Raw genomic sequence first — 51,504 nt, 5'->3', positions numbered from 1 at the left:
AGACATAATGAGAATGAACTTTTTTATATCATCACTTACCTTTTATAAAAAACATTAACTGACAATTATATGTCCTGCTTTCTCAACTGTGGCTGCAAATTAAAGGGGAAAACCTCACAACATTAAGTAACTGTGTTTCATTATGTCTACCAAAGGGTCAACAGCCCTTCTTCAACACATATCTGAAATACATTAAATTAGAAATCAAATTCAAATAATATATTTCATAAAATATTTCCATTTAATCACACAAGCAGGACTTGTAAATAACAGAGTTCAAAGCTTTGGAGCAGATGGTCTTTCTGTTTTAATTCTTTATCTGATCTGCTGTATGCCAGTAAATCTCTGAGTTTCATTTGCTTTATTCAAATCCCTTGGCTATTCAGGACACGTTGTGTTAAAGCATTCTGCTGTGGAATTTCAGTTGTTTTATATATGCTCCTAAACTAAAATGGAACATGCATATATATATTGTGTACACAGGCAAAGAACAACATGATAAAAAAAAAAACAACACTGGGGGAAAAAAAATTTGTCCTTGATAACTTATTTAATTACTCTGCATATACATTATATGTATTATATAGGTAAAGAGAGAGGATGTAGGCACTTAAGGAATAGGCCAGATTTCAAAAAGTGCTTACTAGAAATTCAAAAGCAAAATTAGCTCTAGCTATTTTACAAAGAATTCTCCACATCCATTTTAATCCAGCATTTAATAAACATATTTTACCAAAATAGGATTCAATTGGTTTAACTTCATTGCTTCTAATCACTTGCACCAACATCGACGTTCAAAGCGTTGCACGTAGTAGCTGTGCCAAGTTTGTTTGGCCTGACTGTTTAGATTTAATAATACTGTTTTTAAAGGATTTAGCTCTACACTGCCTTGTAGACATAGCCTCTTTCTGACAACTTTGTGGAGTCATAAAGCTAGCCTGAAAAAAGCATAGACATCTTCCACTTCTAAATGTGACTTTAGAACCATGCAGTGAAAGACACATCACGTAATATTGAGTTACTCATTTCAAATGCATCCTCTCTTTCTCATTTCATTCAAAAATGAAATCATATGACCCTAAGAATCACTGGCAATATACATATTCCTATATATTTAGCTTAAGTTTGGTGCCTGGAGTGAACAGATAGACTTGTTTGATAAATTCATTGCCCTCAGTGATGTTTGGATTAGGTCAGTGAAATTCAGACGGGAAAGGGCAAAGTAAGAATTGCAAGACATGTATCTTCCCACTTAGTGTTTGTGCTTTGAATGCATGTTTCTGTTGAAAACAACTAATTATGCCTTCCCCCCTAAAACCCAGTTATTTTGTTATGAAAATCCATCATAAACCAGCTTATTTGTTTGATTACATGCAAATATTTTTAGCATTTACTACAGAATGTCATGATAACTGTGATAACAGCCTTTGAAAAGAAAAGGAAAAATCTGGGTTATGTGTGAGCACTGATGGACAGAAATCTCAGCCATGGAGGAAAAATAGTTTTGTCCTACTTTCTGAGCAGATGAGAATTAGAGAGAGAATGAGCAACTTTCCATTTTAGGTCACTATTTTCACCCAGGGAGATCTCAGAAAAACATACTATCCTTTGTCACATGGCAATCGTGTCCACAGAGGCAAAGACCATCCTGTGTAGTCCTTGACACTTTAAGAAGTAAAACCAATTCTTATTGTTCATATATTAATTAAAATAAGAAAACTAGAGGATGCAGGACTAAAATTTTCCATGGGCTTTGCTGCCCACTTGCTCAGGTTTTAGTTCACAGGGGTACATGAACCTCCAGCCATTCATTCATTCTCCTTTCAGCCCATCTGTTTTGTCTAGCTACCTATTAAAGAGACAGACATACAGCAAACGTACTTACAACTTCTTTGTTCATGAGAAACAAGAAGGAAAATGAAATACTGGATTTTGCTAAACGTTTATATATTTTTGCAAACATATATTATTTATCTAGAAAAAATAGTGTAAGACCACTGCAGACAGTAGAATTAGTGCTTAAGTTACAGTGCTTTTACTGCTACACAATGTCCATGTACTTAAATAAAAATCCCATGTGCTCTTTCTGTAAACTCAGCTGAGGGCCTCAGTTTACTTGTTGCTTAAGAAAAACTTTATCATGCTTTAGCACAAGAATAAAAACATAATAAATCATATAAGCTATGAGCAAATGAAGGTGAAAATACTGCATAGTTTGAAAGTATCTCTAGCCACCATGAGTATGTCTACGTGGTAGTCATTGGAAAAGTCACTACTTACAATTTCCTTGGGAAGTCAGTAGGTTTTCCTTTTCTCTATTTGCGTGTGCACTGCTGGCAACCCTGAATGACAAAGAGAACAACTACATTGGAAACCTCAAGAAAGCAAGCAAAAAGTCCACTACAAGTCTTTAAAAAAACCTGTGGCTATTTAATGCTGATCATAATGACTAGGTGAACTTGGTACACTAGGGGACCTTCATGAACAAAATTTCTGTTTTCCTTGTGCTTAGGGAAATCATTGCAGCATTTAGACTGTTATAAGTCAGGCACTTACCCCAAATGATTGCCACCTTGGAAGTGATTGCCAGCCTCAGCTATGAATGTCATTGGTTTGTTGGGCCACATAAATCTTTCTCATGCTGTTAAAAAGTGATCATGTATTTTGTGGGGATCTGTAGAATGTGCAATATTTGATTTAAAAATCATGAAAAGCTTGCCCTAGATAGTTTAAATGTAGCATAGGACACCAGTGCAGGTCATCTCTGAGACAAACTATATGGATTTTGACCTCCCTTGTAGCAGCATCACAGGAGGGAACTGAAATTGGCTTGGTGACAGCATTGAAACAGAAAGAGGGAAAGCAGGCAGTATTTAAAATCCAATAGGTGCATAGAGTATAAGGATCTTTTTCCACCCCACAGGTGCTGGTGGTGCTTGGTAAGTAACAGATACTGTTGAATGAGGAGTTCATTGTACCTTTACACCAAACAGAGCTAAGACAGCTGGCCACGCGGTGTTTAACATAGTTATCAACGTCTGGCATTTCTGCAAAAGGCTTGGTGCTGATGAAAGGTACCTTCAGCTAAAGCCACAATAACCTGTGGTAGGCAGGTGAGCAGCTGCGTGATGCTCTCCCGGCTTACCCGACACCTAGTGCAGTCAACTTTCTCCTTGTTTCTCCGCAGGAGTATCAGCACCCGCCGAGCTCGCCCAGTTTGCTCACACCTGAGGAGGTGACGGTGGCTGGTTGAGGGTTAGACTGCCGTCAAGTTCAAGCAGAACTGTGTCCCTCGGTGACCACAGGTGGGCCAGAGCTGGGCCACCACGCATGTACCGGGGGGGCAGCCGGGAGCACCTCAGCCGCTGCGGGCTCCGTCGGGGCGTCGGTCTGTCCCGGCTGCGGTCTGCTGCGGAGCACGGCAGGGGCCGGGAGCTGTCCCGGCTGCGGTCCGCTGTGGGGCGCGGCGGGGGTCGGGGGAGCCGTGTGGCCGCAGGTCCGCGGCGACCCCGTGGGAAACCGGTGCGGAGCGCGCGGTGCGGGGGACGGGGGGGCAATAGGGCTGCAGCCCCCGGGCAGAGCCTTGCGGCCGCTCCGGCCAAACGTGACACCGACTGAGAAAACGCGTGTCAAAGTGTGGGAGAGTCACCAGTTCCTGGAGCTGCTTTCCTACGGGTCTCTCCCCAAACGCATGTTACCTGGGTTTAATTAGGATTGCACAGCATCTCTGTCCCCATCTGCCTACACCCATAGGCTACCGCCTGCTCTCTATAGGTATCTACAGTTTACGGGCGTAGTGCTGCATCCTCTCCATCTCTAGCTGGTCGTCATTCATAGTTATGCCACGATTAAATATTGGATCAAAGGTTGAACGCCAGCGCAGATGGGTTATATTTTTAATGTACATCCCTTAAAATAGACTGGTTTGTAAACTGCAAGTGTCTAAATTTCTCGGTGCAGCCTCCCCTCCACCCCTCCATTCCCCCCCCCCCCCCCCCCCCCCCCCCCCCCCCGATCATAATAATGCTGCAGATTGTAGAAGGATTTGAGTCTGCAGCCAGAGAGAAAGGGATTAGGGCGAGAGCACTGGAAGTTAAATTGTGCTGCATATAAAAAATGGGCGGATTGGTCTCTAGATGAGAGCTTGGTACCACCTTCCTTTCTAAAATAAAATCTCTCTGGCATGAAGTCACAGCCTATTTCACATCCGGTTTACCCTGGGACGTATTACTACTGTCTTGGTAAAGAGAAAGCTTTTGTTGTATAGCGGCGGTCGGAATATTGGGAAGAGAAATTTGGGTGCTAAACGCGGAGGAGCGGAGCAGCAGAGGCGCCAGCGATGGCCGAGACGGAGTGAGCAGAGGAGCCGGAGCCGCGCAGCCTCGGAGGCGGGCGGGACCCCCGGCAGAGCCGGCCAGCAGCGCCGCGGACCCGCGCCCCGGGGGCTCCGGTAAGGGCGGCACCGCGCTCGCACCCGCGCAGCCCCGCGCACACGCACCCCCACACCGCACCCCTCCGGGCGCTCCCGGCTGCGGGCACCGCGTCCAGGCGCGCAGGCGACTCTCGCCCCAATCTCCGCAGGTACCGCCGGTCCGTGTGATTTCTTCCCTATCCCTCCAGCCTGAAAATCCGCAGCGATCGATGGACATTGTAATTTAGCTTATTTATTTATTTCTTAGCGAGGACAGATTTCCACCGGTGGCTTGGAAAAGGGTTTTTTTTTTTTTGGTTTGGGGGCTTTTTTTTTTTCTGTTGTTCCGAGGGAGGCGGTGGGAGGGGTGGCTGTCTCCGGGTGAGGGGGAAATACAAAGTTGAAATGCCGGGAGGAAAACAAGTCTCTGTCTCCACCTGAGAGATGGGCAAATCTCTCACCGGGAGTCAAAGATGCATCCCAGTGCTCTCTTTCCCCCACCCCTCTTTTTTTCCTGTCTGTCTTTATTTTTGTTTCTTTGCTGCCCCTCTCTTTCTTGCTTTCTTTTTTTTTTTTTTTTTTAATTTTTTTTCCTTCTTTTTTTTTTTTTTTTTTTATTCCAGTGGGTGCTGCTGAAATTCTCCCAGCAGCGTGGCTTTCTCCCATTTTGAATGGGAAAACCAGAGCTGGTGTCACAGGCGGCATGGGCTAGGGGAGGCCAGGGGCTGGGGGCTGCTGGTGTTTAATGCGCTTCGAAAGTCTTTGTTAACATTTGATTTTTCCAGCTGCAAGAAACTTTCCCTCTCCAGGATTTATAGTGCCTATATAGGTTTCTTGAAGCCGGGGGTGCTGTTTGGAGGGAGGGTAAGCGTGGAGCTAAACAGATCAAGATAGTTCGGAATATTTCACTTTCTGTTCTTCATCCCGAGGAACCTTTGGCAAAGGTGGAAGTTGACAGGACTGGTAGAAGGTGATTTTTTAAGCCACAGATGTTGCTTTTCCCTTTGCTGGGGCTGATCACAGGGCAAGTCAAGATGCAATCTGGTCCCTGAAGATCTTTATCCACACTTTCCTGCCACATCCAGCTCCTTCCTATCCAGTTAGATCAGCTCAGCCCCACTCAATGCCTATCTGCTGATCATTCGACTATAAAAGCATTAATTATATCTTGTTGCTTACATATCACTTTGTAATGATATCTTACTGATTTAAATTCTCCCTGAGAGTATGCAGTGAATTGGGGTAGCTTTATTTAAAGGTACAACAACATTTCTATGTACAGTGCTTTATTTTCTTGGGCACTTTAAAAATGCCCAATTCACTGTTGGGGGAAAAGACAGGCTTCATATTTTGTTGCCCTTATTTAGTGTAATGAGTACTAAAAATGGAATGGATTCCAGCATTCAGTATATAGAAATGTAAAGGGACCTGCAGCATCTCTTGGGCAATCAGTTGAATTTGGAACACCGATTCCACAAATATCAGCTAACTTTGTGGTTTGTGGTTTATTAGAAAGCGAAAGAAACCTGAAGTTGTGTTATGTTTTACTCAAAGGTAAACTGAGAGTAACTCGGTGAAGTCTGGAAAGAGGACAGGAGACATTTGGAGAGGAGGAGAAGGCTGCGAATGCAAAACCATTTCATAGCAGCAGTCAGAGACTGGTAGAGATGTAGGAGATGGTGTGTAGGTTGTCAGCACATGGTTTGATTATGAATTGTACCTTTTAGTCCAACAAAAATACTAGTGTGCATTTGTAGCAGCAGATCAAAGAGTCACAATCTGATCATTTTACTCCTCTGATGCTAATATTTCAGGGAAGAGAAGAATAGTAATATCTGTGGAAGAAAGTTGTTTCCATCACATCAAAGCAAAGCAGTGGCTGTGAGGGAAGCATTGCTCTGTTACATTACCACACACTGACAACTTCCAAGAGGTTTGGAAGGACTCAGCCTGGTTCAGGTCAAACAAAAACTAGTTACTCTTGGTTATCTGGAAATCACATGGAAATGCCTCTTCACATTTTCAGCACAGGAGGAAACTGAGTAAGAATTGCCACAGAGTTTGGGGACAGCAGGTTTATCTCATAATTGGTTTTGTTAAAGTTCAAGAATAATGCAAACAAGAATACACCCTTACCGCAAAATAAATCCCACCCTAAGCCTCCTTGTCTATGAGTAGAAGGTAAATAAAACAGCCAAGGCCGTGCTCCATTACTCTGAATGACATGAGCCATAGTATTGTGAGGTCATTGCCTGACATTAAGTTATTCTGCAGAAGTTTCCAAAATCAGGTATTTTTTATCACAGTACCTGTTTTAATGCAGGGGACATTGATGATTATTTTCCTTCTAGTTTCAGAGCCCACCATGAAGAGACTCCTGGTGCTTTGCGACTGCCTCTGGGCCTGGAGCCTCCTTCTGAATGCACTGACTGAAAGAAGGTGGGAAGATGTTTTTTAATTCACCAAGACATTTTAAGAACCTTTAATTTAATATAGCAGCATGAAACAAAGACTGCATGGGCTGTACTACTACTAAGTGTATCGGGGGAAGTTAATCTCTGTTCAAATCCCAGTTAAATCTAAGGGAAGACTGAGAGAAAACTACAATTTGTTTGCATAATATCTGTTTTTCAGTATTGTGAAGAGAAAAAGGCAAAACCTTTCTGAAACAAATTGAAACTAAACTACCTCTTAAACACCTGTGCAATGATTTCTGCTCCTATATAATGACACAAGTTTCTTTAGAGGGGGAAAAAAAGGAGGGGGGAGGCAATTAAGTGTTTGGCTTTTTAAAATCTCATTCAGATGCTATTTACTAACTTTAGCATCCCTGGAAGCAGAGGCAAAACTTTTACTTTCTTTCATGGGCAGGACTGTCCTAACTTAGCTGGTTTTGAAAATCCAGAGTGGACTTGAATAGTAAAGGGAGACTGCTTGGATGAAGAAGAATTTTGTAGCTCAAATCTTGTAGCAGGTTATGTTTGAATGATCATTATGCCCTGACTGTTTATAGAATATATGTTAAACCGATAATCTGAAAATAGCATTAGTAACAATTCACAATTGTGCAACACTTCATCTAACAACTTGTAGGTTAACTAAAGACTATAAAAGCAGTTTGGAGTATACTTGAAGTAGCCTGCAATTCAAAAATCAGTAGAGATGTTTAAGAAGACTCACTGATATATTCTGGATTTTATAAGTAAATGCCCTGACAATAATGCTACTTAATGATCAAAAAGCAGTAGAAAGTTTGTACTGTCAATAGTGATCCATGAAAGATGTATTTCTACCTTGATCTCCGTAGTATTTCCTTATGCATTCACAGCTATAGATAAACTTACCTTCTGACTACTTTGAAGGTTTGAAGTAGAGTGGAGTGGGCAAAGGGTAAAGGTTCATTTGCATGAGCATTTCCTCTTAAAAAATATTTAAAATGTAACAACAAAAATGGGTGATTCACGTAACAATTGCTGTACTGAATAAACACAACATTTTAGAGGCAATTGTTTTGATAATGTATTAAGAAAGGAGACTTTTTAAGTATTTATGAAGTACTTCATCAGGCCTAGCTAAAGAATTTTCTAGAAATGTGTTTATGATATAGATATGTGTACAAATATATTTGTACATGTATTATATCGATAATGTATGCATGTGCATTCTCAAAGTGAGAATTAAAATGCGTTGGACTGGTGTTTAAAAATTATATGGTGTGTCACTATTATCATGACCTGTAGATGGAGTTAGTGCACAGTTTTTATTATACTGGGGTTTCATGTGCAAACACAATTGCATTCAGTCACTTTTCCCTCAAAATGTACACACCTTACATGAAATATATCTGTTTCTAGAGCCATTTTGTCATAGTAACTTCCCTTGCCTTTTCTTCTGGAGTGCTGTTAATCCTTTATGATAAAAACAATTGATGAAACAGATGAAGTGTTCATGATATAGAAAGACAGCCTTTCCATATCATTCTTCTTGTCATAAAAAAGCAGCATTAGGATTATGTGCATATGTGTGTTTGGAAAGAAAAATCACAATCCCTTTGGAGTTACATTATCCTTCATATGTACATAAATGTTCAGATTCTTCCTGTTGTGATTCTGTGCCAGTGAAAAGCAGCCCTAACGGTGCTTTTTACCTCTGATAAAATGGTGGGAAGAACAGGTAAAGGGTACTGACAAATGTGACTTCCAGAATGGAAGCAATGTATTTTGTAACACATCCTTTCTGACTGCACTGCCACTAGTCCATCTTCCTGATGCCTTTTCTGCAAACGTACTCATTTACGTCCCGCTAACATTTCTGAAGTGTTTTTATATGCTTTTGCCACCTTAATCCTGATGACCTTCCACTATCCTTGAGATATGTATGTACAGCAGCTTGCTTCCTGACAATGAGTGTTCGTATAAAATTTGATCCAGTGAAAAGTCCTGGGCTGCAGTTCTACATAAGGTGTATGAGGAATGATCTTTTGAAAGATAATGCTTACTGGAGAAAGCAGAACAACTTGTTATTTAGTGGCATACAGAATGCATAAATGAAAGAAATAGGAATTTCTCTATGGTATGAAAAATAATGATAAATCAGCCCCCTTTTTTATTATTATGAAACTTTATGATATGGCAAGAGGAAATTAATAGTATTTTTTTATATCTGCTAGACATTTTGTCTTCTTCATTAGAAAGAGTCATTTATTAAAAGAAGCCTGACCATTGTTTGCTTCAAAGTCACATCCTCTTGAAATAAATCAGAAGTTATTGAAAGTTCTATGAGTGTCACTTCTAAAACTCATGCAAATTTGTAGTGTTATGTATTCAAACCTGTATTGCAAAACAACTTGGAAGCATTTCTAGAGTGCCTGGATCCAGATTATCTTTCCTCCTTTTCTCTGTATTTGAGTGGAATGTATGTGTGGGATACACAAAGTTTGTTTGACTTATGCAGCTTGTAGAAAATAATTTTGTGGTTACTTTGCTAGAACCAGATTGTTTCATTCAACAGTATATTCCTCACAGAGACAGCCTTTGCTGGTTAGAGCAGGAGCAATTGGCAGGCCACAGGGACCCGCTTATTGCTGATGGCTGTGTGGATAACAAGCCGCCCAACGGAAGGATCATTTTTGTGACTGATTCTAACAAAAGTTTTTGGAACTACACTGCTTGTCTAGTTCAGTATCAATGTGTGTGACAAAATGATGTCTTCGAAAGCAGTGTTTTTGGTTTTAGTCATGATGACTATGCATGTTTAGAATGGAAGTCTCCCAACAATGAATGAAAAAATGTTACTGTGTTTGGCTTTAAGACAACTGTAATCTATGATTAAGGGAATCATCTATGACAAGGTATTTGATAAAGGTTCTGGATGTAAGAAAGGAAATTCTAATGTCATCTACAGCAGACAGAAGCCACAAAGCCCAAGGATTTAATTTTGATTTGTATTGATGGATGTAAGATTTTGATAGCTAAGTTCAAAGAGCATTATTTTACCCTTGTTCAAGCAGAAGTTCAGGATCTTTTGGCTGAGTTAGAGATCCACATTAGGGATCAGTAAGCAAAGTTTTATAGACATGAGAGATTTCCATATCAACAGATAGTGTAAGGAAAAGTTGGAGGTATTCTTCCAAATCTTAAGTGCCAAAGGAAAATGGGAAATAAAATAAAGCACAATTATATGTTGATCTATGAAAATGCACAGTCACATAAAGAAGTCATCTTTGAGTTAGCTTGTACTTTCAGTGCTTAAGTGTCAGTGTTCTAAATTCTTGAATCTGTGTGCAAAACGTTTATAACTATTACAAATTAAACTCATTGCCTTTTTCTGACAAACCAGTCTTTTCCTGAGGAACTCAGGTATTAGAACGTTATAACCATTAATGAATAAGGAGATAGATGATCAGTTCCTTAGTGTTTATCTGCTTCATGTTTATAAGAGGCACAGATCTTCTATGATTATACAATTTAAGAAGAAAACATTTAAGAGAAAGAACCCTATAAAGCACTATAATCATGTTGTATAGAAGAGATTTTGTGACCATAAACCGGTATAAGCAAGATTAAACAGCTTTTGGAATTACTGTCTTCTAAGGCTATTGGTAGATTACTCTTCTTCAGTGTTAACTATTCTTTGTTTCAGCTATGGACAAACCTCATCACAAGATGAACTTAAAGACAACACTACGGTATTTACCAGAATATTGGATCGCCTGCTGGATGGTTATGATAACCGCTTGAGACCAGGACTAGGAGGTGTGTTTGTGTTACAGTGTTCAAGGTTACATATTAGATAAAATGCAGTTAAAACAATGTTATTTTCCCTTAATATACTTGGTTTAGTTCTGCTTATATATAAGCGTGTAAAATAATGCTGATACATAATATCCATTGTTTCAAGAATGTCATGTCTTCTCTATCTTTCACATACTTGGTTTTCTCACATTTAGACCCAGATAAAGACAAGAATGGTTCACAATTCAAGATGACCCCTGAATGTGTGTTAAAACTTTGAATGTATGAAGAGTAAATGCTAACAAAATACGACCTGTGGCCTGACAACTGACAAGTTTATGAATCAGGCCTAAACAGCACACCTATCACTATCCCCATAAGATAATTCGGGTTCAAATGTGGAAACGTCACTCAACCTTAGTCATAAAAGTCTCAGAGAAGTTCCTAAGATGTTTTTCCTTCTTAGATATATCCAGATTTGTTTCTGCAACATTTTGTCTTCAAAGCTTGGTAAAAATGTCTTTTTTCTGCTCTTCGTGCTGAATCCATAAAAAGGTAGAAAGCCACATAGCAGTTACATCTTTATAAAAACACTGTTATAAACCGCACATAGCCTTTTATCAGCATCCTTATGCTCACTCTTAGGCTTGTTCTGTGGTGACACAGTCCTAAGATTTGGTCTTAAAAGCTTGTTGTTCACAAGCACAAATCTATTCCTTCCAATTGCATGGAAAGGTTGGTGAGTTCCCCTCCTGCTTTTGGTCTCTTCAGGTAAAACAAACTTCAAACTGTTTTCATAGAATAGCTCTCAGAAGAACTGTATTATATGAACAGGGTATTACCTTAAGAAGTTTTAGACCATGTCCTTAAGATGAAAGAGAAGGTAATTAAAAGCAAACATTTTGTGGTTTGAGGTTACTGTCTTGTAACAGTGAATTGTGAGCCAAGTTTTTCCATGTTTTGACTAATTTGACTTCAAGGAATGGCTAAAGATAAAATGATGTTTATAAAGTATTAATTGACATGTTTCAAAATGGGTTGATCTGTGATTTTTTGTGTGCACTTGCCAATAATACACAACAAAGTAGAAATATTTTTTTACTTTCATCTACCAGTACTTTTGCCTTTTTACTTGCAAAACCTTAGACTAGTGTAGAAATAAACACTCCTTAATCTATGATTAATGCAACTGTACAATTCAGTCAGCTATTATATCACAGTAAATAAACATAGCAGAGAAGGCAATAAATGAAACTCTGTAAACTGTGTAGAGTCTGGTATGTGACTACAAGAAAAATCACATAAGATGATTTCTTATGTGAATTCTGTAGCTATTAATATTTGTTTAACATCTACCAGGGGAGCAAACAAAAGGAGATGTAAGAAAGAGATTTTTCTTTCATTCTCTGGATTGTAGTTTAGAGAAGTCAGACCATCAGTATAGAGTCTAATGTATGTGTGTTTATACATATGTTTCTGAAGCCAGACTTGAGGCATATACTGGGAGAACAGGTCTATATACCTCATGAAAGGATCATCTGGTCCAGTTAGAATTTACTTCTGACAGAAAGATTGTTAATGTAACTGCTTCTATAGGAGGAAATTAGCGTTTTCACAAACTCTACTAGCCATTTGCATCACTACCAGTGAAAAGCAAAAATGAGCACAGCACAGCAAAGGGAGCATGGGAAATATGAAGTGGAGGGAAGACAGGAAGGGAGGAGTTTTGTCTAAGCAAGTGTTAGAGAAGTTTGAATAATCTTTGGATCTCTCCTTTTCTGAATTGTGTTGCATGTTCCTAGCTGTAGCCAAGAACCTCAAATACCACAATTTCTCTGTATACAGCTTCATACTCAGTTCAGCAGAGTAAATTTAATGTATTTGTTATAATTGTCAGCTGCCAATACTAGTATTAAGAGTACCAGGACTTTTTAAGAAAAACCCATGTCTGATGAAATGTTGGGCAATAAATTATTGTTTAATATCCATTATAGTAAGAAGCAGTTTCTCTCTTTTGACTGTTGAGTATTGCTCAACAGGGTTAAAGTGGGGACAAACATGCAGGGCAATGTTTTCAATTAAGGTACCAATTTGTAATAAAGGGTTTGCTCAGCAATTTTGAAATTCACCTTTTGCAGAATCCCTTGCTGGGGTGTCTAAATATGAGCTAAGAAGCTCTATATGACTCAGTTTTGCCATATTTGATATAGACACTTGGTATAACGGGGAAATGTATTCCAAAATACATAGAATACATAGAATAAATCAGGTTGGAAGAGACCTTCAAGATCATCGCGTCCAACCCATCAACCAATCCAACACCACCTAAACAACTAACCCATGGCACCAAGCACCCCATCAAGTCTTCTCCTGAAAACCTCCAATGATGGCGACTCCACCACCTCCCCATACGTAGACATATCTAGTGAGAAAGCTGAACCTAAAAAGTAGAGTATTGTTTTTGGAGTTGCAAGTTCAATAGCCTTCAATTATAACATGATATGTTGCTGGAAATTTATTAATGTATCTGGAAGAGCAGTGGTTTCTTATTCTTCCTCTCATCAGTGACGGCTTCTTATTACAAATTTAAATCAGGGTGCGATTTTTATCTGCTCTAAAGAGCAAATAAGCAAGGTGCTGATATAACAGCATTTTTGGACAGAAGTAGGTCTAAAACTCATTAATTCCATATTAGCTGTAATGTAGCTATCAGAGAATTTAAGAGACCAGGGTCCCTCACAAATATGTTGATATATTTTATGCTGCTAGGCACAATGTACATCTGAGCACCACTAATTACACTGTAGCACTCTTCCAATTATCCAAAATTGTCTATCCTGTTCTTTCTGTGCCTTCTTAGAAACAGTAGATCAAGTAAAACATCATGTGGTACAGTTCCTTCCTTCAACAGAAAGGCATATTGCAGAAAAATCACTGCTTGTCCTGGTACGACCTCTTTTTCTATAGTGCTGTGTTTCAGATATACACACCTACAGAAAACAGAATTCCACACCTACAGAGAACCTATTTCTCTCCCACCCATGGAGGAAAAGGTAGATGATAGAGTTTCCTTGGTCACTTACTTGTTTCTCCTTCCTTCTGATCGTGTGTGCACATGAGGAATTCAGTGAAAAAATTACTGAAAAAATTATGATGAGTTGTGAACAGGTGTTGATCTTTCTCTACTAATAGGCCTAATCTCCCCCTTTATGATGATATTCCTCTATCCCAAGTTTGCAAACTTCCTATTAGTGTTTCATTGTTTGGTAGAAATATCCCGGTGAGGGAGATGAAGCACCAGGAATCCAGAAACGAGCTCCTGGAGAGAGCTCATTACAAAGGTACATTGTTGGTGCTGTGCTATATATTCTTTGGGAAGCCAGGTTAAAAGGTGGAGCATTAAGGTAATGAAAAATTTAGAGCTGCTGAATTTTGACTCACTCTTTCAGCATGCATGGAATCCGTGCTAGATTAATATTAAGTCCTCTCTTTCCATTTTTAGAAGTATCACTTCAAAAGGAAAAGTGAAAACACAGTGCTCCATAAAGAGTATGGGAATGAAAATTATTTTTCATCAGATAACCCAGTAAGGCCGTTTCTGAAATGAAGTGAGCAGCCCTGCATATTTTGCCATCAAGCAAAGAAGGAATTATTTCTCATTAACAAGAATATAAAAAAATGGAGTTGTGACCCGCAGGGAAAAATTATAGTGATTGAATATGCTCATGATTTAAAAATGGCATTATGTCTAAAATGAATCTGATTTCTCTTTGAAAGGAACATGCAGCACTATGTTATGCATTGGCATATTTGAACCTCTTATCAATAATTATTGATATAAATTATGTTATTTAGATGTTTGCCTCCTTCATTTGTGGGCATAGTCACTTAGTCAGAGATTGCTAGGAAATAGCATCTGTTGTATTCATCCATAAACATGGACAAATAACTACATTTAGAGTTATTTGTGCCCAGAAAACAGAACTTTCAAAAATGAGCGTAAAAATGTTCTGAATCACACGAGAAGATGCCTACTTACTCTGTGAGAGGATAATAATTTAAAAAAGCAAGGAGGAGGAATTGCAGAGAGTAACATATTGAAGATGAAAAAGAGGAACTCATGTTAGACATTAAGGGGAGAAAAAGAAGAGTGAAGTAATTTAGGTAATAAGATGATTTTCTGGATCCTAGAACTAGAGGTGAAGAAAAATAGACTAAATAACAAATATGCTGTTCTCTTTACAAATCTACAATCCTGAACAAAATAAAGGATCAGGCAGTGCTAGAAAGGAGTCAAACAAGGAAGAAAATGTACCTCAGTGCTTGGTGACCCTTCTTAGTAAACCACCATATCTAGAGTGGGAGTTTAAAAGAACTGAAAAGTTGTAAAAAATGGTAGAAACTGTAATTTCCTCTGAGAATTGATGTGCCATTGTCTTTTGTTCTGTGTTGTCTTTGTGTGGGCAATACAGATGAGTCCTAGGATGCCACCGTGGCAAACATAGAGTGCCACAATAGGTGGGCTTCATGGGGCAGGTTGTATTTGGTGGTGAGAGTCATTAACATGAAATCAGAGTGGAGCTACAGATTTAAGACTATGAGCTCCGCTGTGCACCCATCCTCTAAATCTAAGGATACCACATGATCTGTGACCTTCTAAATTAGAATAATTTTAAATGTGGCTCAGCCCTTTGAGAGAGGTTTTGTGATAGAAAGGTTGTTTAATACAGAAATAAGACCAAGAATGGGTTGATTAGGCGGGCCAGAATCTTCCTAAATGAAATGCTCTTTTATAGTTGGGTTGAATACCCAATAGATCATCCCATGTAGATTATGAACACTACTTTAGTATTGAACAGAATTATAATTGCTTTATGCTATCAGCAAAAGCTATTTGTTGATCTCTCCTGTGTGATGCTTATCAAAATTGAGTGTGACTGTCCTTAAGTGGAACGTCAGTCCATCTCAGGCAATTCATTACTTCCATAGAGTGCTCATATTCAAAGTGATGGGAAATAAAGCTGACAGTATTATGTTAATTAGCTTTTAAAATGCAGTTTTATAAATACATTATCTATAAATATATTATAAACTTACCTCTTGATGATTGAGGTCCCAATGGAAATTGCTGCATTTAAACTCATGTCTGAACTAACTTTAAATTCAGGGAAAATACCATTTTGCTCTGTATGTGTAATAAATGTAATGGAAAGAAAAAGATTCCCATACTGGACCCCTATAGAGTAAGTGAAGAACTAGATGCTATGCTTAACTCTTTAAAAACTGAGAAGGCTGATTTTGGTCTTTTTTTCCACTCTGTAAACACTACTGATGTAAAGAAAAAGCCAAAGAAGACCTTAGGAAAACTGATTTAATACAACAATAAGGACGTAGGGAGAATATGAGCAACTTGGAGTTGTTAATTGAAATAGAGAGAGCTGCCATGACACTGCATAGCACTCAGTAAACCCCTCATAGCAGCACAGGCTGTAGCTGGGTAATCACAGGACAGCTCGCTGTTCTCCCTTTTGATCTCTACTTTTGCAAAAGCAGCAGCACAGTATTCTTAGGAGTGTATTTGTTGTGGTTCTTCAACCAAAATAATTCATAGGATGCAGCCAGGGTGATTAGCCTACATGACTTTCTCCAGTAATAACTGCGTAGGCTATACAGGCATCTAAGCTCTTTCCATTCAAAATCGCAGAAAAAGTCTAGTCTATTTTAGTAATTATAGCATTATAGCACACACACACAAGACATGCAGGAGGAATAAATGCATTATATATATAAAAAAGATTAATTTAAAGCACTGAAATATGCAATTTAGAGAAGCCTTGTGCTCACATACCAGCAGGTCAGAAAGGGAAATAATTAATGTGTAGTTTCCTATGATAAATACACTTGTATCCTGCTATTTAAATAATCTGTGTTTCTTATTTGGTTCTTAATTTGTAATCCAATCACAATTCTAGCAATAATGAGCTCCCTGGGAGTTTAAATCAAAATATTTATTGTTATCAGTTTTGAGAGTTTACATTAGTGTAGCATCATTAGCAAAATACAGCAGCTGTAAACAGTGAAACTGCAGTAATTCACATCAATTGGTGCTTTCATAGCTACATGTGTATCACATGCCTGAGGCTGTGTTCCACCGTGTGTAGGTGTGGTACTCAGTTGCTGGTTTACTGATCATTAACTACCTGGACCTTATGGTTGCCTTATAGTAAAACTAGTAAGTCATTAATGATTCCCCTGTTTGGTTTGTTCTTTGGTGGAATTGTTACATGCTTTACAGATGGTCCTGTGTTATTCAATTCTGGTTCATGAGACAAATGTTATAGTCAAAAGAGATGTTTAACATGGCTTACAACAGAGGGATTTATCCTCAGCAGTCCAATCAGCTCCTGACCTGACCTTGTTGTGTTCAATGACTTAGAATTTTCTCTAGTTCCTAGGGATATTTAGAAGATTTTGAATAGAGCTTAGGATTTTAGGTTCCTGAAAAATGCATTCTGAGCATTTGAAGCACAGCTTTAGTCTTCCCAATGTAATCAACCTGCAAACTGAACATGGTTAACCTTGATTCTAAATATATATCCCAACTGTATGAGTAAACACATGTTCTGTGCAGGAGTGACTCACAACTTCTGAAGCTCTTAACAAAGCACAGTTGAATCATCTAATTAGAAAGGCAGTAAACAAAAAAAAAAATCAGATGGCTTTGGAGTGGATAATCTTTTTCTATATGTTCATACACATTTTTTCATTGCTCTTGAAAATGAGGTATGTATCAAAGCAAAAAGAAATAATTTGGTGGTATGTACAGTGGTTTTATCTGGATTTGAAGAGACCAGGGATTAGATGCTCTTCAAAAGTATAATTGCTATGAAGATAACACAATCTCTTGTGAGTTCACAACCTGAATTTTTTATTATTACTCACGACTTACATGCCACTTAAGTTATCTTCAATGCTATATAGAAATGAAAGGCATCACACAGTTTTCCACTCCCTTGGAAATCTTTTGTCTTCTGGCAAAAGACTTCAGTTTCTATTTCATGTTTTCAAAGTGACTTCCTTAAGCTTCAACCTTTCTTCTATGGCCATGTATCTCCCAAAACTATAATCCAGGATACCACTACATGATATACTATGTGTGCAAGATAAATCACTTTGAATTATTATATTAAATAGAGGCTAACTCAGATCTGTGGCTCTGAGTTTACATCATTATGGAATGAATACATTGCGCCTGAAGACCTTCTAGCATCTTCTACCTCCTAATGACATCAGTGGAAGTGCCTCAATGGAAAGCAGATGGAAAGATGAAGAATATGAAAGATCTTTAAGAGTCATTTGCTTTTTCAGTACATGAAGGGCTAATATGTTTCATGATTATTTTCTCAGTCCTAAGGAAAGGTGATTCAGTAGCTGGAACTGAAAGATTTCATTCAGCTATGTTTTACTGGATGTTGTGAGAACTTCATGTTCTTTTTCTGCCAACTATTTTATACAGGACCACAGCCTCTTGAACTTTTGTGAAAATGATGGGCTGATGGGGAGAATACTTTTCCTCCAAGCCATGTAATTTTTAGACAACCATGTGCTTTTCCCAGTAACAGGTTAAATTCTCACTATGAACTTGTTTATGTCCAGAGCAAAATAGATGTTAAGAGAATACTTACAGTTCTTTAAGTCAGTTGAAAGCCACATGGTAATTTCACCAGACAGCCAAGGAAGAAATGTCACCTATCCAGTGCTTTTGTTGGTTGTCACTGTAATTTATCCATGTCTGCCACAGGTATAAAGAAAGAAAAGAACACTATTAGGCAATTCGGCCACATCATAATGTTTTAGGAATAATACATTGGAAATACCATTCTTTGAGTTTTTTTTGAGTCCTGGAGATAACTTTTTCCTGCTAGTTGATTTTTGCATTAACTTGCTAACAGAATAGAGTGCATTACTGGAATGACAGTAGAATCAGATCTAATATTACATTTTGATTATTGCTCTCTTTAAGAAGGAGATACTTTATTTTATTTTATATATATATATGTAAAACCTTTAAATTAAAACTGCTTCCATTTATATCTATTTAGAAATTGTAGACCTTTTTGAATGACAGTTAAAAAAAGGCATGTGTATTGCAGGATACTGATTGTCATTAGGACTTTTTCATCAGGTACAGAAACGTATATACCTCACTTATCTACTGTCAGAAATTTCTTGTAAAATGGAACAAATCATATTTAACTGTCCAAAACCTTTTGAGATCAGAAGGTTGCATTAAATTATTTTTTCAATTATATTATTTTACAATGCAGATAGCTCCATATGGGTATTTCTTAGACTTATGGAAATTTTTTTCCTGCCACAATTCTTTTGCTTACTCTGCATGCACTTTTGCATTAGCCTCTTTTCTTTAGGATTACTTTTAAAATTCCAAATTTCTCAATTCACTCCTTTTTTTTTGAAAGTTATTTGAGAAATTTATCACTCCTTCCACATTTGAAATTTCATGCTGGCCTGTATAACACGATATTAAATGTACTCTGACTTACGTCACTGTAAATTCTGAAAGCTGATGGAGTAATCACCACTCTATACTGTTTGGATTTATGCCTTCAGGTGGTCTTACTCCCTGCAGCTATATTTAAATCAACAGAGTTATTTTGATATGTACTATGCTGGGTGAATATATTGATCCTAGAAAATACCAATATGATCAGAAGTGACTGATACTCTCTGTCTGTACTTGTAGAGGGGGAAGAGAGCAAGGGGTAGGTTAAGCTTGTGTGTTTCTCAGTGTGTTTCTACTTTTAAGAGCAGATCTGCAGAAGCCAGATATTTGTCTTGTTCTGGAGACAAGCACGATTTTAGGTGTCTCAGACTCAGCATTTGAGACCACTATAAGCATTAGATTCTTCTGAAGCAGCCAAGGGCATTGTGCCAAGGAGCATATTTACATCCTTGAAATCATAGCGATGTCTAGCTTTATAGTATAACATACATAAAATCAGTGTTGTGTACATGTTATACCTTGGTGAACTATTATTTATACTAATCTGTTACTGAGGCTTGTAAAGCAAATGTGGTAGTTTAAGGCAAATCTCATGCTAGTGTCCATATAAGTTATAAAAGAAATGTAAGACATGTACAATCTGTGGTGTATAGACATAAGTAAAATTTGTAGTTTAACTGATGTTTATTTGGAAAAAATTTAACTCCTTTTTCTGTATTTCAGTTAAAGGTAACACAGCCATTTATAGCTCAAGTGAATAAAATACCTGCATGTTTTTATACACTGTAATCTATTTCCTTTCTCTCTTTTTCTTCTGTATTCTTGTGTCTTAATACAAAATACATAATTCTTAAGCCCAAGGTTAATTATTAGAGACCTTCATTCAGCTTGCTTAGAAATGTTGAGTAGCCAGTGAGACTTTTGAGTACTGTGTAAAATACTCAACACTGTTTATATTGTCAGACGAGAAGATTAATCAGAGTCAAAAGATTTTCACCACAGCAAACCTATGGCTACTGTACTGTGGCATCACAAACCATGTCTCAAAAGGCCCTGTGGAAGCACTGCAACAACAAAAAATGTTGCTGATAGTATTGACTGTGAAATTACATCTAAAAGCAATAAATTATCAGGACTGATTTTTAGAATGGCTAATCAAAGCCAGTAATTTTTCTATTTATTATGAGAATTGGTAGTGGTTAGATCTAATGAAGACTGTTGATAGACACTCACTGTCCTAATTTCCTGCTTCATCAGAGCGTGTAACTGAAGTGAAGACTGACATCTTCGTCACCAGTTTTGGGCCTGTTTCAGACCATGATATGGTAAGTGCTAGCCTGTATTTCCACAGCATGTGTTTTGTCTTGTCTTTTTTTAATTGAAGGATGAAAGATCTTGTAATAACTTGTTTACTTGTTTTAAGGCTGGGCTTTTTAAAAAATCTTTGATTCCAAAATGCTGTGAGCTTTTATGTGCAACCATTCCTGCTACCTGTGACTCCATTTAAGTGCCCTGAAATTAGCAGCCTCAGTGACTTTATTAGGGTGTTTTAACAGACCTTATATTTGCTACATAATGTATTATGAAATGCATTAGAGTTTGGATCTCTATTATTCTGAGGTCCTTACTGGCACACCACTGATCCAATTTGCTGAGAAAGATCATCATCTTAAAATGCAATTAACACTTATGCCTACAGTGTGACATCTGTACTGTCTAACCTGTATTTTTATATTAAAAGCTACTGATCAATGGGAAGTGACTTTCCTGGGTGTTGTCTGCTGAAAGAGAAGATTAATGAGAGAATTAGTGTCACTTCTTTATGGAATGAACATTAAAATCAAATTGCTAGATAACTGCAGGGGATGGAGAAGTTCAGAAAACTGAATGAAGATGTTGTGAGCCCTGGTCTTAAGAGGTATTAAAAAATAGGTAAAAATACAGATAAGGTACTGTAAACTTTGCATAAAAATGAGGTTTTCACAAGCAGGTTGCTATTGACAAGGAGAGACTGGTCTGCACCTACTAGAGCCTGCTGGATCCTTTGTGAGGATGAATGCTAGAAACATCCCCATTGATTTCAATAAAGAAAACAGTTCAACCTTGTAGCTGGCTACATTTAGCTAAATACATTTACCAAAAGAGGGATTAAAAAAAAAATTATCACAGGAGAGGACACAAGTTCCATTTTTTAGCACAAAATTGTCAGGTGTGTAATTTGAACTAAAACTGTAGGAAGACCTTAAACACAAAGTTACTACAATTTTCTAACTACTCAAAAGAATGTTAAGGGATGGAGTAACAGAAAAGTAAATTTTGCAAGAGAGTTTGTTTTCCTGAATGAACTTTATGCAAAGACATCATTTGCCTGATTGCTTGAAAAACAGCATTCATTAAAACTACAATCTAATTTATACTGCAGCTGATGCCATGATATTTAAATGAGAAAGAATAGGTTGGGCAGCAGGGAACAAACATTCTCAGAAGACAAGACCTGCAATGTCTACTTACTAATTTAGTAGTGGGAAAATTCCTTGGATTAAAGATTTGTGGAAACCACTGACAATCCACTATTTGTATTCTATTAATTGGTCCAGCAAAACACTTCATCTTTCATTGCCATTTCTCTCTCAAAATGAGTAATCACCACTGGCCAAACTGAAAGCTTGGAACACAGCCATGTGACTAAAAATATACACATATTTTAAAATGTAAAAGTCTTTGAATTAAAGTCTTAGCAGCTGCAGTTTGTAAACGACCTGAAGTTGCTCCATTTTTGTAGATACTTGTCTTCTTGGGACATGTCTCATGTTAATTTCCTGAAAATAAATGTAACTTAAAGTATTGGGCTGGACATAGGTGCTTGTGGGAAAGGAACCAAAAAAAGAGTGATAGATATATGCACGTGAAAATAATGTTTTGTACTAATATTTATTAGAGTTGTTCTCTATAAGGCAGCTGGCTAGGCTAGTCTTTTCTCTCTTGAATCAGATTTACTAGAAAACTCCAGTAATGAATGGAAATCTAATAAATGGGCGTGGATGCTTTCCTACATGTAGACATAATTTGAGAGTAACTGATATGCATGCTGAATTACTTGGGACTATATGACGTTTGAAGTTCAGCATCAACTTATGCTTTGTAGTTTCAGGTGATTTATGCAGAGTGTAAAGGTAATTTGACATTCCTAGGACAAACTGATATTTGTGTAGGATTTGGGCTTAAAGGAAGATTAAAATATTGAAACCAAAAATAATCTACTTTCAGAATTAGGAATAGGTATATGTGAAACAAAAAGTACTGAATTCAGCTCTAATTCTGTACAGCTGAGTGACTGTAGCATAAGTGATTACTACCTACGAAAAATATCTCAACAGCAATTAAAAACTCATGCCACATTGTTTTTCACAGAGGTAAATAGGAGAAAGAATTAATCACTCTCTTAATAAAGTGTCTGACTAAGAAACACACAGGCAGGTGTTCATATGTTTTGAAAACTAAGGTATTACAGAAAGCATTTGTGTAAAACTCCTACTCATCTCCCATAGAAAATAATGTGTGTGCAGCTTATACATGCTATTTTGCTTAAGGAAAGGAGTGTGAAGTCAGAGGCAGAGAAAGATAAAATTATGACCTTACCAGAATATAAAGTTTATGTTAATTGCAGTGTATGTTCAGTGCAAAGTCTTCTGTGCATACTACAGATTGGTTGTAGACACCATCATTTGAGGACTACCCCACATTTGCTCCAGTGACGCAGATCTACAGTGAATGTAGACTGGACTGTGAATCTGGTCACAGGGAGGCCTCACAAGCAGCAGGACTGGCAAACTGAGGGAACAATGTGCTGCTGTCAGAGCCCAGGACTGATGGCTGGGAATTGCCAATGAGCTATTCCAGCTGACACCGTACGTTATGAAGCTACAGCCACAGTGAGACATCAGCATACCTAGACCATCTGTTTGCAGGAATCCAATGAAGCAGTTATATAGATAGTAGGTTGATATATCAGGGAGTACATGGTGTTCCTACCCACTCTCAATACACTTTTTTAAGAGCAGCATAGACATAACCTGTTATTCTATAAAGAGAACGTTTTGGCTGATTCTTAAGCTTGTGAATAATGTTAAACAGGAGAAAAGCATTTTAAATATTTTAAAATAAAACCATATTTTTTTTTGGCAAAGAACTGTGCAGGTTTTCAGGCATGCTGTCTCAGATGGTGGATTGAACTGATCAACACATAGTGGGATACTTTCATGGCTGTCATTTCTTTGATATTTTAAAATGTATGTTATCTGGAATAAGAATCAATTTACAATTAACTGTTGTCCACAACGACAGAACTTCCCCCCCCCCAGTAAACCTTCATTCCCACTGCTTTTCTGCCTTAAAATCTTCAGGAACAAATTTCTGTCTTGCCATCTTCCTGCACAGCACCTCATCTGATGTAAAACAGTGTGGTCTACACTGTGACTAAACAGGGAGGGAGATCAGAGGATTAAATTACAGAATGTTTAAGTCAAAGTGTTATAACTGTTCAATACCATACAATTTACTGCCAAAGTTTACACAGAATCCTCCTTTCTTTACCTGTACCCTGAGCAATGAAGAGTCTTCATTGTGAAGAATTCATTCCAATTTTCATCTTGCTCATATTTTTGTGTGTAGGCTACTGCTCTATCACATGGTTTGGAAAAAATCCTCCGTTGCCGTGTTTTGTATGGCACCCTCCTGTAAAAGAAAGCCCTAATCAGAATATCTGATGACTTAATCTTAAAGATCAGCTGTCTGTAAAGATTCGTTTAAGGACAATTATTGTACATGTTAAAGCTAAAGAGCTGAGAAATCTGATCCAAAATTAGCTCATCGTATATGGTCTGATGGCCTGGGATAGGGAACAATGCAGTTTGTGCCAGCTGTGACCTGTCAGATGCATTTTAATGAGTTTTTATCTTAGACTGTAAGGTCCCTTATCAAATCTCAGACTTCATGTTCTTTTCCAGCATAAGAACCTTGTGATCATACAAAGTGAAGAACCAGACTCCCATCTCTCAACCTGTACCACCTCCCACTCACTCACCTCCTTCTTTGCAGTTGAAAGAGATAAAAAGGGAATAGTTTACATGCATGCTGATATGATGTCACCTTCTGGGCATGTCTTTTACCTTCCCATGCGTGTAGGAGGAAATTTTCTTTGTAGCTAGTAAAACATGGAGGAAATCCAATATTTTAATGCTATCCACTGTCTTTTAAACCTCCTTCTCTCCCACACCTGGGACAAGATTTTGCATACAGTTCAATCCAAGGCCCCAACCCAGCAAAATTGTGAAGCCAGTACTTGGCTATGAGCATGCAGCTGCTGCCACTGGAGCTGAACCAATCCAAGCTCCAGCATCTCACTGAGTGCATGACTGAAAAAATGGGAATACAATTAAGTATGTACCAAAATGGTTCACGATTCTGGGATGTAAATAAATTTAAAAAGTCCTCAAACACCAGAACTGGCATCAAACTCCACACGAACCCAAAGTAAGAACACTTAATAGAATTACAATATTACCATATCCATGAGAAATTTATTTAGGCATTTCATGCCCTAAAACCAGGAAAAATACACCACCAATAAGATTCACCATTCTTCCTTGCTCACTGTTGCACAAGGAATAAACAGCTCACAATTGCTTGCATAGCATTGCCATTTGCTAAAAGGAAAATCAGAAGTCTAAGGAGTCTGCCACAGAAAGACTTTAGATATTTGTACCAGAACCTTGCTCTTTACTAACATACTGCTCATGGCAGCTCTCTTCCCAATAGCTGTTTGCGCCTTCACATTCAGGAATTTCCTCTATTTCAGGAGTTGCCATCTCCATTGGCTGTAAACCTCATCAAAGGTTCAGTTTCTCAGCCAAAACATAATAATTCAGAGTGATTTTGAACAGTGTTTGGGTAGCTAGTTTTGATATTTTTCTCAGTCACAGCCATCAATGATGGAAGGGGCAGGATTATGCAATACTGAACTTCCATGTCAGAGTGGAGGCTCTCCCTGGAAAAATCCTGCTATACAGCATCCACGGGAGCTTTTAGCATTTTAACCCCACATACATCACTATTTTATCTATAATATTCCTTTTTCCCCCCTCCTAATTTCACTTTCTCCCTCTTAACTTTGTTCCTATTGTGATGTAACAAATAATTCTTTCATTTCACAGTAAGTGTTCATTATTTCGATTCTCCGCATGTACACTGAGTCAGCCGTCTTCCCCGTTGGCCCAGTCCTTGCATAAGTGAACTATAATTCTTGGTCCAAAAGCTGTCCTTGGCTTGTGTCCTCTGTAGTCCATTTATTTGGCCCAATGAGCCATTCCACATCTCATGACCACATAATTGCAGTGAACTGTGAACTTTTTGCAGGCTGACTACATGTTTATGCTAATGAGACACTTAGAACAAAAGGCTCTGGCAAGACCCTGTCTCGCCAGGCTTCTTGCATTCTAAGAGACACATTCTTCCTCTGCTACACATACTGGCTAACTATCCACAGCTTCAAATTACAGTTTTATGGAAGGTGAAGGAAAAGTGAGAGAAGGGTGAATTACTTTGTTTCCACTATATTATCTCTCAAATTCTTGTCTAAGTTTTGATATACTGTTCTCCCTAACATTTATTCTGTTGAACCCAGTGTGATATTGTAACTGTTTAATAACCAGCTTCAGTTAGATTTGTTCAGAGAATATGTTCTGATAATTACTAATTTCACTAATAGTCATCTTGCTTCCAGGAACGGTAAGAATATTCTTTTCAGGTTCTCATATTGCACTCTATAGTATCACAAGTGTTTCCCTTTCTTCTGAATTGATGTAGGAATACACTATAGATGTATTTTTCCGCCAAAGCTGGAAAGATGAGAGATTAAAATTCAAAGGACCTATGACTGTTCTCCGGTTAAATAATTTAATGGCCAGCAAAATTTGGACACCTGATACCTTTTTCCACAATGGAAAGAAGTCAGTGGCTCATAACATGACAATGCCAAATAAACTGTTACGAATTACAGAGGATGGGACACTGCTGTACACAATGAGGTGAGCTTAAAATGTTGTATCCTTCATTTAGACTGACGACTTGATTCATTAAAGCATGGTATTTTCCAAACAGGAAATAGGTTCCTTTCTTGAGCATAATTTGATTCCTGCTTAGTTACTATTTTCAAAATAGACCTTGGAATGATGTATAAACTGAGGCATTTGCAATGTTTCTCTTCCTACCCTCCTGTTATGCTACCTTTACACTCCCTGGATATGTCTTAGTGCTAGATTTCGAAAAGGTACTTATACTATAAGGAATCCATCAGTTCGCAGAGGACCTTAATTTGTAGTTGCTGTCAAGACTTCCATCATCAAAGTCTAACACGGCCTGAAAGTTTAATATAATACAGAGTACTGAATTGTGTACAAGGGTCTAATCTTTACATCCTATAGAAAACAGATTCTAAGAACTAGCAGATGCACACAGAATTCATTGATCACTCTTCATATTTCTTGTGCTTGGGATTATGGAGCATGACAGTTTATAAATAGATATTTCTTGTGCCTTTATACAAGAAAAACAATTCACTAAAGCATTTAGAAACTCAGAAGAAAAGATATTTTTGTGCTGGAACCACTTTTACTGGAAATATATTATTCTTTTCATGGATAACTGAACTTTTGCTATCCAGCTGTCAGCAGAGGAGTTGAATAAATCTTTTTAAAATAATGATAGCACGCAGTCACAGAAACATTCTGGATTAAGTGACTGCAAATTAAACTATGGAAAAGAATGATATGTTGTCTCTACAGAGCTATACATCCCCCATTAATGTGTCCCATGGACTCGAACAAAGTATAAAGTGATTATTTTGACAAAGTCAAGATGGATAGCTTAGTATGTAGGTGAACACTGAGTTTTATTTTGATACATTTAAAGATTTTTTGCTAAAGCTGTACAAGTAATTGGAGAAAACAAAATCTTAAGGCTTTTAGGAGCCCATTAAATAAGTTTCAATTTATCTTGCAACATCTTTCAAGAGTGCCTGGACTAGGGTAGAATCTTCTTGGTTGGTAGTTATACAAGACCAGGTCAATTCTTTTTGTCTTCCTAAAGGCTTTGTTGTTAGGGATTTAATCTACAAGAGCACTATCTTGGCAGCACATTGTTCACATATGACCATAACAATTTCTATTTGCTCACCTTTGCAATTGCCTTAATGCAATCTTCTGCCTACTATTCAAGTATTGTTGTTCATTCCTTGTTGATGTGTGATATGTGACTGGTTTAGTTTATTTAATCTTTTTTTTTTGAGAAACTTGTTTGCACCCAAGCTGATAGCAACCAAATTATTTCAGCAAATGTCTGAGCATCCAAGGTTGTCCAGTATAATGATGGCAGCGAGGAAGTGATTTCAATTGCGGTTAGATTTTAATCCTCACACCAAGTTAGAAGTCTGAGCATGTCTCTACTGTACAGTGAAACATGGTAGAGCAGCAGAGGCAGTCACACTGCTGTCTACACATGCCAGTCAGCACCCCCAGCCAGATAATTCAGGTCTTCTTCTAGCTGCTAATAAACCACACAACAGATATTATGCTATATTTATTCTATGTGTCTTAATAGAAGTCTATTTGCTATTTCTATGAAAACAGAATAAATGTGTCCTTTTGCTCATTAATCCATTATAGATTGACTGTGAGAGCAGAATGTCCAATGCATTTAGAAGACTTTCCTATGGATGCACATGCTTGCCCCTTGAAATTTGGAAGCTGTAAGTTTATTTTAAATTGAGGTTTCTCTCTTTTTAGGCCACTTTACAAAAGTATCTTGCAACTGAGAAAACCTCAAGGTTTTAATCTTGTGTAATTTTGACTTTTTTTTGGCAGAGTTGTATTTTATTCTTACATATATTTATATTCAATATAACAAATCTCTTCTGTGTGTATTAAATATCCTTCAATGTCATGCCTGGACATTCATGAAAGATAAAAATGACAATGCTCTAAACAACTAGAAAAGTAGTTTGTCAAATAGAAAATGCTGTTAATCTTATAGCTGTTCTATTTTGTTAAGACTCAAAATCACTGTTTGAGAAAAATAATACAGTCCCTGGATATTGAATTGGTTTAGGTGAAAACAATTCTACTACCGTAGTCTTGGCATGTTTAAAACAAAATTTTGTCTAAATTACAAAATATTCATACCACAATCATGGAACCTTTCTGGAAGTGAAAAATCTCACAGATCTCCAAATGTAGTCCTACAGTTGCAGCATTTGTAACCTCAGGTTAGAGAACATGCTGATCAAAATGTAATATAATTGAAATCAGTTTTCTGTGAGCTGAGAATTACCCTCAAAACTGTAATTTGAATAGCAAGCACCCTGACAGTGGTACATTCAAATTTGGCTAAACATAGTGGGTTTTTTAAAGTGACACAGACCCCCTTCATCTCTTTAAGTAAATAAAACCAACCAAATGAACAAATCCCAAAACAAACAAACAAGCAAACAAAAAAAAAAAACACCCAAGAGCTGTTTTACTGTGGTTGGTTCAAGAGGAAGACAAAATGTGTGGAAGATGTAAGTGTACAAATTGTTTGCTCAAGGGTTATTTTTTTTTCTGGTAGAAATGGGTCGTTTCACTGATAATAGGTACTTAGTGGCTTGATCAATTTTAGAAGTCAACAAACAGAACATCCAATTCATTCTTCACATGGCACCAAACAGGGTGATAATTTACTTTGATCTCAAAAGCTCTCTGTTTACTATGAGAAGGGACTGATGTTATGTCTTTAAAGAGCTACTAGCCTCCTAGATAAAATTTCAAGAACAAAAAACTTACACAAACTGGGAGCAGACTCCCTTGCACATTAAGTTTTCTTACACTTGCAATAAATCTTTAGAAACAAAATGGGGGAGTGTCCTTACTCCAGCTAGTAACAGCACAAGTAGATACAGTGGGTTCTTGGTTAGTAAGGGGAGATCTGTGCACCTGACATCCCAGTTAGATCAGGAGTGGTCGCAGGATTAAATTTCCTTTAAAATGTACATTAAAGTGTTTATGGGGACTGCATACTGGGTCTGGGAGGTGGAAGAATGGCTAAGTATGCATAAAACCTGCTAATGCAAAGTTAAACCATCAATGTTTTTTGAACAAATGCAAACTACTAGGTTGAATTACTATAGACTTGTTAAGGCACCTATCACCATAGCTGTGCATTAGTGAGACACAGCCTACACACCAGGCACTCCCTAGTCTTAACAATAGTTCCCCTTTTTCTTTTTCCCCTACTTTGACTTCTTTACGGCCTACCGTGTCCCAGATTTGTGTACTCTTGATGAAAATATTAAGAGATGCCAAAATTATGAAAGAAAAGGGATAGATAGCACGGATTTGAATACAACTCCAGAATCACACCAAATCCAAGATAGTGAAAACACATGCAAGTCTCTGTGCCTATATTTTTCATCTAGACTGGTTTCATTTTTGTCTTGCAAAAAAGGTATCATCATAATCTACGTAATTTACTTATATTAACAACAACAACAACAAAAACAGTCAGTGATAGTTCTGATTGAGAAACCATTTACAGAATTAACCAGGTTGGAAAAGACCTTTGAGATCATCAAGTCCAACCTATCACAGGTTATTTCTTACACTAAATCAGAGGCAATAACTGGTATTCTAAGAGGCAATAACTGGTATTCTAAGAGGCAATAACTGGTATTCTAAGCTCAGAGTGCAGGTGGTGATCTGTCATGGTTTACAAGCTGTTTTCATTATTTGTCTGATTTAAACACTAACTGGCTAGCTGTCCTAAACAAGACATAGTAGACCAAGTAACTTGAAATGCTGGGAAGGGCCATGAGACAAAATAAAAATGTTTTAAGGATTTTCCTTCCCCTACTAAACTGAGGTGAGCTTCTAACCTGGGATCCTCATGGTGAGGAATTCCTTCTGTAACATGACTTTACTGCAAACAATACGTGAGGAAATTACTGTCCGCAACAGGGTCTTAAAAATGGACCTCTTCCCACCTTCTCATCAGATTATAGGTCATAATCAGGTTATAGAATATTGATCTCAAAATTAAGTTGACAGAAATATCTCCCACAGGACAAATGGCTGGATTCATGCAAGATATGAAAATGAGACTCACTGTTGTACATAGAAAAAGAACAGTTCTTATATTTAATTGCCATTTTTTCAGTGGGAATCATATCTAAATACGTTTGGGACATTTCTGTCCAAGAAGGCAATTCATTATAATCATCTTAACGGACTGAAAAATTTACTGAAAAAGACATTTAATTGTCATGAAAGACATGCTTCAAGTGCAGACTGCAATATCACACTTAGTAGCTCCCCAAGGTAGTGTTTGCCCAGCTCTGTTTGTTTTGGATTAAATTGGTTAAGAGTTTTTCCATGTCCTCTACTGCTACTCATCACTTGCTGGAGCTGGATTCAGAAAAGCCTCATATTGAAGGAGCTGCATGTCTCCTATGAACTCTGCCTGTGCTGTAGAGGTCTATAAATGTTTGACCCAGCTCCAAGGCTAAAGTTATTTGCCAGAATAGCAGCTTAAGCTAGAGGTTATTCCAATGTAAATTCAATGTGACAAATGCTAAAGAGATTCTGGAACAAGAAGAAGCCATATGTTGGCAAAACAAAATCAGAGAGGCAGATGCTCTCAACTCTTTCCACAAACACATGATTGTCACAACTCCGGCCACCCTGGAAAGCAGCAGTGATAGGAGCCAAAGGCTGGGTTGCTACTTTTGCAATATCTGAATTAGAAGCTGAGGATGGAAGCTGAACAGAGCATTGAATCTGGCAGCCACAAGGCAGGGCAAGCACTTTCCTGGCACTGAGTGTGCTCCCTTCCCTCTAACTCAATCCAGTGGCGCTTAGTAGCTCAGGAAATCAGTCCTCTCTCTTACAAAGTACTGTCATGCTCCAGAACAAGTAAATACTTGAAAATTAATATTATTATTGCCACTCTTTATGTGACTAATTAGCAAGGCAATTCTTGTGCTTACTGTGGCCATTATTTTTAAGGTCAGATTTATTAAGATGTAGATTTGCATTTACCATTGGTCGCAGAAAACGATATCTGTGTTACAGTGCTTGGAGAATATGAAACCCACTTCTGCTTCAGTAATGCAGGATAATGCCATGTAATTAATTTACTCTAGTTCACTCTCTCCAACACCACCTCTTCAGTTGCTGTTACCTTTTACATTGGTAAGATAAAATTACTAATTCACAAATGAAGTCAAGTGAATCAGATTCCTCTTTCCTGATTGCCAGTCCTGAATAAAGAGAAAATATCATTGTGTAGATAGGAGCCTAGTGTCATTTTAGGTGCCCTAAGGTGTCCCATCTGGCTTCCAGCTGCCTTTGGTGGCTTTATGTAGGTTCTGATTACACATTCAGTCCCTAACTGCTCAGAGTAAGAGCTATCACCTCCAGACTCCTCAAAATGACAAGAATTTAATAAGGAGACTAAGATTAAAAATACTCATATATTTTTTTGATTAATGAAATAACATAGCATACTAATAACAGCCCAAGACACATGGGTGTCATATGTAGTATGCTACTGAATTATGTGTGTAGCACACTAGGCTAAGGTTTGAAGGGCCCACAGTGTTTTCCTTTTGCTTTATTCAAGACTCAAATGTGGACTTGAGTATGAACATTTTCCAGAAATAAGCAAAGCAAAAATACAGATTAATTGCAATTTAAACTCAGTCAAGCCTAAGCAGCCTCAGAAATGTCTGCTGTTCCTGTTACACATCAAGGACAATGTGATGCAGGGAATAACCAAATGAAGAGCTCCAGGCAGGCCATGATGAGAATGCTGATGAGGATCACTGAAGCCACTCTGAGAGGGATTTACTTTCTTACAGTGGCCCAGACAACACCACATCATGACAAAGTAAAAAGACAAGCTCATGTTTCTTGACAGTAGTTAAAATTTACAGAAAGAGTTTTTTCCATAGGTGGGAATGATACAAGGAAGAGAAAGACTTTCATGCCTTTGAGGACCAACCTTAATCTAGTCCTGCAGTAGATACTGAGCTAATCATTGTGTGGGTAGATGTATAAAATCAGTAATATTTCCCATAGATAAAAAGTTCCAGTAAGTTAGTTGGGAGTTTTACAGATAATAAAAGAAAATTTAAGATTAAAAACTACTGCTCAAAACATTGTTCTGACAAAGCCATGTGGTGATACAAGGTGCAAAGCTGAAATGCAATGTGTTTCTTTTAAATTAGATGCTTATACCAGAGCAGAGGTTGTGTATGAATGGACACGGGAACCAGCAAGGTCAGTGGTTGTGGCTGAAGATGGCTCTCGATTGAACCAATATGATCTGCTTGGACAAACTGTGGACTCTGGAATTGTTCAGTCCAGCACAGGTCTGTGAAAAGTTTTTCTGGGGAAGGGTCATATTTAACTGCCAAAACATAATTCAAAGCAGGAGAATAAATGCATAACCAAAGAGTGAAAGAGGTGAAATGCAGTATGTGATCTTCAGATTTGGAAAATCAACTCTGAAGAGATAACATATGGTGGGATTATATTCCAGCATCAGCTGGTGGTTAAAATATTTTAACTAAAAAGCTTCCTATAGTGAGATACCTATAGTGAGAAAACAGAGTAATTTACATTATAACGAGCACTTCTCATATCCTTATCATATTACCTGCTTACTAGATTAGCTTAAAGAAATAAGAATACAAATTGTCAAAGGTCATACTCCTAGAGACAGCAGAGTTGCTAAAAATAAGTATATGCTTTCTCAAGAAGGTAGAGAGTAAAAAAAACAACAAACAAAAACCAACAAAAAAACATCATCAAAATTAAAATCCATCTGGAACACCCAACAAGTTTGAGGTATGTTAATGCTAGCACCAGCCATTAACTTCAAAACAATGAGATACAGAAGCATAGACAACATTTACAGTGTTCTATACTTGTAGGCTTGAAGCTGGCTAGAACTCTGTCTTTAAACTAAAATAATTTGGAAGGGACATGAAGACATAAATACAGTAATAATGTGAGCACCAGGCATGAGCAACAGCTCAGTGTTGACTAGACTGACTGTTCAATGCCCCAAAAGAAGCACTGCACTAGGAAAAATAGTTGTACTGCTTTGAATGCACACAATGTCCATGCTGAACACTTATACCTGCACAAACCAAGCTTTCTAATGTGTCATCCAAAAGTAAATTAACATATAAGGAAAGTAAGTCAGTTTAAAGTGAACTCTAATTCATGTCTGAACTTTTTGTTCAGCTTGCCAAAATGTATTCATATACTCTATTATGGCAACAACATTTCTCACAGACAGAAGTTTCAAATGGACCAATATTCAGGTTACTGCTTGGAAGCTTCTGTTAAGTTGATTAATCATAAAAGAAGTGATATGGTAGTAATAAGGGCTTTGAATAGGAATTATATCAACACAACTGCTCCCATAGATCCACTGCTTGCATTATTGAACACAGAGGCATGCCTCAGACAAGTAAAAAGAAAAGTTCCCAGCCTAGCCACAGCTAAAAATGTTGCCATTGACTTTTGTGGAGCCAATAATTCACCCTGGCTGCCCTTTGCTGAAAAGTCAATAGGATTTGTGAGGAACTGCAAGGACCTCATGCTCTTTGCTCTTTCTGTTCCAAAGCTACTCACTCACTGAGACCTCGGCAACCTGTGTGCCTGCCCTTTTGTACTCACCGGCAATTCTCTGCTTCTGGACACATTATAAGGAAGACAGGATAATCAGAGGAGACTCATAAGCTTGAGAACATATCTAAACCAAATAGGTAATACCAGATATAGCTCAGGGTAATTAGATAGTAACGTGAGAAGCACCTTAAAAATTTTTTATGAAAGGTAGAATATAAAATTTTCAACAGACCTGGAAACAAACATAAGAACTGTAAAAATTCTTCATGCATTTCCATAAAGAAACAAAAAACCTCACATTTGCCTTGCCCTTGATATTTCACAGGTTTGAATTCTGCCTTCTCCTACCTGAATAAAACTTGTTACCACAGCTATCTATAAAGTCAAATATAGTATAAATAAAATTTGTTGGGATAAAGATGCTTTTGTCTGGACGCAGAAAAACATTACAAAGTACTAAATAGTTGTCTACCATTGGGTTATCAAACCTAAAAATAAGCCCATTAAAGAATCTTTTTAGTGCTAAACCTGCAAGCCTCTTCAGTTACTGCCTGATAAGATTATACTGTGGTGGAAGAAACATATTTAATGCTTGCAAAATTAATGCCTCAAGGAAAAATTCTCCTTGATTTGCTTTGGAAAGGAAAATGTACTTTCTTCCCCAAAACAATGCTGAACATCAGGAGAGGTTAATAATCACTCTTCTCATTCAGGTAGGTGGGCAGCTAGTCTCAACAGCATTCTCCAGAACATCTGTGTCCTCTGATCATCTCTGTTTTAGGATATGACATATGTAATTCAAATTGTTAAATCTCTTGCTGCTTCCAGAGTTCTTGATGATGATTCATCTGACAAAAAGACAAATGGAATTGAAAACAATCTTCACTTAAGAGTTTTCAGCACATTTATTAGGGAAGAAAATGTAACTTTCATACAGCTGATCCTGTGGATCATTAGGACAGTCTACATCATCTTGGGCAATTTTAAGATTGTATTTATAATTGTCTGGAATTCCAGTTATGTATTTTCCAGTTTTTGTGTGTGACTGGGTTACTCTGAAGATTCTCAAAATTATTGGTGAACCAATAGGGTCTTTTATTTGTCTTTTCTGTGTAATTTCTTTCTTTGCTATTGGGACATCTGCTATCCTTATTTCTGAATCTAGAACAAGATAATGACAAGTGCTGATTTTTCTGTGACGAGAGAGCCTTCAAAGACTAAAATGTTTTTATAATGTATTTACTCATTAATGATAACAATGGGATGTGTGGGTACTACAAGCTTAAAAACAGTATTCAGAATCAAATTATTCCTTTCCTGTAAAATTCCTGTTGCTCTCCAACTACTGGCTCAAACTGACCCAGAAAGTTTAAAACTGTCTTCTTTGTAAGCACCTTAACAGATGCTTAAAGAGCTTGTGCAGGTTTCTATTTAGATATAATTATTTTTCCATGTGGAAAACATTGCACTGAGAATCATCAGGATTTATACTCAACAGTGGTATTTTTTTTTTCTTGTTTTCTGATGTTCTGTAAATCTCCTGAGAAATTGCTGTTCTTAAGAGGTTTTCTATTGGGTTACATGGCATAAGTAGTAAATGAGAAACACTTTGTTTGAAATTAAAGTCTTCCTATCTGCTGTGATAGGAAAAGTATTTTTATAGCTAAAACTCAGTCTCCACCTCAAACCTTGTCTGATGCGCTGCACCAGGTGCTCACCTGATAAACTGGGTTTGTTACAAATATTTTACAAAACACTGAGTAATGGGTTTGATGTAACTTTGCTAAATTATTAACTGTTTTCCTGTAAGGACACAGGTTAGTTTACACCACATGTGCATCTGACTTAGTTAAAATGTGCAGCTGCAGAAGCATTGACTGCAGGCACAGTCTTCCAGAGCACTGGAAGTGTTCAAATCCTTCAAAACATTAAGTTAATATAGATGGAGGAGTTGTGAGAGCATTTTTAAATGCTTCATATTATGGAATGTATATAAACTAATTTTAACATCATGGAACAAATAAAATAAAAAACAAGTGCATCTGCCCAAGAGTTATTTGAAGAAGACTTTGGGAATTCTAAGGAAGCTAACTTCTTAGAGTAAAAGAGTGTAAGATGCATGACATATAGTTTGTGCTAGAAGCTGTGAAAGCCTAGTAATTAGACACTATGAATATAGGAAACACTTTTCTCAAGACTTACTGTAAATTGTAACTTGTAGAAATTTTATGGCTGAAGTACAAACCTTTGAAAACAGAACTGCAGAAGAATTGCTGGGAAGTTAGACAGCAGTCATCAGCTGACATGAATGTATTTGTTTTTTTGTTGTGGTTTTTTTTTTTTTTTTTTTTTTTCAATTAAAGCAAGCCACAAAATGTGGGAAGCTAAAGATGCAGTAAATAACTAAAGTACTTTCATGTCCTCCAGGTATTTTAATAAATGTCATCAAAGATCTACTGTCTTCTAAAAAATAGCTGCAGTCCGTTGGAACTTTGGAGACTTAGAAACATGTGCCTGCCTTGTAAATGAACTGTAGGGGTGTTATACTAGATCTGTGCTTTGCCTGATCCACTCCTTGTGACATTACCTTTAGCTGACTTCTAGCTCAGACCTGATGCAATGCTTAACAGATGAGAGTAATCCCTGCCTTTTTAAATTGCTTTTATGCTTTGACTCTTGTTCTCATTTTCCAGAGGTTAAAAATACTTTGATAATTTAAGCAGCTAAATAAAGCTTCAGAGTACAGTGGTGTGTTCACTCTATATTCTTAGCTTGCCATCTACAATCACTGAATTAATTCTGACATACCATTGTGAGCAATCTATATCTGATTGCATTAAAATAGCTTCCCACGTCATATTTTAGCAGATAAAATTAAATTATTGGAGGAAAGGCTGGCACCCTTCATAAGATCATAATCTCTGGTACAGAGTAAAAGAAGGTTGTTTCAGTGAAAGTTAAAGAAAGTCAGGCAAAATTCCAGTAAAAATGCCCACTATACTCCTTCAGCCAGTCCCATATCTGAAATAAAATTTTCCTCATATATTCTTTCCTTTATCTCTCACTTCGTAAGTGATTCTTTTCCCTCTTTGCTACTGTCTTTTATATTGAAACATACCAGGAGTATTGTCACATCTTATTTATAAGCTTTCCTCAGGGTTATACATTGAGCAAGATTGTTCAAATGAATGTTCTTCTAGATCTGAATTAAAGAAGAGGGCATTTGACATGCCTGGTGCATAAACACTCAATGTCTAGACACAGTTTTTTGATCCAGTTTAAGTTTTTCCTGTCCAAAAGCATCTTTCTCTTTTTGGCTGCCTACCTTTTAAAAGAGAATAACAGTAATTTCACATCATCTCTAATCTACACAAGTTTCTATTCAGTGACATGTCAACTTGTTTCTTTCCTAAAATGTTTGTGCATATTGCAATATAAGAGGAGTCAATCTACTCCAAAAAGGAAGTCACAATATGTTAGCTAGCCTTTTGTGAATGCTGAAGCTTCCTTTCAATTACGAGTAGAATACCCAGCTCCTCTGTTTTTGTAGCACCCAAAAAGTTAGTGCTAATGAAAATATTGTGCTGTTCTTGCATTGTCCATTTACTTCAGGAGAGATTAATAATTCAGTGAAGTACTAAATTACCAGAACAGGGACACTTAAGCTTCAGAGCACATAAAGCACAGAGTGGCAATGCAGACACAATCATATCAACAATTATGTCTTAATCCTGGCCTGTGAAACACTTCTGAGTGGCTATCTTAATTTAGACTTTATATTATGCTTACATGTGTATATTATGGTGGTTTCTCATCTAATGGAGTAAGACCTTTCACAAGAGGCCTAAACAGACTCTAGTTAATGTAGAATTTCATTCACTACTTAGCAGAGATGAAAAGATGTAAATTTAATTAGCATTTCCCAGAAATACCTAGTTTTGTATTATTAGTGGAACTTCAGAACTGGCTTTATTAAATATTTTCTTCAGAGCTGAGTCAATTTGATCTGAGGACTTTTTTTAATAACAGGGGTGAATATAATGAACAAAATACGTTCTGCAAAGACTTCTGATTCATGTATATCTAAAAGCTTTAATGTTTCTGTTTTTCTTGTTTTTAGGGGAGTATGTTGTTATGACTACACATTTTCATTTGAAGAGAAAGATTGGTTACTTTGTCATCCAGACTTACCTGCCCTGCATCATGACAGTGATACTGTCACAGGTGTCCTTCTGGCTTAATAGGGAATCAGTTCCAGCAAGAACTGTGTTTGGTAAGCAAACATACAAACATCATGGCAATCCTGGCAAACCTTGTTGGCTTAAGAAATGTTATGGTAAAAGTAATTATGTATAACATAATACTGGAAAATAGCATGAGCCTGAGCATAGTGCAGAACACATTAACTCCAAAGATGTAGCAGAATCCAATTTAAGGGTTGTAAAAAGGGACCTGAAAACTATCTTAAGCAGCTTATCTACTACAGTTTGATTTTTCCAAAACAATAAGTCTATGAATAAAGCATTACTGAAAATGGCAGTGACATTCATGATAGGGATTGTCAAAAAGGCTTTAATCAGTGGATGTTGGCCACTTGAAACCCTTAGGCTCTTTGAAAATTCTTACCTTAAACATATTTTTCAGCAATCCTTTTTGCAGGCTGCTGCTAAAGGTCTCCTGCTGAAATCAGTGGCAATTTATTGTGCGTATGGTGATGAATAGATGCTCTCAACAGATGAAATAAGAAGGCAGTCTAAAGGACTCCAAGTTTATACAGTTGGTCCCTGGTGTTCTAACCACTGCTTGCTAATGCTTATCTCAGAAAAAAAATATAAAAAATCATGTCCATAATTAAAAAAAAAAAAAAAAGATATAACAAATCTTCAGTTAAGTAAGCTAGAACCTGAGAGTTTTGCTATGTGACTTAATCTTTTTTGTGACATTTAGATGGGACACCTGAACACATTTGGCAGGAGGTGGTAGAATGCATTTCCCTGCCTCAGGGCTGTGCCGGGGCTCTTCTGCTTTGCTGAAGAGGATTTACCCATTTACACTAGACATAGAAAAGCTAGAGTGTCACAAGGCCTCATGTTGAGAAACACAGACTTTAAAACTCTTGTTGAACAAGAACTATTTTGATTGACCTTTTCTCATGCTCTCCACATCTGCGCATTAGTCTCCTGATGCCTCTGGAAATCAATCAGCTTGTATAGCCTTAGATCTCATGAACCAAGTAGAGGCTTTTGGCTGATACACAGGAGTGCATTTACACAAGAAGGGTTCAGTGTAATTTGATTTGATTTACATATTATTCTTTAGATTGGCATCTAAAATAAATGCTGAATTTGTATCATCAACTTCATTGGACTTGTATGGGCCTCTGTAGTCAAGGGTATTGATATTGTAGCTATTGTACCACTTTTTGTACAGGCCATTTAAAAAGAAACATCAGATCATCAGTTTGAAATGCTGTACTTCATTGTCCCTAGGTTTCCTAGACTCACAATGAGTAATACATAATACTGCTGCTATCTTCACAAGCTCACAAACACACACATTTGTGGAAGTTTTCCTTTCAGAAGACAGTTATTTAGTACATAGTCTTGTGTTATCTCCATCATTATGTATCAAGATAACTTTTTCATTTCTTAATGGCAGTGAAATAGCGCTTCAGAGAATCTCAAATGAATGTGTTACATACAGAAACACAGCTTACATATTTAGTCCACTCAGTAACACAGATCATATAAATTACAAATTCTGCTTTGCTACTGTGTAAGAGAAACATAAGCTCACTAGTAATAATTCAAAGACAAGATTAGGTTATCTCTCAGGGGAGAGAAGTTGCTTCATCATTAGGCACGAATGATTCAGGCTCTTCACACCAGTACATAAATACATTGTTCATTATTTGGCCTGTTTTAGACCACTGCATATTTTCACTAACGCTTGCTGCAGCAAAGATGAACTCGCAGGACACATTCAATACATGACACTGCAGTTGTCAAGGTAACTTGCAACATGTGATTTGATGCAAATGTTTAGCCTGCACTTCTGCGTTTAGATTTTCAAGCAGCTGCAAGCAGCGAGTTCAATAGAGTCCTGCTCGCTCGCTCTGGCAAGTTAAGCAAAAAGGGCCATCAACAGTGAGATACCATTAGCATTGTTCTTACATAAAATCATTGCCATTTTCAGGGCTTCAGCAAATAAAGGGACAGACATCTGCAAACCCATCAATTCAAGTAAATGTAATACCGAGTAAAGCTTACTGCATTTGAGTATGTTTGAAAACGTATATACCAAATAAGCTGAATGAGAACAAGTTTTTTTCTTTTTTTCTAAATATCTTAGAAGTGTTATAAGAAAGAATTTTAAATCTTAAATTGTTATACCTGTGGGACAATTTGCAAGGGATGAATAAAGAACAGCAACAATGATTCTCCAAATATCAGGTAGCATAAATGACTATCCAGTCCACATCTCAAAAATATTTTTTCCATTCCAACAATGTCAAAAAATAAACATATAAAAGATGTCTTGGACATCCTGCAACTGCCTTAGAACTTCACATTTGATTTCCTCAGTTAGTGACTGGACTCATATGGGGAGGTTTATAAGAATCAGGGGTGAAGACAAGGTTTTCCCATCTGTTGTAACAGCTGAGAAATGAAGCACAAAATAGAGCTGCTGATCTAAAGACACTGAAACCGTTTGCTTTGCAGGAGTGACAACTGTCCTGACAATGACTACTCTGAGCATCAGTGCAAGGAATTCCCTTCCCAAGGTAGCCTATGCCACTGCTATGGATTGGTTTATAGCAGTGTGCTATGCCTTTGTGTTTTCTGCACTCATCGAATTTGCAACAGTGAATTACTTCACAAAGAGAGGATATGCATGGGATGGCAAAAGCGTCGTTCCTGAAAAGGTATCACCGGTTCATACTTATCCCTTCTGGGTTATACTCTGCTATGCTTGGTCACTATATAGAGGGGTTTTAGCCCATTAGAAATTCTGATTATTTTAAATAGTAAGTAGTTCTTCTAGACGTTGCCTTACGTGTTTGCACACAGCATTTCTACACATAAACAATAATTACTTAGAGACCAAGTACCAAAATAGGACTCTGATGTAGTGGATGATAATTAATGCTATTAGGAATTAAACATTTTATTGAGGTTTTGACTTCTGTGACTGAGCACAAAGAAAATGATTTTTTTTTTTTAAGAGAAGACAATTAATTTTCTAGTGTTTGAGCAAGAGGAAGTGCGGTTGCCTCAGTATAAATACAGGAAAAAAACCCTTATGACTGCTGCATCTGACAGTTCCAAAAGTACATTGCTCCACAACATGAGCTTAAAGTATGCTGCTTTTGTCATGACAAAATAAATCGCTGGAGGACGTTCTTTTGCATTTTATAATTTCCCATTTTTTTAAAAATAGAAATACTATTTTTGAATCTAGAGGAGAAGTTGATTTATTCTGGGGGAAGCACTGACACTTGTGTTGGGGGTGTGCAGTCCTGATCCTTACTTTCCCAAATGCAGTAGAGTGAGATCACACTGACTCTTGGGTCTGGTATCAGACCCAGTCTGGAAATCACAGATGCATCAAGAAATTTTTGAGGGCATTTAGGGGATGAAAGAGAAAGCTTCTCATTTCCTTTGAGTTATCATGTCAGCTGCTTCTGTGAGGAAGCTCATTTAGTTGGTTTTTTTTTTGAGAGAGAGATCTTGAAAGAGACTTTTAACTTGCCTAATTGGTTATTATGAACATTCAAAGACTAGAGATTCAGCAGAATAAATATTTGGAGGAGCAGATGTTACTCATGAGCACACAAATATATGTGTTTAATTCAGGACCATATACCTACATATATATATAGGTCAGTAAGAAAAAATAAAATTAGGACACTTACACAAGGACAACTAATATGAAAGTATTGTAGAACAAAGGAGTGAAATAACAAAACAGACTTACAGGAATGAACTGCATGACTGCTGTTGAATATTGAGTTTTCTGTTAACTGAGGATACATCACTGAAAATAATTTGATTCTTTGCTGCACTCCTATCTTCATGATACCCGTTGTAAAAAATGGGCAGTACTCAGACCAAAATTATTAAATGTGAAGTGTTGCCTTGTTGATATAACCTGCCTTGTTACATAGTCACAATAACCAGACATTTAATTTCACAGAAAATTATGTTTTCAGAAAAAAACAACAACAGAGGTATAAACACAATATTCAAACATTGTTCAAAACATTGGAAGATTTATGGCTTTGCATTTTTCAGCAGGTAATGGTCTTTATGTCTTGTTTGATACAAGTAAGCAGAGACATATGTGCACCTGGTAAGGTGCATTATCTGCAGGTGTAAGAAGGAGCAAGCAAAGGCAAACTGATGGTGACCGGAGCATCACAGCTCTATAAACTTTAGAGCTCTAATTAGCTGTCATATTACTTTTTCATAAAGTAGAATATTGATGTGAAATATTAAGACCCTGTCTGGTGTCAGGGCTTTCTGTGGATCAGATTTCTCATGAAATTTAAATCTATAGAAGGGGTCTCCTCTGGGACTTCTGTGAAGCAATTTTTTTTGCCTGCTGGATTTATTGCTGCTCACTACAGCATCTGGCTGAGAGGGAAACAGAACTGGCTTCATAGTCAGCAGATGTGTTAGCATCCTTCCTGCTCAGGAGGAAAAGAATAGACAGATAACTAAACAAATCTTTCTGACATGGCTTTTTTTTTTTTTTTTTTCCTTTTCTGAGTATTTTTTTTCAACCTGTTTGTTCTCCTGTTCAACAGAAATAATCTAAGTCAATTTGAAGCTTTTTTCATAGCCTCAAGCTAAGCTGAATATTATTGTCATGAAATAAAGAGCATCTACATCAGAGTCATCATGTGAATCCATTTCTAGCAGAAATTCAGCATTTCAGCCTTCATTTTCTTACTGCTTGGGGCTTCAAGCCATGTTTCCCCAAACCTCTCCCCTCTTGCTCTGATGTTTTTGCAGCTTCCCTTCACACTCCCAAGTGTCCTGTAGGAGCATATCTTGCTTCCTGAAACTGTTGTGCAAGAACATTTTACCAAAGCCGCCTTGCTGGGTGTTGTATATAGCTATCAATCTATATCTGTTCTGTCATTAAACATACTGTCTCTAGTTTTAAATAAGTTGCCTCTGTGGGACAGCTTCCTGAAAACAGAATTGTACTTTTTTTTTCTAGTGAAATGCCACAGTGGATAACATTCTGTTAATATGTTCTTTTTAGCTATACCTTTTCTCCTTCTAAAAGAGAATAAAATGGGGGGGGGGGAAACCCCTACTTTTTGGTGACAAATACTGACTAAACATTTTCTAAGGTCTTGGGATTATTTTTTTTTTGTTACTTTTTTTTTTTTTTTCTCATAACCAGAGGGACTTGGAGCAAAGTAATGCTTTTCTTTACACCACCTTACTGACCCACGACACCTCTCTTTATGTTTGCCCTTGTACAGTGGCTGGAGGAAAGATTTGGACTGTCTGCAACAGGGACAGATAATTTCCAACTTGGCATCCCCAGATGTCAAAATCTATTTTTTTTCCTACAAGGAAATCCCAGAAGAGGAATAGTAGAAAAAATATGAACACAGGGGAAAAATCTAGATATTCCAACTGATCAATAAGCTCATCTCCAGCAATGCATTTTCAATATTTTTTGCTTCAGCAATAGGGGTAGATGGATGCAAAAATCATACAGCTATTTAAGTCCTTGTATATAGAATGAAATTTTAGCCATTATGATCCAATTACAATATTCAAAGAACAACATTAAGTTTCTATTCCATAATGCATACGCTTTTGATGTAAACTGTTAGTGAACTGAATACTGTTAGCTTTGCATTTTATTGGTGCATGGCCACATGATTTTTTTTTAATGTATATTTTTATGTGTGAACTGTAATTGGGTGCATCATTATCTGACTTAATATTGAAAACTCCACTTAAATATTCAGTGTGTTTAAAGAAGCTCAGGTAATTAAGACAAAGTTGAATTTTAAGTGATTTGTTGATGTCGATTACCATTAAAGGCAGGCCTGCTGTCAGTATAAGTCCTCGTTCTATTTTATCTATCATCTCATTTGGTTTAATTAATATAAGTAATGCAGATGGATGATTTTGTCTTTGTCTTCACCTATGTATTTTGCATGACTCACAATACCCAGATACTAACTTCCTTCTCACAGCTCACTATAATTTATGGTCTAAATTTGCTTAATTGCAAAATTTTATGGTGCTTTTTCATCATCTGTTGAGAAGATAGTGAGAATAAAACATTTTCTTCTTTCTTCAGCCAAAGAAAGTGAAGGATCCTCTCATTAAGAAAAATAACACGTACACAGCTGCAGCTACGAGCTACACCCCTAATATTGCAAGGGACCCTGGGCTGGCAACCATTGCAAAAAGTGCAACAATTGAGCCCAAAGAAGTTAAGCCAGAAACAAAACCTGCAGAACCCAAGAAAACTTTTAATAGCGTCAGTAAAATTGATCGACTATCAAGAATAGCCTTCCCACTGCTTTTTGGAATCTTTAACTTAGTCTATTGGGCTACCTATTTAAACCGGGAGCCTCAGTTAAAAGCTCCAACTCCACATCAATAACCTCATTTATTTGTATAGTTCTGTTTTGTCTTTTGCTCTGGGAATTGCTTCCCGTTTTCACATAAAGTAATTCCCATTTGCTTCATTGCCTCTGTCTTAAAAGAAAATAAAGGTTTCTTTATTTAACAAAAGGTAAAATATATCTATATATTTAAAAAAAAACAAACCTGTGTGTGAGGGAGAGAATAATATAAGCTGTATACTTTGGAGAAGTGATTCTGAAAATGGGGAAAAAAGAGTTGTAAAGTAAAGGAAAAAAGAAGAGAAACCCATTTGTAGATAGCTTAGTACTGAATGTCCCCAAAAGGTATTGTATATGTATGTGAAAAAAATATTTTTATTGAAAGGATTGTGGGGAGTGGGAAATATTCTTTATGACATTCCTGATGCACATACTATATTGCACCATTTATTCAAGCACTGTTTATAATATTTTCAAGGATGTAAAGCTTTCCATTTGCTGAGCCCCCTAAGATATTTTCCTAATCCTTTTTCTCTTCTATATTCCAAACCACCTGACTTATAATCTTAACTGGTCTTTAAAGCAAAAGACAACCTACTCACTCTAGATACAGTTTGTCACTGTATAGCACATAAGATCTAATGGTAACAAATGCTTTAATTTGCTATCTTACTGCAGTCCTTGTTCCAAGCATTGTCACTAGGCTAGATTTAAAACAGGTTGCACAGTCAAGTGCAAATCCCAGATTCCCTCTATCACCCGTGTAATCCAAACAATTCTTGGATGCTTTTACAGGTAGCTTTTAATCATCACTATATTTTAGAGAGTTTAAAAAAAACAAAACCAAACAAACCAACAATTTTTGCAAGCTCTAGATATGTTGAATGTATTCTTTTATAAAATGGTACATTAAAAAGAAGCTTTAGATTGAGATTTATGGGTAGCAGAAAGATAAACTATAATATTTAAATAATATATGTAAATATGCAGCATGAGATTGTACATTTTTTTACTTTTTTAAAGTTGTGTTCTTAAAACATTGTGTAGGATTCACCTCTTAGCTCTTAATATGTTGCTAAATGCTCAATAAAACATATTTAGAGCCTCAATTAAAAAAAAACCAACTTAATTAAAAATCAGTGGTATTGGAAAGCCTAAAAAAATAAATGCGCAGGAAGTGCTTGGAATTAATTCCATTTGTAAAGTGGTTAAGTGTACAGTAGCTTGCAATTTGACAATGTCATCCAATGTATACTATTAGAGTAATGACTGATCTGCTCAGGTCATGCATAAATACTAAAGTATGGGATTATATTTGGTAGGTAAAAATGGTGAAATATTTGTTAAGACAGAAGTTCATCTGTATATTACTGCTATATTTGCTGATACATAACTGTTACAATAAGTGATGTAATATATGTAGCATTAAATACAAAAAGGTCATACATAAAAGAATGTACAGGAAAAATAGATTTTATTGAGTAAACTTATTACATTTCATTTTTACTGTAGCAATATATTTGTAGGAACAATATGTAAGGGCTTTAAATACAAGATGTCCATTTTGCAGGTATTGTGTTCCCTTTAAAAAAACTTCTAGTCAGAACCATTACTGCTGATCCTTAGAAATAAAGTTTCAGACAAAGGTTTTTCAGATGGGAAGAATGGTGGATATTTGCAGGCATTGATTAAAAAATGTAGACCATGCTATCGAGTGAATTCTAAACGAGCACGACATGAGCCTCCAGAGAAACAGCTCCTGAGAGCCAAATTTCACAGGCAATGTTTTCTAACCTCTTTCTCGGTAAACCAAGAAGTTGACATTCTCTATCTGCTAAAGGAAATAGTTAATGTTTTATTTAGAGCAGATTTTTTAAAAACAATGCTTCGTTGTCTAACATTTGGTCCTGTCTAAACTTGATAAGTTATCTGATTGGAGCTTACTGAAAGGGGATGTTTCATCTTCTGGTATGGTGTAGATAAATGTATAGAAAAAAAATAAACGATGGCTCTTTAACTTCTGTGTACTTGTTTATCTTGTTATTTTTGGCGTTAAACTAGTGTGTTCATTTAGGGCATTTTATCTTTCCAGCAATTCATAGCTACCTTTTGGTCTGCATTTTGCACATTAGACGTGAATATTACTTAACTAGTCTGCTTTTTGCTATGCAATGATTGCATTCTATCACCTCTTAGTTAGTCTATGCCAATAGTATTACACTGTATAAACTTGATTGCACAGTTTATCAAAGACAAGGTATTCTGTATGTAGCTTTTTTACAATGCTTTGCTAAACCATGTAATAATAGTAAGTCTTCCTTGAAAATAATGATACACTCTTATAGAGGACAGTTTCTGTTTACTCCTGGGATAATTTAAAAAAAAAAAAAAAAAAAGAAAAAAAAAAAGATGACATTGAATGTTTATTGCACCTCAGTGCAGTGATGTGGCAATAAAACCTAAATCTAATAGAGGTTGTTTATGGCAGAAGCATGTATTGCTTTACAGAGTTTAGCAAAAGCTCTTTATTTTATGTCAGACTGTAATTCTATTATAATAATAAAGCTAAAAATGTTCAATAATGAAAGCGAATGTTTTACTTTGGTTTTCTTTAGTTACTGCCTTTTATGACACACTGCTCGATAAACTGCTATTCGTTCAAAATCTTACTTTCCGTGGATTTGCTAATGAATGCGGTTTTAATAGATGTCATTTTCTGTCCAGTGTTTTCCAGGGACAAATGTAAGAACAGGAATGTTTCTGAAATCTAATTTGACATTCAGAAAAGGATAGTTTGGTCTGTATGAGATATATCCATTAGAGCAATTAATTGAATCAGTTGAGCAATTGTTAAGGTTTAGTAGCATAGCAATGAATATAATGTAGGGTAGGAACAGAATAAAATGCGATGTCTCCCAAATAAAATGGTGGTTAAACCAGAATGAGAGTGAAAATGTGGGTATTTTTGTTATACATTTCACTGTTTAAATCAATGCCTAGATCCCAGAAAGGCTGTTAGAAGAAAATCTCGGGCTGTATAAAAGAATATGATTTCACTTATTTAATTGCTTATGGAGATAGCATTTAAACAAGCATATATATAGCTTGAAAGTTTAAGTTCTCAACTCTTCATTCTTTCCCACATACAAAAATACGGAGAGATAAAAAGTCAACCCTTTCATTTTCCTGGAAACATTCCTGGAAAGCAATGCTCAAGTTTTTATATAGGGGAAGACAACCAATTGCAGACATAGAGGTTTAGAGGATCCAAAACAGGAAAAGTTGATACAAGTATATACATATATGTATAGAACAATATTAATAGTTCTCTCAAGCATTAGTCCTAAAAGAGGATTCCTCAAAATGGAAGGAAAGATTGTGTTTAAAATGGACTTAGACTCTATTAATTTCTTATGCTTTCCTCTATTTTGAATGAGAAGAATGCAGTCTGCAACCCTGTTCCTTGCCTCCTACTCCATAGGAATGGATCCCTATGGAAACCCACACAGGATTTTCTGGAGGAGTATGGTAAAGAAAGTGGCAAGTGACACTGAATGCCCACCTTCTATGTTCACATGCCAGATGCAGAGTGTACATGGGGATTCTCACATCTCCTTTGTCACTGCTCAGACATTTTTAGTCATAATTTTACTCCAGCAAAACGAGTAAAAAAGTCTAGATGCAACAGGATTTGACTCAGAAAAATACATAGCACTATTCAGCTTCACAGAGTGGAAGAACAGCCTCGTCAGATGACAGATTCACAGTCACCAGACAGTGCAGCATGATATCCTGACATGGCAGTGCTATGTTTGCTGTTACCACATCAGTGGAAAAAACTCCTTCCATTTTTCTTGGATCATCTCTAGAAGCGACTGCAGGACTTTCTTAATGGCCAAAAATGGTTTTTGCACCACCACTGATTTTCTTAAATACATTGTTTCTCTTGGACTGACCATGGGAGACCTGAAGAAAGTTATTTCCTTTTCCCTCTTTCTCCTTCTATTTTTCACCAATATGGTAAATAATAAAAGCTTATGAAACATCCTAATGGCTAGAAAATGGAGTTGACATGCTTCAGGGAGCAAATAATAAGAAAACCTCTTTCAGCCTGTGCTTTGTATCTGGATGTCTGTCCAAATAAATTAGTGTGACTGGGGAAAGTCAAACTTTTTCTTAGAGGCTGTAAAAATATCAGTCATACTTCAAAAGGCAAAAACTAGATCTCCTCAGACTTTCTATAGCAGATGCAAAGAAAAAAATAAATAAAAATCCTCCTGCTATGCATAAACATGACATAGTTTAAATAAAAATGTGTTTGCAGTCTTAGCACATGAATTTTGCAAGTGAAGTGTATTATCAGCTTGTCAAGCTGTTGCTGTCATGTTACATCTGATGACAAACTACGTCAAACACAGGAAAGGTAAAAGCCTTGGGATGACAAGTTTCTATCAGCTAGTTCACTCTGTCCCATCCAAACAAGCAGGATGACTTCACAGCTGCTGATAAACTTACTTGATGAAACCCCTTTAGGGCATTTGAAGACGCTCTGCATAGATTTTGCAATTGCAGCACAGCTGTTACAGGCATTTCACCCAAAGACAAGAGACATTTCCCCTTGAAAACGTGCAGACAGACAGATCGACCAACAAAGGGCACTGATTTTCTGAATGTGCTGCAAAGGAGGAAGGATGTTCTTTGCTAACTCTTTCTCTAGTCAAGGATGTTTGAGTGCAAACAGATACGATGCATTTATTTCCAAGTATCCTCGCATGTGAAGTATTTCATTAACCTCATGTAGAAGCCTATGGATCTGACTCAGGCTTAAGGTGCTAAATTTGTTTAGAAGTGGTTTGCTAATGGCTGCCCAGCACTGACTGCCTTTGTTCTATTATAGTTTTACATGTATGCATCATCTGTTTTATACTACATGACTGAAGAGCACCATAGAAAAAGAATAATGTAGTTGGTATGGCATTATAGCAAATAGTAAGTACAAAAAAATTTCTACATAGTTAGAGGTCCTATTCCATCACTGCTACAGATTATGTTTTTCTACAAAAAACCCTGAAATTCCACTTCAGTTTTCATCTTCCTGCCTGAGGGGCTACAGCAGGCATGAAGAGGTGAACCACACAATTCTCAAAGGTAATGGTGCATATCTCAGGAAATTACAGCGTGGGAGACTTAGCTCAAACATTAGTTTTAATATGGCTATGTGAAATAGTTTTGGAGCTATACAGAACACTTTGCTAAGCCTCATGGACATGACAATATGCAGATTAACCTAACACTTCGTGGGCTTGATAGGATTTTGTTTCTTATTTGATTTCTGCACATTTCTGTCATTTCTTCCCTAGCTTGCTTCATTTGCCCTTGATTTGTGAGGAACTGAAGAGAATTTAGACCAAGCAAAATGGGGCCTTGTGTCATTAGAGGATTTACCAGTTGTTTGTGACTGGCCACTCTCCTGTCTTGTCTGGGGGAAGGAGAAGAAAACAATGAGGAAACTAGAGTAATGGATCCTTTTTCAACAGCTTAAAAGGATACACTGTGTAGAGTGATATATATACTGAAATAATGTTTAGCTAGCTGCAAAGCCAGAATTTGAACACCTGAGTGCGCTTACATTTGTATGTATTGCCTTCCCCTAAAAGATTCCCAGAGACACTGAGTATTTTTGCTGTTCCACATGGTACTTCCAGAGGATCCCATCCATGATTTCACTAGCAGCTTTCTAAGAATGCATAGGAGTTGTATTCTGGTCATTGGTCATGGTTATGTTCATTTGTAAGTAACCTAGACCGCCTTTTCCAACAAAAGTGGCAAGGCTTTAAATGTCTGCTTCCATTTAACAGTTTTTGAATTGATTTTTTTTGCTTGTAATCCCCAAAAAGTATAAAAATTGAGAAAACAAATTTTAATAGCACAGATAGACCAGAACCATCATTATGGATAATGGTACAGAAAACCAGTAAATCAGAAAATACACTTTCAGATGATTATCATCACCATAGCCCTGATTATCCACACCCAAACAGCACCAGCCCTCTCCTGGCAAATGAGTTGATAAAACAACAAAACCAAAAAGTGGATATGAGCAGAAGTAAATGAGTGCTTGCTGCTTTTGAAAACTTCAACCATAATTTCTAGTCATGCATGGAATGACTTTTAAAACCATACTACTGATGCTAAAAGATAGTTATAATTTGAAACAAGAAAAACATCATTAGACGTTGCAGCAAGTTCTGCTAGCAAAAGTTTCTGAGTCTTGATTTTGCCAGAGCATGAGGCTAACAAAACCAAATTCTCTTACTCTTGCAGACACATGCACAGTGCCATAAAAATGTAAACGATAGGCCACACAATCATAAGGTTCAGGTCTTTAAAAGAAATACACATTCACACTGCATCAAAAGTTTTTCTTAATTAAATAACAGAGCTTGACATTTATATTGAAGGCTGTCATAGAGCTGCATGAAGTCACTTATCAAACAAATTAGAGACACAAATTAATTATTATCTTCCTGTAGCAGGCCTTAGTAATGGCAGTAGCAATAACAGATGATCCAGTAACTCAAATCTATGAAGCTTTTCTATCACATTATTCTGGGAGTGACAATTTGTCTTTCAATATTTTTTTTTCCCTAAATGGCATCCTTGGTTAATTGCAATGAACAAGACTAAAAAGCAAGCATATTAATTTGTTTTTACAGCCTTAGGTTCAAAGAGAATAAGCAAACTTCAAGAAATATGACCATGTACCTAAAGAACAGCAATTTTGTCTGGCTACTTCAAGAAGTAAATGGAAAGATGTCTATAAGTAGACATAATTCATTTATTTATAAATGTCTAGAGATAAGGAATATTAATAATTCTCTAGAGTAGCTTAAGCTGACATTTATTACTAAACATAGTGTACTTAACAACAAGAGTTCTAAGACAACAGGCTGTTTTACTACTGCCTCTTAATGGGAATTACATGAATAATGAGTCTCAGG

General features: G+C 36.9%; 1 protein-coding gene across 3 annotated transcripts; it reads left to right on the top strand.

The window, feature by feature from the left end:
* The first annotated feature begins 4,048 nt into the window (after positions 1-4,048).
* Positions 4,049-47,461, top strand: GABRA1 (gamma-aminobutyric acid type A receptor subunit alpha1). Of its 3 annotated transcripts, none has more exons than XM_054168327.1 (10): positions 4,049-4,450; positions 6,763-6,850; positions 10,553-10,665; positions 20,426-20,493; positions 26,033-26,253; positions 27,889-27,971; positions 32,484-32,627; positions 38,018-38,170; positions 40,620-40,822; positions 44,233-47,461. In XM_054168327.1, exons 2-10 carry the CDS (start codon positions 6,777-6,779, stop codon positions 44,539-44,541), a joined length of 1,368 nt encoding a protein of 455 aa, XP_054024302.1. In that variant the 5' UTR covers positions 4,049-4,450; positions 6,763-6,776; the 3' UTR covers positions 44,542-47,461. The 3 variants fall into 3 exon arrangements, with proteins under 3 accessions (XP_054024302.1, XP_054024303.1, XP_054024304.1); XM_054168328.1 differs by lacking the exon at positions 4,049-4,450 and adding an exon at positions 4,477-4,581; XM_054168329.1 differs by lacking the exon at positions 4,049-4,450 and adding an exon at positions 4,632-4,650.
* The last annotated feature ends 4,043 nt before the right edge of the window (positions 47,462-51,504 follow it).

This window comes from Dryobates pubescens, chromosome 16 (genome assembly GCF_014839835.1).
Source record: "Dryobates pubescens isolate bDryPub1 chromosome 16, bDryPub1.pri, whole genome shotgun sequence".
NCBI classification, from domain to species: Eukaryota; Metazoa; Chordata; class Aves; order Piciformes; family Picidae; genus Dryobates; species Dryobates pubescens.
Note: the sequence above shows the minus strand (reverse complement) of the source record. Positions and strands in the feature narration are given on the sequence as shown.

Coding starts and splice junctions, on each gene's coding strand:
- GABRA1 (XM_054168327.1), top strand. CDS start 6,777: ATGAAGAGACTCCTGGTGCTTTGCGACTGCCTCTGGGCCTGGAGCCTC. Junction 10,666..20,425: donor CTTGAGACCAGGACTAGGAG/GTGTGTTTGTGT, acceptor CTGCTTCATCAG/AGCGTGTAACTGAAGTGAAG. Junction 40,823..44,232: donor AAAGCGTCGTTCCTGAAAAG/GTATCACCGGTT, acceptor TTCTTTCTTCAG/CCAAAGAAAGTGAAGGATCC.